We start from the raw sequence: 66514 nt of genomic DNA on the forward strand, positions 1-66514 counted from the left end.
CCTGTGTCATCGCCCACACTCAAACCACTCCCAAAAAAGCTTAATGAAAGGTACCAGGGACATCTCATGGGGCCTCCTACTGACCCCAGGCCCTCGGGCAGAGCCCGAGTGCTCGAATGGTCAGTCCACCCCTGCCTGTGATTCATTCCGATTTATTTGGAAAATTGCCGAAGGAATCTTTGTGAACCACCAAACACCATCAAAGGCTGTGAATTGAGGTCGTCGTGCTGTTGGCGTTGTCAACCCAGAACGCCTGGCTGGTCGCCACTTCGTGGACTACATCCCACCAACAGAGAAAGTCAGCACCTACACGGATGTGTGTGGTTTGATGCTCAAAGCGAGATGACGTGGAAAGAAAATCAGAAAGGAAACCAGGTTCCATTGTCCTGATTGTGACGTTGGACTTTGTGCAGTTCCATGTTTCATACCCGGGAGGTTTACTAAATAAATAGGCAGGGTCTAGTAATATTGCACCCTTGTTTGGACACATTTCAGTGTTTTTGGTTTGATTACATTATTGCATTAAATTGCTTATTATATTATTATTTTTTTATAAGTATTGATTATATTATACCGTATTTTTCGCTCAATAAGATGCGCCTAGGTTTTAGAGGAGTAAAACAAGAAAAAAAATATTCTGAACCAATAGACTGCAGACATAGTTCAGGAGATGACCGGAGACTGCGGACACATATACAGGAGATGACCAGAGACTGCAGACACAGTGCAGGAGATGACCAGAGACTGCGGACACAGTACAGGAGATGACCAGAGACTGCGGACACAGTTCAGGAGATGACCGGAGACTGCGGACACAGTACAGGAGATGACCAGAGACTGCGGACACAGTACAGGGGATTACCATAGACTGCGGACACAGTACAGGAGATGACCAGAGACTGCGGACACAGTACAGGAGATGACCAGAGACTGCGGACATAGTACAGGAGATGACCAGAGACTGCGGACACAGTACAGGAGATGACCAGAGACTGCGGACACAGTACAGGAGATGACCAGAGACTGCAGACACAGTACAGGAGATGACCAGAGACTGCGGACACAGTACAGGAGATGACCAGAGACTGCGGACACAGTACAGGGGATGACCGGAGACTGCGGACACGGCACAGGGGATGACCGGAGACTGCGGACATAGTACAGGAGATGACCAGAGACTGCGGACATAGTACAGGAGATGACCAGAGACTGCGGACACAGCACAGGAGATGACCGGAGACTGCAGACATAGTACAGAAGATGACCAGAGACTGCGGACACAGTACAGGAGATGACCGGAGACTGCGGACATAGTACAGGAGATGACCAGAGACTGCGGACACAGTACAGGAGATGACCGGAGACTGCAGACACAGTACAGGAGATGACCAGAGACTGCGGACACAGTACAGGAGATGACCGGAGACTGCGGACACAGTACAGGAGATGACCGGAGACTGCGGACACAGTACAGGAGATGACCGGAGACTGCGGACACAGTACAGGAGATGACCAGAGACTGCGGACACAGTACAGGAGACGACCAGACACTGCGGACACAGTACAGATGACCAGAGACTGCGGACACGGCACAGGAGATGACCGGAGACTGCGGACACAGTACAGGAGATGACCAGAGACTGCGGACATAGTACAGGAGATGACCAGAGACTGCGGACATGGTACAGGGGATGACCAGAGACTGCGGACACAGTACAGGAGATGACCAGAGACTGCGGACACAGTACAGGAGATGACCAGAGACTGCGGACACAGTACAGGAGATGACCAGAGACTGCAGACACAGTACAGATGACCAGAGACTGCGGACACGGCACAGGAGATGACCGGAGACTGCGGACACAGTACAGGGGATGACCAGAGACTGCGGACACAGTACAGGAGATGACCAGAGACTGCAGACCTTTGGGGAGGGGGACTAGAATTTGACAGTTACCCGCTCCCACTTCCATGGAGTTGTCCTCCCTTTAGTGTGGGCACCCAGCTGACAGCCGGGTGCCCAGTGCCCATGCACGAGAAGCGCTGTGCTTTGTGAATGGTCTGGCATCTTCTGGGACCTGTCATGTGTCCCAGAAGACGCCAGACCAGTCACAAAGCACAGCCGGGTGCCCACACTGAAGATGCCAGCGCGGGAAGACTGTACAGCGCTGGACCGAGGAACAGGTAAGGTTCTGCTGCAGGGAAGAACTGAGTGGCCGGCCCGGTATTCCGACATGGTAGTGGGGGTGGAAATACCAGACCGGCTGCTCCATATTTGTTCCAAACGACGCACTAACATTTTCCCCCCTTTTTTTGGTGGGGGAAAAAAGTGCGTCTTATGGTGCGAAAAATACGGTAATTTATGATTTCTTGTTTCAGACTTTATCATACCCGGGATGTGTACTAGACTCTTGTTCGGACAGATTTCAGTGAGTTATTCCTAAGAATTACAGGCCGACAATATAAAACAACACATTTCCATGCAGAACAAATGTACCGCTGTGACATCCAAAATGCTGACATAATCAGACCGCCGGGGAGGTTAATGTGGTTAAATGGCCATAGTAGGTCAATGATGTCATCTCTGCCGCATGAAGGAGGTTGTGTTACCTCCGCGCAGTCTCTGCTTTCTTTCCGACTTGTTTATCTTGTTACCTAACTGCTAGCCTATCAGAGCCTGTCAGGCTGAAAACAATAGACTCCATGCAGGGGCGGACTGACAACTCATGGGGCCCCCTGGCAATAGGGGATCATGGGACCCCTGTGTCCTGGCCCAAACTCAAAAAAGCCTATGAAAAAGGTACCAGGGGCATCTCATGGGGCCCCCTACTGACCCCGGGCCCTTGGGCAGCGCCCGAGTTTCCAAATGGTCAGTCCGCCCCTGGGTGCCTGGGTTTCCAAATGGTCAGTCCACCCCTGACTCCATGTTGACTCCACTGACTGAGCATACTGAAATCCATCTGAGCATTCTGGAAGCAAAGACTCTGATTTCACTGCACACTGTCAGCCTCTCACAATGTGCATTAGAAGCTGCAGAAAGTCAGCCTGAGCCTGCCTCATTTTCTGGCTGGAGGACATCCATCATCATCTAGCTTTTCCCTCCCCAGCCTTACCATCCCTAGCACACCGCTTTCATTCACTGGATTTCATTTCTTTCAATCATGGAGGCTCAGCATCATGTGTGGGCATACGCAGGGTGGCCTCAGCATAGTATGTGGACTTTACCCAGGGTGATCCCAATGCAAATACAGCCTGCACCCAGAGTGAGTTCAGGGACATGCACCCACATGGATGTCACATTTAGACACAGCAGCTTTATCCGTGTAGCCGCTTGTCCCAACAGACATCTACGAGACTCCAGTATAGGGATGCATGCAACACCTGTGCATCCCGTGCTGGTAGAGGACGGCCCTGCACAGGACATGCGTGTGAATGCGGCCTTACCCCCGGTTCACATCTATGTGGCCGTGCGGGCCGCGTTTTGCATGGGTACGAGAGCCCATTCATTTGAATGGACTCCCGTCCCCCGTGACACGCAGGGAAGAAGTCCCTGCACTTCTTTTGAAAACGCAGCTGAGGTTCCCAGTACGGCTGCGTTTTCCAGTGCAGGCGGTGTGCCATTAGAACTAATGTCACCCACCCGCGGGTCCGCATTCCTCGGTGTGGGTGGTGCGGCTGCACGGATTTTCATGCGGATCCGCAGCGGCACCACCCGCACAGATGTGAACCGAGGGTGATACAGTTGCAAGAAAAAGTATGTGAACCCCTTGGGATTACGTGGAGTTTTGCATGAATTGGGCATAAAATGTGCTCTGAACGTCATCTAAGTCACAACAATAGAAGAACACAGTCTGCTGAACATAATACTACACAAACATTAGATGTTGCCATGGTTTAATTGCACATAACATGTAAACATTCACAGTGCAGGGAGGAAAAAGTATGTGAACATTTGGACTTAATAACTGGTTGACCCTCCTTTGGCAGCAATAACCTCAACCAAACATTTCCTGTAGTTGCAGATCAGACCTGCACAACGATCTGGAGTAATTTTGGACCACTCTTCTTCACAAAACTGTTTCAGTGTAGCAATATTCTTGGGATGTTTGGTGTGAATCGCTCTCTTAAGGTCATGCCCCAGCATTTCAATCGGGTTGAGGTCAGGACTCTGACTGGGCCACTCCAGAAGGCGTATTCTGTGCTGTTGCAGCCATTGTTTTGTTGAATGACTTGTATGCTTTGGGTCATTGTCCTGTTGCATCACCCATCCTCTGCGGAGCTTCAGTTGGCGGACAGATGGTCGTACGTTTTCCTGCAAAATGTCTTGATAAACTCTGGAATTCATTTTCCCATCAATGACAACAATCCATCCAGCCCCGAGGCAGCAAAGCAGCCCAAACCATGATGCTCCCTCCGCCATGTTTCACAGTGGGGATGAGGTTTTGATGTTGGTGTGCTGGGCCTTTTTTTCTCCACACATAGTGTTGTGTGTTCTTCCCAAACAACTCAATCTTGGTTTCATCTGTCCTCAGTATATTTTGCCAGTAGTGCTGTGGAACATCCAGGTGCTCTTTTGCAAACTTCAAACGTGCTGCAATATTCTTTTTGGACAGCAATGGCTTCCTCCGTGGTGTCCTCCCATGTACTCCATTCTTGTTTAATGTTTTCCTTATTGTAGATGTGTCAACAAAAATGTTAGCATGTGCCAGAGATTTCTGTAGGTCTTTAGCTGACACTCTGGGATTCTTCTTTACCTCATGCAGCATTCTGCGCTGTGCTCTTGCAGTCATTTTTACAGGACGCCCATGCCTAGGGAGAGTAGCAACAGTGCTAAACTTTCTCCATTTGTAGACAGTCTGTCTTCCCGTGGACACATGAACATCAAGGCTTTTGGAGATACTTTTGTAACCCTTTCCAGCTTCATGCAAGTCAACAATTCTTGATCGTAGGTCTTCTGAGAGCTCTTTTCTGCGAGGCATGGTTCACATCAGACAGTGCTTCTTGAAACCAGTAAACCCAAAAAAGGTGTGTGTTTTTTAAGGGCAGGACAGCTGTCAGCAACACATCCAATATCATCACACTGATTGGAGTCAAGGTTGGCTCACTCCTGGCTCCAATTAGCTCTGGGAGAAGTCATTAAGCTAGGGCCTCACATACTTTTTCCTCCCTGCACTGTGAATGTTTACATGTTATGTGCAATTAAACCATGGCAACATCTAATGTTTGTGTAGTATTATGTTCAGCAGACTGTGTTCTTCTATTGTTGTGACTTAGATGATGTTCAGAGCACATTTTATGCCCAATTCATGCAAAACTCCACGTAATCCCAAGGGGTTCACATACTTTTTCTTGCAACTGTATAGGAATGGGATCTATGACGAGCTGATGGATTACAGCTGGAGAAGGGACATTCATACATGTCTGCAGGTACTGGATCTCTATGACAAGGCAGAGCACTGAGTGCCACAACTGCCTGCAATGCAGGCCATAGACGGGTCAAAAACCGGCGTTTTTTAAAAAAAACAAAACGAAAAATCGGTCTTTCAATAGGCCGACGTTACCACCAACGGTAAAAAAAATCGACCGATTTTCGTCCTGTCTACGGCCGGCATTTAATTACTTCTGTCCCTGCAGAGAGCTCCGCTATTATATTTGACATTAAAAAGTCTTGCGATTGCAACAATGTATCCATTTTGGATACAGATGGTTTTATTCAGATACAAATAGATACATTGTTGCAACAGCAGTACTTTTCATGTCAAATATAATAGCGACTGGAATTCTTCTTCTTCTTCTCGCAGGCCACGGCTCATGCGCAGATTTGCCCATCACTGCTGCAAAAATCGGCTGATCGGCAAAATTTTATCCAACTTTACCGATAAAAAAAATGCTAAAATCCAGAAAAACGGCCGACCAATTAACCCATTAACGGTGCGAAAATCGGCTGATTTTCGACCCATCTATGGCCTGCATAAAGCCAGCCATGCACAGGTCGAATTCCGAACACATTTCCTTTAGAAAATCGGAAACTTTGTGAATTTTGTAATCCGATGACACCACCATTGATTTTGAAACCAAGCCTTCATTTTATCCTCAAGTTGCTACAGAAAAGGATTTTCGTGGTCAAGAATTTTCTTTTCATTCCAGGTCACGGCTCACACTCCATTTTTTTTTTCGGTTATATTTCTTGCACGATTCTCTCATCATTGATTCGAAATTCATTTGTTTTTCAAAAGATTTCCAACATGCCCGACCACTCAAATTCGATGGTCACATTTCCATGACCCACTAATGGTGCGAAATTTAAAACAAAAATTCTTAGAAAAGAATTACGAAAGAAAATTCTTTCAGAGTTCGACCCGCGTATTGCCGGCTTAAGGCTATGTTCACACCTATGCAGTTTGCGTTTGATCCGCTTCTGCATTGCGTTTTTGCACTGGCATTTTTGCAGTTTTTTTACATTTTTCTTGTTGCTAGGCAGAATTAAAACGCATCAAAAACACACAAAAATTTCCTTTGAGGTCTATAGAACCAAAAACGCAAATTTTGCATTAAAAAAAGTCCCCAACCCTTTCCAAAAACATGCTGAGATGTGAACGTGTCCCATAGGAAATCATTGTAAATGGACTGTACTGTGTTTCTGCAAAACACTGAGGAAAACACTCAGATGCAGGGGCGGACTGACAACTCATGGGGCCCCCAGGCAATAGGGGATCATGGGGCCCCTGTGTTCTTGCCCAAACTCAAAAAAGCCTATGAAAAAGGTACCAGGGGCATCTCATGGGGCCCCCTACTGGCCCCGGGCCCTCGGGCAGTGCCAGAGTTTCCAAATGGTCAGTCCGCCCCTGCTCACATGATCCCTCCACATGGCCCTCTCCATACCTGAGGCCTCCACACAACATTCCTGGCCCTTGACCTTTATATCCTAATGCAGGCCATAGCTAGGTCGTTTATTGGCCAAATTTTCGTCCGCACAAACAATCGGCCGATAATCACGCCGTTAGTGGGGCCAGCCCGTTGGTCATTTTTCGTGGATCTCCTCATTTATTTTTATCGGTCATGCTGGAAAATCCACGGAAAACGTCCGTTTTTCGTGGACATGGGTGGCAGCATCGGCAACGGGGCCGACCGATTTTTCATTTATCGGCCAAAAATTCCGCCGATAAACGGCCCATCTATGGCCTGCCTAAGGAAGGAACGTCCACACAAAGGAGTAGATTTCATGTACTTTACTGATGGAACTCAGGGAATGGTGTAACAGTCAGATCACATCGACATACTGTACTGTGCAAAAGTTTTAGGCAGGTGTGAAAAAGTGCTGCAAATGAAGAATGCTTTCAGAAATCGAAGTGTTAATAGTTTATTTGTACCAATTAATAAAATATAAAGTACATGAACAGAAGGGAAATCCAAATCCAACCAATATTTGGCTTCTTCTCGGTAGACTTGCCCACAGTGAAGGAACTCGGCAGGTAGGTTGTTCTCTGTACATCTTGGAGGACTGAGCCCAGATCTTTTATGAATGTCGGCCGCCTCCAATCCTTCTGTCTCTTTATGTCAACCAAGACCAGGGGCGGACTGACCATTTGGAAACTCGGGCACTGCCCGAGGGCCTGGGGTCAGTAGGGGGCCCCATGAGATGCCCCTGGTACCTTTTTCATAGGCTTTTTTGAGTTTGGGCAAGGACACAGGGGCCCCATGATCCCCTATTGCCCGGGGGCCCCATGAGTTGTCAGTCCACCCCTGTCCCAGACTCCATGATGTGGAGATCAGGGCTCTGTGGGGCCAGACCATCACTTACTTCCAGGTCTTCTTGTTCTTCTTTACACTGAAGATAGTTCTTAAAGGAAGGGTTCACTTTTTGTGACCCCATATTCAGTGTGTAGCACATAACATGTTATGATCACACTGGCCTCTGCTCCCCCCCACTCCCCCGCTTTGACCAGCTAGTGGGGGATTCCCCCCCCCCCGCTAGTTGTCAAATTTGATAAAAATTGTGAATGAGAGACAAATATATTAATTTTTTCTGTCAGTATTTATATTATTATACAGGATTCACCCCCGGCAGGGGCGGACTGACAACTCATGGGGCCTTCGGGCAATAGGGGATCATGGGGCCCCTGTGTCCTTGCCCAAACTAAAAAAAAGCCTATGAAAAAGGTACCAGGGGCATCTCACGGGCCCCCTACTGACCCCGGGCCCTCGGGCAGTGCCCGAGTTTCCAAATGGTCAGTCCGCCCCTGACCCCCGGTTCACATCTCTGTGGCCGTGCGGGTTGCGTTTTGCACAGGCACAAGAGCCCATTCACTTGAATGGACTCCCGTGCCCCGTGAAACACAGGGAAGAAGTCCCTGCATTTCTTTGGAAAACGCAGCCGAGGTTCCCAGTACGGTTGCATTTTCCAGTGCCGGCGTGCCATTAGAACTAATGGCACCCGCCCGCGGGTCCACATTTTTCTGTGCGGGTGGTGTGGCTGCATGGATTTTCATGCAGATCCTCAGCGGCACCACCTGCACCGATGTGAGCCTAGGGTTATATAGCGACAACAGTTTGCTCAGCGCTTTACAATATAACAGGAGACAATACAGCAACAATACAGTTCCATACAAGAGGGTTAGGAGGGCCCTGATCCTGGGAGCTTACAATCTAAGAGGGAGGGGCTGGTGGTACAAAAGGTAATAACTGTGGGGGATGGAATGGTAGGAGGAATAGAAGATTCCATTATTAGCTGAGGGCAGGATAGGCTTCCCAGAAGAGATCGGTTTTCAGAGATCGCCTAAAAGTGAGCAGAGTAGGTGATAGTCGGATACATTGGCGTAGAGAGTTCCAGAGGATGGGGAAGGCTCTGGAGAAGTCCTGGAGACGAGCATGGGAGGAGGAGACAAGGGAGCTAGAGAGCAGGAGGTCGTGGGAGGAGTGGAGAGTACGGTTTGGGTGATATTTGGAGAGAAGATTGGTGATGTAATTTGGGGCGGAGTTATAAATGATTTTATATGTTATTGTTAATGTTCTGAATTGTATTCATTGGGCAATAGGAAGCCAGTGGAGGGATTGGCAAAGAGGGATGGAGGACACTGAGTGGAGATCAGTGGAAGGATTGGCAGAGAGGGGTGGAGGACACTGAATGGAGGCCAGTGGAGGGATTGGCAGAGATGGGTGGAGGACACTGAATGGAGATCAGTGGAAGGATTGGCAGAGAGGGGTGGAGGACACTGAGTGGAGATCAGTGGAAGGATTGGCAGAGAGGGGTGGAGGACACTGAATGGAGGCCAGTGGAGGGATTGGCAGAGAGGGATGGAGGACACTGAGTGGAGGGATGGCAGATATGGAATGGTTGGTAAGGTGGATGAGTCTGGCAACATCATGCATGATACACTGAAGAGGGGATAGCCTGCGATTAGGTTGGCCAATGAGGAGGGAGTTACAATAGTCAAGGAGAGAGAACGGGTGTATCTTGGAGATGTTGCAGAGGTGAAGTCTTCAAAATTTGGACAGTATATCTGCTTACATCCCGTACACCCCATACACTCCGTACATCCCATACACCCCATACATCCCCTACATCCCGTACACCCCGTACATCCTGGAAAGGGCTACGGGGCAATTGCCAAGCAGCTTGGTGAAAATAGATCAACTGTTGGAGCAATTGTTAGAAAATGGAAGAGGCTAAAGATGACTGTCAGTCTCCCTCGGACTGGGGCTCCATGCAAGATGTCCCCTCGTGGGGTATCACTGATGATAAGAAAGGTGAGGAATCAGCCCAGAACTACAAGGGAGGAGCTGGTCAATGACATGAAGAGAGCTGGGACCACAGTTTCAAAGGTCACTGTCGGTAGAACACTACGCCGTCATGGTTTCCAATCATGCATTGCACGGAAGGTTCCCCTGCTCCAGTCATCACATGTCCAGGCCCGTCTGAAGGTTCCCCTGCTCCAGTCATCACATGTCCAGCCCCGTCTGAAGGTTCCCCTGCTCCAGTCATCACATGTCCAGGCCCGACTGAAGGTTCCCCTGCTCCAGTCATCACATGTCCAGGCCCGTCTGAAGGTTCCCCTGCTCAAGTCATCACATGTCCAGGCCCGTCTAAAGGTTGCCAATGACCATCTGGATGATCCAGAGGAGACATCGGAGAAAGTCATGTGGTCAGAGGAGACCAAAGTAGCACCCGAAGCACACAGCCAGGAGAACCAAGGAGTGGCTCCGTAAGAAGCATATCAAGGTTCTGGAGTGGCCTAGCCAGTCTCAGGACCTAAATCCAATAGAACATCTTTGGAGGGAGCTGAAACTCCGTGTTGCTCAGCGACAGCCCCGAAACCTGACAGATCTAGAGGAGATCGGTGTGGAGGAGTCGGCCAAAATCCCTGTTGCAGTGCAAACCTGGCCAAGGACTACAGGAAACGTCTGACCTCTGTAATTGCAGACAAAGGCTTCTGTACCAAATATTAACACGGATCTTCTCAGGTGTTCAAATACTTCTGTTCAGCCGTGCGAGACAAATACATTCTTTACAAATCATACAATGGGATCTCCTGAATTCTGTCCTCAGAGTGGGAATCCCCTGCAATGTGAATGTCAGACCCTCCATGATGGAGAAGTGGGAGAACTTGCAGAATCGCAGGGGGTTCAAATGCTTCTGTTCCTCACTGTAAATATAGAATACAATGTATACAGATCCTCTATATATAGAATACAATGTATACAGATCCTCTATAGAGAATGCAATGTATACAGATCCTCTATATAGAATACAATGTATACAGATCCTCTATATAGAATACAATGTATACAGATCCTCTATATAGAATACAATGTATACAGATCCTCTATATAGAATACAATGTATACAGATCCTCTATAGAGAATACAATGTATACAGATCCTCTATATAGAATACAATGTATACAGATCCTCTATATAGAATACAATGTATACAGATCCTCTATAGAATACAATGTATACAGATCCTCTATATAGAATACAATGTATACAGATCATCTATATATAGAATACAATGTATACAGATCCTCTATAGAATACAATGTATACAGATCCTCTATAGAATACAATGTATACAGATCCTCTATATAGAATACAATGTATACAGATCCTCTATATATAGAATACAATGTATACAGATCCTCTATAGAATACAATGTATACAGATCCTCTATAGAATACAATGTATACAGATCCTCTATATATAGAATACAATGTATACAGATCCTCTATATATAGAATACAATGTATACAGATCCTCTATATATAGAATACAATGTATACAGATCCTCTATAGAATACAATGTATACAGATCCTCTATATAGAATACAATGTATGCAGATCCTCTATATAGAATACAATGTATACAGATCCTCTACAGAGAATACAATGTATACAGATCCTCTATATATAGAATACAATGTATACAGATCCTCTATATATAGAATACAATGTATACAGATCCTCTATATATAGAATACAATGTATACAGATCCTCTATAGAATACAATGTATACAGATCCTCTATATAGAATACAATGTATACAGATCCTCTATATATAGAATACAATGTATACAGATCCTCTATATATAGAATACAATGTATACAGATCCTCTATATATAGAATACAATGTATACAGATCCTCTATATAGAATACAATGTATACAGATCCTCTATAGAGAATACAATGTATACAGATCCTCTATATAGAATACAATGTATACAGATCCTCTATATAGAATACAATGTATACAGATCCTCTATATAGAATACAATGTATACAGATCCTCTATAGAATACAATGTATACAGATCCTCTATAGAATACAATGTATACAGATCCTCTATATAGAATACAATGTATACAGATCGTCTATATATAGAATACAATGTATACAGATCCTCTATATAGAATACAATGTATACAGATCCTCTATATATAGAATACAATGTATACAGATCCTCTATATATAGAATACAATGTATACAGATCCTCTCTATATAGAATACAATGTATACAGATCCTCTATAGAATACAATGTATACAGATCCTCTATATATAGAATACAATGTATACAGATCCTCTATATATAGAATACAATGTATACAGATCCTCTATATAGAATACAATGTATACAGATCGTCTGGTGGACCGGAAATCGCTGAGTAATGCTGAGTGATCATCCGTTACATCGTATTCACTCCGGTCCCCGCCCCTTATAAACCGTCAGCAGTTACTTCCCGCCCCCGATTCTGCAAACCAATCAGCTAGCAGTTTCCCCGCCCCGTCCATCCCTCCCCCAATGTCTAAACTGAGCTGTGTCCCCGCCCCCGTCCGTCCCTCCCCGTGTCTACACTGAGCTGTGTCCCCGCCCCCGTCCATCCCTCCCCTGTCTACACTGAGCTGTGTCCCCGCCCCCGTCCATCCCTCCCCTGTCTACACTGAGCTGTGTCCCCGCCCCCGTCCATCCCTCCCCTGTCTACACTGAGCTGTGTCCCCGCCCCCGTCCATCCCTCCCCGTGGCTACACTGAGCTGTGTCCCCGCCCCCGTCCATCATTCCCCCAGTGTCTACACTGAGCTGTGTCCCCGCCCCCTGCCTACACTCTACAGCCCAGTGTCCCCGCCCCCTGACGACCCCGCCACCTGTATAACACATACCTCTCCCCGCCGGGCCACCGGTGCGGAGTGCGATGCTGATTCCGGGGCGGCGAGCTGAGTTTTGTGTCAACTCTCCGGGGACTTGCATAAGCCAGAAGATTACTGAACGCACCGTACAGAGACCGGCCAGGAGTTGGAGGGTAATGTAATACTGAGGGGCCCTTGGACTCTACTCTGCTCATAGTGAGGGGCCCTTGGACTCTGCTCTGCTCATCGTGAGGGGCCCTTGGACTCTGCTCTGCTCATAGTGAGGGGCCCTTGGACTCTGCTCTGCTCATAGTGAGGGGCCCTTGGACTCTGCTCTGCTCATAGTGAGGGGCCCTTGGACTCTGCTCTGCTCATAGTGAGGGGCCCTTGGACTCTGCTCTGCTCATAGTGAGGGGCCCTTGGATTCTGCTCTGGTTATAGTGAGGGGCCCTTGGACTCTGCTCTGGTTATAGTGAGGGGCCCTTGGACTCTGGTTATAGTGAGGGGCCCTTGGACTCTGGTTATAGTGAGGGGCCCTTGGACTCTGCTTGTCTCTACATTGAGAGGCCCCCAGACTCAGCTCCGTTTGCCCTGATTTTAGGCTCCCATCAGTCTCTTCTTGGTCAGGTTGTCCTCCAGGAGCTCTCGGATTGCCTCAGTGGAGGGCATCTACCCCACCATGGAGGGCCCGGAGCCAGCAGAGGGGGAGCACGTCCTCAACCTCTCCCGCCTCGGCCTGGACAACCTGAACCTGGAGCAGATGACAGACGATCGGAAGAAGGAGGTCCAACACCTGCTGCTGCCCCACAACCGCCTGGTGGTCCTCCCCCTTGCCGTGGCATCTTTCTCCCAGCTCTCCCTCCTGGACATCAGCAACAATAGCATGGCTTACATCGGGGAGGAGATTCTGGGGCTCACCAGGCTGAAGACCCTTCTGGCCAAGAACAACCGGCTGGATGAGTTCTCATTACCCAAAGAGTTGGGCACCATGAAGCTGGAGATGCTGAACCTCAGTGGGAACCAGTTTGAGGAGATACCCAGCCAGATCCTCCAGATACAGACCCTGAATACCCTGTCCATGGGGGGCAACAGGCTCAAGAGCATCCCGGTTGAGATCGAGAACATGATCAGGTAAGTTGGTTGGCCTGGTGGCATGTATTGGGTTGGTAAGAAGAGGTATGTTAGTTGGCTGGGGGGTCACGTATTGGTTGGGCAAGGAGGAGTAAGTTGATTCACGTATTGGTTAGGTAAGAAGGGGTAAGTTGGTTGACTGGGTGCCATGTATTGGGTGGGCAATGAGGGGTGAGTTGGTTGACTGGGTGCCATGTATTGGGTGGGCAATGAGGGGTGAGTTGGTTGGCTGGGTGTCATGTATTGGGTGGGCAAGGAAGGGTGAGTTGATTGGCTGGCTGTCATGTATTGGGTGGGCAAGAAAGGGTGAGTTGATTGGCTGGGTGTCAGGTATTGGGTGGGCAAGGAAGGGTGAGTTGGTTGGCTGGGTGTCACGTATTGGGTGGGCAAGAAAGGGTGAGTTGATTGGCTGGGTGTCAGGTATTGGGTGGGCAAGGAAGGGTGAGTTGGTTGGCTGGGTGTCAGGTATTGGGTGGGCAAGGAAGGGTGAGTTGGTTGGCTGGGTGTCACGTATTGGGTGGGCAAGGAAGGGTGAGTTGGTTGGCTGGGTGTCACGTATTGGGTGGGCAAGGAAGGGTGAGTTGGTTGGCTGGGTGTCACGTATTGGGTGGGCAAGGAAGGGTGAGTTGGTTGGCTGGGTGTCACGTATTGGGTGGGCAAGGAAGGGTGAGTTGGTTGGCTGGGTGTCACGTATTGGGTGGGCAAGGAAGGGTGAGTTGGTTGGCTGGGTGTCACGTATTGGGTGGGCAAGGAAGGGTGAGTTGGCTGGGTGTAACGTATTGGGTGGGCAAGGAAGGGTGGGTTGGTTGGCTGGTTGTCATGTATTGGGTGGGCAAGGAAGAGTGAGTTGGTTTGCTGGGTGTCAGGTATTGGGTGGGCAAGGAAGGGTGAGTTGGTTGGCTGGGTGTCATGTATTGGGTGGGCAAGGAAGGGTGAGTTGGTTGGTTGGGTGTCAGGTATTGGGTGGGCAACGAAGGGTGAGTTGGTTGGCTGGGTGTCATGTATTGGATGGGCAAGGAAGGGTGAGTTGGTTGGTTGGGTGTAACGTATTGGGTGGGCAAGGAAGGGTGAGTTGGCTGGGTGTCATGTATTGGATGGGCAAGGAAGGGTGAGTTGGTTGGCTGGGTGTCACGTATTGGGTGGGCAAGGAAGGGTGCGTTGGTTTTATGGGTGCCATGTATTGGTTGGCTTGGTGCCATGTATTGGGTGGGCAAGGAGGGATAAGTTGGTTGGTTGGGTGTCATGTATTGGGTGGGCAAGGAAGAGTGAGTTGGTTGTCTGAGTGCCATGCATTGGGTGGGCAAGAAGGAATAAGTTGGTTGGCTGGGTGTCATGTATTGGGTGGCCAAGGAGGGATAAGTTGGTTGGCTGGGTACGGTGTATTGAGGTGGTGAGGAAGGGTGAGTTGGTTGGCTGGGTGCCGTGCATTGAGGTGGTGAGGAAGGGTGAGTTGGTTGGCTGGGTGCCGTGTATTGAGGTGGTGAGGAAGGGTGAGTTGGTTGGCTGGGTGCCGTGTATTGAGGTGGTGAGGAAGGGTGAGTTGGTTGGCTGGGTGCCGTGTATTGAGGTGGTGAGGAAGGGTGAGTTGGTTGGCTGGGTGCCGTGTATTGGGTGCCATATTTGAATGGGCAAGGAGGGTGCTGAGGGGGGACTATCCATCTATTAAAGTTTTGGCATTTGGAGAACACTTGTTCTCTCCATCTGTCCATCTTCCAGATTGGTTAGAGTCCCCGTGACCCCAAGATGTTGCATCAGCTCCCTCCTTCTCCTCGCTGCAGATTTGACTTCACATACCAGAAATGTCACCTTCTGCTTGAAACTCAACTCTGGCCAAAGGCAACACGGAAACATTGGTGTCCAAAGTACCACCTGCCAGGGTCACAGACCGGTGCGTCGTTGTTTCTGCTCCCAACCTGCCCTACAATCCTACAGTAGTGTGACAATGTGTATTGAGAGCTGACTTTTACCCCCCCCCCCCAAAAAAAAAGTGCTGCCAGTAATATACCATGAAACAAACATGTAGATAGAAGAAACAGATCGTCCCATATATAGAATACAAAGTATACAGATCGTCCCGTATATAGAATACAAAGTATACAGATCGTCCTGTATATAGAATACAAAGTATACAGATCATCCCGTATGCAGAATACAAAGTATACAGATCGTCCCGTATATAGAATACAAAGTATACAGATCGTCCCGTATATAGAATACAAAGTATACAGATCGTCCCGAATACAGAGTATACAGATCGTCCTGTATATAGAATACAAAGTATACAGATCATCCCGTATGCAGAATACAAAGTATACAGATCGTCCCGTATATAGAATACAAAGTATACAGATCGTCCTGTATATAGAATACAAAGTATACAGATCGTCCCGTATACAGAATACAGAGTATACAGTTCCCCCTGTATATAGAATACAAAGTATACAGATCGTCCTATATATAGAATACAGAGTATACAGATCGTCCTGTATATAGAATACAAAGTATACAGATCGTCCTGTATATAGAATACAGAGTATACAGATCGTCCTGTATATAGAATACAAAGTATACAGATCGTCCTGTATATAGAATACAAAGTATACAGATCGTCCCGTATATAGAATACAAAGTATACAGATCGTCCCGTATATAGAATACAAAGTATACAGATCGTCCCGTATATAGAATACAAAGTATACAGATCGTCCCGTATATAGAATACAAAGTATACAGATCGTCCCGTATATAGAATACAAAGTATACAGATCGTCCCGTATATAGAATACAAAGTATACAGATCGTCCCGAATACAGAGTATACAGATCGTCCCGTATATAGAATACAGAGTATACAGATCGTCCCGTATATAGAATACAGAGTATACAGATCGTCCCGTATATAGAATACAAAGTATACAGATCGTCCCGTATATAGAATACAGAGTATACAGATCATCCTGTATAGAGAATACAGAGTATACAGATCGTCCTGTATAGAGAATACAGAGTATACAGATCGTCCTGTATAGAGAATACAGAGTATACAGATCGTCCTGTATAGAGAATACAGAGTATACAGATCGTCCTGTATAGAGAATACAGAGTATACAGATCGTCCTGTATAGAGAATACAGAGTATACAGATCGTCCTGTATAGAGAATACAGAGTATACAGATCGTCCTGTATAGAGAATACAGAGTATACAGATCGTGCTGTATATAGAATACAGAGTATACAGATCGTCCTGTATATAGAATACAGAGCATACAGATCGTCCCGTATAGAGAATACAGAGTATACAGATCGTCCTGTATAGAGAATACAAAGTATACAGATCGTCCTATATATAGAATACAGAGTATACAGATCGTCCCGTATATAGAATACAGAGCATACAGATCGTCCCGTATAGAGAATACAAAGTATACAGATCGTCCTGTATAGAGAATACAAAGTATACAGATCGTCCCGTATAGAGAATACAAAGTATACAGATCGTCCTGTATAGAGAATACAAAGTATACAGATCGTCCTGTATATAGAATACAGAGTATACAGATCGTCCTATATAGAGAATACAGAGTATACAGATCGTCCCGTATATAGAATACAGAGTATACAGATCGTCCCGTATATAGAATACAGAGTATACAGATCGTCCCGTATATAGAATACAGAGTATACAGACCGTCCCGTATAGAGAATACAAAGTATACAGATCGTCCCGTATATAGAATACAGAGTATACAGATCGTCCTGTATATAGAATACAAAGTATACAGATCGTCCCGTATATAGAATACAAAGTATACAGATCGTCCTATATATAGAATACAAAGTATACAGATCGTCCTATATATAGATCACCATGTATATAGATAAACAAAAGGATAGAGTACAATGGTTTCCCCTTCCCCTCCCCCTACCAATGTAATCCAATCATTTCTAATGAAACGTGTACATTTGTATGTAGAAGAACACTTTTCTTTTCTCTCTCACCCCGATATCCCCGGATCTCTTCTGCTCCTGTTCCCGCGCTGCACAAAATGACATCATCAGTGGCCAGCCTTTGGCCTTGTGCACAATTGGTCCCTTTGCATCAGATCTGGGCGCTCTGTTGCGCCTGGGAGGCACAGATGCAGCCCATCTCTGACAGGTTGGATTGGGCCTGCTTCACACGGGCTTCAGCTTGTATCAGAGCAATGAGAGCTGCAAGTTTTGTTGAAGCACCATTCAGCTCCAGTTTGTAAATGTTGAACACAGATCCTTATGGGAGTGCTGACTGCCATTTTAAGCAAGCTGCTAGCAGGCTTCAGTAGACTGTCAGCAATCTTCAAGAAGTACTGAAGCCTGCTAGCAGCATCTTAATGTGGCAATCAGCACTCCCATTAGGATCTGTGTTCAACATTTACGAATTGGAGCTGAATGGTACTTTAAAAGCTTCAACAAAGCTTGCTGAAAGCTCTGTAAATGCTTTGTCAAAGCTTGCTGTTCACACTGCTCTTATGCAGGCTGAAGTCTGTGTGAACCCGGCCTTACACTGTAGCCGGGTGATACGCCGGTCCCTGTGCGTTTAGGGACGCATGTATGAAGACACCAGGATTTGGCACACGATCTAAACACCCAGCGACATTTTTCCCACTCATTCTGAGCCAGCCTGCTGATGTCTGCACTTGTTATTACAAAATCTGGAGCAATTTGTCTTTAAACAGTGGAGACCGCTCTAGTTCTCTCACTGACACCAATGATAGGGCACTATTCCTCCCACTGACACCAATGATGGGACACTATTCCTCCCACTGACACCAATGATGGGGCACTATTCCTCCCACTGACACCAATGATGGGGCACTATTCCTCCCACTGACACCAATGATGGGGCACTATTCCCCCCACTGACACCAATGATGGGGCACTATTCCTCCCACTGACACCAATGATGGGGCACTATTCCTCCCACTGACACCAATGATGGGGCACTATTCCTCCCACTGACGCCAATGATGGGGCACTATTCCTGCCACTGATGCCAATGATGGGGCACTATTCCTCCCACTGATACCAATGTTGGGGCACTATTCCTGCCACTGACACCAATGATGGGGCACTATTCCTCCCACTGACACCAATGATGGGACACTATTCCTCCTACCAGCACCAATGATGGAGCACTATTCCTCCCACTGACACCAATGATGGGACACTATTCCTCCCACTGACACCAATGATGGGACACTATTCCTCCCACTGACACCAATGATGGGACACTATTCCTCCCACTGACACCAATGATGGGACACTATTCCTCCCACTGACACCAATGATGGGACACTATTCCTCCCACTGACACCAATGATGGGACACTATTCCTCCCACTGACACCAATGATGGGACACTATTCCTCCCACTGACACCAATGATGGGACACTATTCCTCCCACTGACACCAATGATGGGACACTATTCCTCCCACTGACACCAATGATGGGACACTATTCCTCCCACTGACACCAATGATGGGACACTATTCCTCCCACTGACACCAAGGATGGGACACTATTCCTCCCACTGACACCAAGGATGGGACACTATTCCTCCCACTGACACCAAGGATGGGACACTATTCCTCCCACTGACACCAAGGATGGGACACTATTCCTCCCACTGACACCAAGGATGGGACACTATTCCTCCCACTGACACCAAGGATGGGACACTATTCCTCCCACTGACACCAAGGATGGGACACTATTCCTCCCACTGACACCAAGGATGGGACACTATTCCTCCCACTGACACCAAGGATGGGACACTATTCCTCCCACTGACACCAAGGATGGGACACTATTCCTCCCACTGACACCAAGGATGGGACACTATTCCTCCCACTGACACCAATGACGGGACACTATTCCTCCCACTGACACCAATGACGGGACACTATTCCTCCCACTGACACCAATGACGGGACACTATTCCTCCCACTGACACCAATGACGGGACACTATTCCTCCCACTGACACCAATGACGGGACACTATTCCTCCCACTGACACCAATGACGGGGCACTATTCCTCCCACTGACACCAATGACGGGGCACTATTCCTCCCACTGACACCAATGACGGGGCACTATTCCTCCCACTGACACCAATGACGGGGCACTATTCCTCCCACTGACACCAATGACGGGGCACTATTCCTCCCACTGACACCAATGACGGGGCACTATTCCTGCCACTGACACCGGTGCTGAGGCAGGATTCCTCTCGCCGACACCGAGGACGGGGCAGGATTCCTCTCGCCGACACCGAGGACAGGGCAGGATTCCCCTCCATAGATACAGTACAGTGCAGCCTTAGGGTGACAACGCACTCAGTGTACTGTATCTATGAGGAGAAACGTTGTCACTTTAGAACAGGACTACAGAACTCCTCTCCCAGTCCTCATGCAGTAGATGGGGAATATACATGCCATAGGACAGGAAGTGTTACTGGCTGTATATATGTGTATTCCCCATCTACTACATGATGATGGGGGAGGAGTTCTGTAGTCCTGTCTTAGGGTGACACTGCTCCTCTTCCATAGGTAAAGTGAGTGTCACTGGGCTGTATGTATGTGTATTCCCCATCTACTACATGATGATGGGGGAGGAGTTCTGTAGTCCTGTCTTAGGGTGACACTGCTGCTCTTCCATAGGTAAAGTGAGTGTCACTGGTCTGTATGTATGTGTATTCCCCATCTGCTACCTGAGAACGGGGGGAGGAGTTCTGTAGTCCTGTCCTAGGGTGACACTGCTGCTCTTCCATCGGTACAGTGGGTGTCACTGGGCTGTATGTATGTGTATTCCCCATCTGCTACCTGAGAACGGGGGGAGGAGTTCTGTAGTTCTGTCTTAGGGTGACACCACTGCTCCTCCATAGGTACAGTGGGTGTCACTGGGCTGTATGTATGTGTATTCCCCATCTACTACCTGAGAACGGGGGAGGAATTCTGTAGTCCTGTCTTAGGGTGACACCGCTGCTCTTCCATAGGTACAGTGGGTGTCACTGGGCTGTATGTATGTGTATTCCCCATCTACTACCTGAGAACGGGGGGAGGAGTTCTGTAGTTCTGTCTTAAGGTGACACCGCTGCTCCTCCATAGGTACAGTGGGTGTCACTGGGCTGTATGTATGTGTATTCCCCATCTACTACCTGAGAACGGGGGAGGAATTCTGTAGTCCTGTCTTAGGGTGACACCGCTGCTCTTCCATAGGTACAGTGGGTGTCACTGGGCTGTATGTGTGTGTATTCCCCATCCACTAGATGGTAACTCGGATTACAGAGCAGTGAAGGGTCCACTCTGTTGCATTGTGGGTTATGCTATGACCAGTTTAGCATTTTTTTCCTGAATATTAGGGACACAGGGGCCCCATATATAAATCCCCCCCCCCCCCCCATACAATGGTGTATTGCCTGGGGTGTCCAGCCTGTAGGATCTGTAGCCGTATATCTTCTATACGACGATTGTCTCTGGTGACACCATGCCTGTGACACCTGTGTAGTGCCGCTCAGGAATGTGGCCCCGGGGCTCCCGGTGTATGAAGAGTTAATCCACAGAGCTCTTCCCTGACCCCCTCCCCTCCACACTGCTGGCAGGTTCATTGGGTCCAAAGTGAAGTGTGTACAAAGTTCAGGAGTCGTATGTGAGGCCTGCAGACTCTTCCTAGAAGCTTTCCTTCCTGGAAATAGAATGTATAGAATCTGTACACCATGGGACACGATGTCCCCGCGCTGTGGGGCCCCCGGCAGGACTTCAGTTCTCCACCACACAGGGCTGCACATGACTGATGGGGTGGATGACACTTCGTACATAGCATGGAGTCAGTGCTGACGGCTTAAAGCCGTAGTAAATCACAAACCAAATATGTAGCGTATCCCAGCTAACCAATCCGCAGACGTGGCGGCTGCATTCATTTTTTGTTTTTTTTAGGCTTTTCCCCCTCTGTTTTCACCTGGTGATCTGGCCAGTAACTCTGAAGGAAGGAGCACAGGGGGCACCATTGGACGGCAGCATTGTCAGCCTGGGGGGGATCCCGGAGATTGGCGCAGTGTTAGAAGTAGGATCCTGGAGATTGGCGCGGTGTTAGAAGTAGGATCCCGGAGATTGGCGCGGTGTTAGAAGTAGGATCCCGGAGATTGGCGCGGTGTTAGAAGTAGGATCCCGGAGATTGGCGCGGTGTTAGAAGTAAGATCCCGGAGATTGGCGCAGTGTTAGAAGTAAGATCCCGGAGATTGGCGCAGTGTTAGAAGTAAGATCCCGGAGATTGGCGCGGTGTTAGAAGTAAGATCCCGGAGATTGGCGCGGTGTTAGAAGTAAGATCCCGGAGATTGGCGCAGAGTTGGAAGTAGGATCCCAGAGATTGGCGCGGTGTTAGAAGTAAGATCCCGGAGATTGGCGCAGAGTTGGAATTAGGATCCCGGAGATTGGCACAGTGTTAGAAGTAAGATTCCGGAGATTGGCGCAGTGTTAGAAGTAAGATCCCGGAGATTGGCGCGGTGTTAGAAGTAAGATCCCGGAGATTGGCGCGGTGTTAGAAGTAAGATCCCGGAGATTGGCGCGGTGTTGGAAGTAGGATCCCAGAGATTGGCGCAGTGTTGCAAGTAAGATCCCGGAGATTGGCGCAGCGTTGGAAGTAGGATCCCGGAAATTGGCGCAGCGTTGGAAGTAGGATCCCGGAGATTGGCGCAGCGTTGGAAGTAAGATCCCGGAGATTGGTGCGGTGTTAGAAGTAAGATCCCGGAGATTGGCGCGGTGTTAGAAGTAAGATTCCGGAGATTGGCGCAGTGTTAGAAGTAAGATCCCGGAGATTGGCGCGGTGTTGGATCCCAGAGATTGGCGTGGTGTTGGAAGTAAGATCCCGGAGATTGGCACAGTGTTAGAAGTAAGATTCCGGAGATTGGCGCAGTGTTAGAAGTAAGATCCCGGAGATTGGCGCGGTGTTGGATCCCAGAGATTGGCGTGGTGTTGGAAGTAAGATCCCGGAGATTGGCGCGGTGTTGGATCCCAGAGATTGGCGCGGTGTTGGAAGTAGGATCCCGGAGATTGGCGCAGCGTTGGAAGTAAGATCCCGGAGATTGGCGCGGCGTTGGAAGTAGGATCCTGGAGATTGGCGCAGCATTGGAAGTAAGATCCCAGAGATTTGTGTGAATGTTGGCCTCCTCCTCTGCCTACAGACTGCGCTGTTTGTCTTAATCTTGCTGATTCAGGATGAGAAAACTGCTGAATTGTGGTTTTGTGGCTGTGAAACAACCTCCGAGCTGCAATTCCATTGCTGACTGCAGAGAGAAGGGGGACAAGGAAAAGTTTGTAGAATAAAAATTTGGAGCAATAAATCCCCTGTACTCCTAGCGTCCATATATAAATATAAATCCCCTGTACTCCCAGCGTCCATATATAAATATAAATCCCCTGTACTCCCAGCGTCCATATACAGTGGGGATGGAAAGTTTGGGCACCCCAGCTAAAAATTTGTATTAATGTGCATAAAGAAGCCAAGGAAAGATGGAAAAATCTCCAAAAGGCATCAAATTACAGATTAGACATTCTTATAATATGTCAACAAAAGTTAGATTTTATTTCCATCATTTACACTTTCAAAATAACAGAAAACAATAAAATGGCGTCTGCAAAAGTTTGGGCCCCCTGCAGAATTTATAGCATGCACTGCCCCCTTTGCCAAGCTGAGACCTGCCAGTGTCATGGATTGTTCTCAATCATCGTCTGGGAAGACCAGGTGATGTCAATCTCAAAGGTTTTAAATGCCCCGACTCATCTGACCTTGCCCCAACAATCAGCACCATGGCTTCTTCTAAGCAGTTGTCTAGAAAACTGAAACTGAAAATAGTTGACGCTCACAAAGCTGGAAAAGGCTATAAGAAGATAGCAAAGCGTTTTCAGATGTCAATATCCTCTGTTCGGAATGTAATTAAGAAATGGCAGTCATCAGGAACAGTGGAAGTTAAAGCAAGATCTGGAAGACCAAGAAAAATATCAGACAGAACAGCTCGCAGGATTGTGAGAAAAACAATTCAAAACCCACGTTTGACGGCACGATCCCCCCAGAAAGATCTGGCAGACACTGGAGTTGTGGTCACTATTCCACTATAAAGAGATACTTGTACAAATATGGTCTTCATGGAAGAGACATCAGAAGAAAACCTTCTACGTCCTCACCACAAAAATCATCGTTTGAATTTTGCAAATGAACATATAGACAAGCCTGATGCATTTTGGAAACAAGTTCGGTGGACCGATGAGGTTAAAATGGAACTTTTTGGCCGGAATGAGCAAAGGTACGTTTGGAGAAGAAGGGGCACAGAATTGAATGAAAAGAACCTCTGTCCAACTGTGAAGCATGGGGTTGGATCAATCATGCTTTGGGGTTGTGTTGCAGCCAGTGGCACAGGGAACATCTCACGAGTAGAAGGAAAAATGGATTCAATAAAATTTCAGCAAATTTTGGATGGTAACTTGATGCCATCTGTGAAAAAGCTGAAGTTAAAGAGAGGATGGCTTCTACAAATGGATAATGATCCTAATCACACCTCGAAATCCACGGGGGATTACATCAAGAGGCGTAAACTGAAGGTTTTGCCATGGCCTTCACAATCTCCTGACCTCAACATAATTGAAAATCTATGGATAGACCTTAAAAGAGCCGTGCGTGACAGGCAGCCCAGAAATCTCAAAGAACTGGAAGACTTTTGTAAGGAAGAATGGGCAAAGATACCTCAAACAAGAATTGAAAGACTCTTGGCTGGCTACAAAAAGTGTTTACAAGCTGTGATACTTGCCAAAGGGGGCAGTACAAGATATTAACTCTGCAGGGGGCCCAAACTTTTGCAGACGCCATTTTTTTGTTTTCTGTTATTTTGAAAGTGTAAATGATGGAAATAAAATCTAACTTTTTGTTGACATATTATAAGAATGTCTAATCTGTAATTTGATGCCTTTTGGAGATTTTTCCATCTTTCCTTGGAATTTATAAATAAATCCCCTGTACTCCCAGCGTCAAGACATACAGCCCCTGTACTGCCGGTACTACAACATCTGGGTATAACGGGGGGGCTGTGATGGCGGGACATATCGTACCTGTACGTCTGGGTATATAACGGGGGGGGGGGGGGGCTGTGGTGGCGGGACATATCGTACCTGTAACGTCTGGGTATAACGGGGGGCTGTGATGGCGGGACGTATCGTACCTGTAAACGTCTGGGTATAACGGGGGGGCTGTGGTGGCGGGACGCATCGTACCTGTAACGTCTGGTATAACGGGGGGGGGGGCTGTGGTGGCGGGACATATCGTACCTGTAACGTCTGGGTATAACGGGGGGGGGGCTGTGATGGCGGGACGTATCGTACCTGTAACGGTCTGGGTATAACGGGGGGGCTGTGGTGGCGGGACATATCTTACCCTGTAACGTCTGGGTATAATGGGGGGGGGGCTGTGATGGCGGGACATATCGTACCTGTAACGTCTGGGTATAATGGGGGGGGGGCTGTGGTGGCGGGACATATCGTACCTGTAATGTCTGGGTATAACGGGGGGGGGGGGGGGGGGCTGTGGTGGCGGGACAGGATACTTAGAATATTCATGCAATCATTAGAACCCTTCAGAGGACATTCCTGTGGCTCTCATGTGACAATTTACCAAAAAAGAGCTTCCTTAATATACACATTTTTCCCATTCATTACAATGACAAGCACTCTGATTGGTTACTTTTGGTAGCATGTTGGATCTTCTGTGTCTAGACCTAGAACAGCCGTATGCATAGATTGTAATTCAAAAGTGAAATAGATCCTCCTTGTCTTGTTCATAGGAAACCTTCTCTCTTCACCATAAGCAAGCACACCATGAATATGTAAGACCTCTCCCAATCTATTTGCCAATAAGGGACTCTGAAACCCACCCCCCCCCCACTCTCCACATATTTACCCAAAAACAGGCCAAACCAACATAACAAAGGTCAAGTAATGACCTCGGGCATACATTAACATAGTGCAGAGACCTTGTTTATTTTTGGTGTGTAACATATGCAGTCCCTGTGACCCTCTATGAATGCCGACTTCACATCCAGGACTGTATATACAGGACATTTACTCATATGTTGTTATATATATACAGGGGGGCAGAAAAGTATTTAGTCCCCACCAATGGTACAAGTTCTCCCACTTACAAAGATGAGAGAGGCCTGTAATTGGCATCATAGGGAGACCTCAACTATGAGAGACAAAATGAGAAAACAAATCCAGACAATCTCATTGGCTGATCTGGAAAGAATTTATTTGCAAATTATGGTGGAAAATAAGTATTTGGTCTCCTACAAACAAGCAAGATTTCTGTCTCTCACAGACCTGGACCTTCTTCTTTAAGAGGCTCCTCTGTCCTGCACTCATTACCTGTATCAATGGCACCTGTTTGAACTTGTTATCAGTATAAAAGACACCTGTCCACAACCTCAAACAGTCACACTCCAAACTCCACTATGGGGAAGACTAAAGAGCTGTCGAAGGACACCAGAAACAAAATTGTAGACCTGCACCAGGCTGGGAAGACTGAATCTGCAATAGGCAAGCAGCTTGGTGTGAACAAATCGACTGTGGGAGCAATAATTAGAAAATGGAAGACATACAAGACCACTGATAATCTCCCTCTATCTGGGGCTCCACGCAAGATCTCACCCCGTGGGGTCAAAATGATCACAAGAACGGTGAGAAAAAATCCCAGGACCACACGGGGGGACCTAGTGAATGACCTGCAGAGAGCTGGGACCAACGTAACAAAGGCTACCATCAGTAACACACTACGCCGCCAGGGACTCAGATCCTGCGGTGCCAGACGTGTCCCCCTGCTTAAGCCAGTACATGTCCGGGCCCGTCTGAGGTTTGCTAGAGAGCATTTGGATGATCCAGAAGAGGATTGGGAGAATGTCATATGGTCAGATGAAACCAAAATAGAACTGTTTGGTAGAAACACAACTCGTTGTGTTTGGAGGAGAGAGAATGCTGAGTTGCATCCAAAGAACACCATACCTACTGTGAAGCATGGGGGTGGCAACATCATGCTTTGGGGCTGTTTCTCCGCAAAGGGACCAGGATGACTGATCCATGTACAGGACAGAATGAATGGGGCCATGTATCGTGAGATTTTGAGTGCAAACCTCCTTCCATCAGCAAGGGCATTGAAGGTGAAACATGGCTGGGTCTTCCAACATGACAATGATCCCAAACATACCGCCCGAGCAACGAAGGAGTGGCTTCGTAAGAAGCATTTCAAGGTGCTGGAGTGGCCTAGCCAGTCTCCAGATCTCAACCCCATAGAAAACCTTTGGAGGGAGTTGAAAGTCCGAGTTGCCCAGCGACAGCCCCAAAACATCACTGCTCTAGAGGAGATCTGCATGGAGGATGGGCCAACATACCAGCAACAGTGTGTGCCAACCTTGTGAAGACTTCCAGGAAACGTCTGACCTCTGTCATTGCCAACAAAGGATATATAACAAAGTATTGACATGAACGTTTCATATTCACCAAATACTTATTTTCCACCATAATTTGCAAATAAATTCTTTCCAGATCAGCCAATGTGATTGTCTGGATTTGTTTTCTCATTTTGTCTCTCATAGTTGAGGTCTCCCTATGATGCCAATTACAGGCCTCTCTCATCTTTGTAAGTGGGAGAACTTGTACAATTGGTGGGGACTAAATACTTTTTTGCCCCACTGTGTGTGTGTGTGTATATGTGTGTATATATGTGTATATATATATATATATATATATATATATATATATATATATATATATACAGTGGGGATCGAAAGTTTTTGGGCACCCCAGCTAAAAATTTGTATTAATGTGCATAAAGAAGCCAAGGAAAGATGGAAAAATCTCCAAAAGGCATCAAATTACAGATTAGACATTCTTATAATATGTCAACAAAAGTTAGATTTTATTTCCATCATTTACACTTTCAAAATAACAGAAAACAAAAAAATGGCGTCTGCAAATGTTTGGGCACCCTGCAGAGTTAATATCTTGTACTGCCCCCTTTGGCAAGTATCACAGCTTGTAAACGCTTTTTGTAATCAGCCAAGAGTCTTTCAATTCTTGTTTGAGGTATCTTTGCCCATTCTTCCTTACAAAAGTCTTCTAGTTCTTTGAGATTTCTGGGCTGTCTGTCACGCACGGCTCTTTTAAGGTCTATCCATAGATTTTCAATGATGTTGAGGTCAGGAGATTGTGAAGGCCATGGCAAAACCTTCAGTTTACGCCCCTTGATGTAATCCCCCGTGGATTTCGAGGTGTGTTTAGGATCATTATCCATTTGTAGAAGCCATCCTCTCTTTAACTTCAGCTTTTTCACAGATGGCATCGTTACCATCCAAAATTTGCTGACATTTTATTGAATCCATTTTTCCTTCTACTCGTGAGATGTTCCCTGTGCCACTGGCTGCAACACAACCCCAAAGCATGATTGATCCAACCCCATGCTTAACAGTTGGACAGAGGTTCTTTTCATTCAATTCTGTGCCCCTTCTTCTCCAAACGTACCTTTGCTCATTCCGGCCAAAAAGTTCAATTTTAACCTCATCGGTCCACAGAACTTGTTTCCAAAATGCATCAGGCTTGTCTATATGTTCATTTGCAAAGTTCAAACGATGATTTTTGTGGTGAGGACATAGAAGAGGTTTTCTTCTGATGACTCTTCCATGAAGACCATATTTGTACAAGTATCTCTTTATAGTGGAATAGTGACCACAACTCCAGTGTCTGCCAGATCTTTCTGGAGGGATCGTGCAGTCAAACGTGGGTTTTGAATTGTTTTTCTCACAATCCTGCGAGCTGTTCTGTCTGATATTTTTCTTGGTCTTCCAGATCTTGCTTTAACTTCCACTGTTCCTGATGACTGCCATTTCTTAATTACATTCCGAACAGAGGATATTGACATCTGAAAACGCTTTGCTATCTTCTTATAGCCTTCTCCAGCTTTGTGAGCATCAGCTATTTTCAGTTTCAGTTTTCTAGACAACTGCTTAGAAGAACCCATGGTGCTGATTGTTGGGGCAAGGTCAGATGAGTCTGGGCATTTAAAGCCTTTGAGATTGACATCACCTGGTCTTCCCAGACGATGATTGAGAACAATCCATGACACTGGCAGGTCTCAGCTTGGCAAAGGGGGCAGTGCATGCTATAAATTCTGCAGGGGGCCCAAACTTTTGCAGACGCCATTTTTTTGTTTTCTGTTATTTTGAAAGTGTAAATGATGGAAATAAAATCTAACTTTTGTTGACATATTATAAGAATGTCTAATCTGTAATTTGATGCCTTTTGGAGATTTTTCCATCTTTCCTTGGCTTCTTTATGCACATTAATACAAATTTTTAGCTGGGGTGCCCAAACTTTCCATCCCCACTGTATGTATATGTTCTGTTCTATCTATAATACACACATTATATATGCCTACATATCCCCCCACTTGGATTGGTTCTGTACTGTAGTGAACATATAGTCAACTATCAGGGTTGGATTGTGATTTGAGGTATTGAATGCTTCATAATGGCTCATATATAATTGAATCCGGTTACATCTCTCTTCACCAGCCTCTAAAATATCCCCGTGAATCAATAATCTGACTGCAGTGATAACTTTCACTCACCCCTCTTATCATTTTAAAGAGAGCCTCCCAAAGTAATATATTCTCAATTTATTCTGCCCAGTCTGAGCATCTGTGTGCAAATCCCCCGACACCCAATAAGTTATGCAAAGCCATTTTGTAGCAACTCACCTTAGGAGTACCTGTAACGTCTGGGTATAACGGGGGGGCTATGATGGCGGGACATATTGTATCTAACTTCTGGGTATAACAGGGGGGCTGTGGTGGCGGGACATGTCGTACCTGTAACGTCTGGGTATAACGGGGGGGCTGTGATGGCGGGACATATTGTACCTGTAACGTCTGGGTATAACTGGGGGCTGTGATGGCGGGACATGTCATACCTGTAACGTCTGGGTATATCGGGAGGGGGGGGCTGTGATGGCGGGACATATTGTACCTGTAACGTCTGGGTATAATGGGGGGCTGTGATGGCGGGACGTGTCGTACCTGTAACGTCTGGGTATAACTGGGGGCTGTGATGGCGGGACGTGTCGTACCTGTAACGTCTGGGTATAACGGGGGGCTGTGATGGCGGGACGTGTCGTACCTGTAACGCCTGGGTATAACGGGGGGCTGTGATGGCGGGACGTGTCGTACCTGTAACGTCTGGGTATAACTGGGGGCTGTGATGGCGGGACGTGTCGTACCTGTAACGTCTGGGTATAACTGGGGGCTGTGATGGCGGGACGTGTCGTACCTGTAACGTCTGGGTATAACTGGGGGCTGTGATGGCGGGACGTGTCGTACCTGTAACGTCTGGGTATAACTGGGGGCTGTGGTGGCGGGACGTGTCGTACCTGTAACGTCTGGGTATAACGGGGGGGCTGTGGTGGCGGGACGTGTCGTACCTGTAACGTCTGGGTATAACGGGGGGGCTGTGGTGGCGGGACGTGTCGTACCTGTAACGTCTGGGTATAACGGGGGGGCTGTGGTGGCGGGACGTGTCGTACCTGTAACGTCTGGGTATAACGGGGGGGCTGTGGTGGCGGGACGTGTCGTACCTGTGACGTCTGGGTATAACGGGGGGGCTGTGGTGGCGGGACGTGTCGTACCTGTGACGTCTGGGTATAACGGGGGGGCTGTGGTGGCGGGACGTGTCGTACCTGTGACGTCTGGGTATAACGGGGGGGCTGTGGTGGCGGGACGTGTCGTACCTGTGACGTCTGGGTATAACGGGGGGGCTGTGGTGGCGGGACGTGTCGTACCTGTGACGTCTGGGTATAACGGGGGGGCTGTGGTGGCGGGACGTGTCGTACCTGTGACGTCTGGGTATAACGGGGGGGCTGTGGTGGCGGGACGTGTCGTACCTGTAACGTCTGGGTATAATGGGGGGCTGTGGTGGCGGGACGTGTCGTACCTGTAACGTCTGGGTATAATGGGGGGCTGTGGTGGCGGGACATATCGTACCGTAACATCTGGGTATAACGGGGGGCTGTGATGGCGGGACGTGTCGTACCTGTAACGTCTGGGTATAACGGGGGGCTGTGATGGCGGGACGTGTCGTACCTGTAACGTCTGGGTATAACGGGGGGCTGTGATGGCGGGACGTGTCGTACCTGTAACGTCTGGGTATAACGGGGGGCTGTGATGGCGGGACGTGTCGTACCTGTAACGTCTGGGTATAACGGGGGGCTGTGATGGCGGGACGTGTCGTACCTGTAACGTCTGGGTATAACGGGGGGGCTGTGGTGGCGGGACGTGTCGTACCTGTAACGTCTGGGTATAACGGGGGGGCTGTGGTGGCGGGACGTGTCGTACCTGTAACGTCTGGGTATAACGGGGGGGCTGTGGTGGCGGGACGTGTCGTACCTGTGACGTCTGGGTATAACGGGGGGGCTGTGGTGGCGGGACGTGTCGTACCTGTGACGTCTGGGTATAACGGGGGGGCTGTGGTGGCGGGACGTGTCGTACCTGTGACGTCTGGGTATAACGGGGGGGCTGTGGTGGCGGGACGTGTCGTACCTGTGACGTCTGGGTATAACGGGGGGGCTGTGATGGCGGGACGTGTCGTACCTGTAACGTCTGGGTATAACGGGGGGCTGTGATGGCGGGACGTGTCGTACCTGTAACGTCTGGGTATAACGGGGGGCTGTGATGGCGGGACGTGTCGTACCTGTAACGTCTGGGTATAACGGGGGGCTGTGATGGCGGGACGTGTCGTACCTGTAACGTCTGGGTATAATGGGGGGCTGTGATGGCGGGACATATTGTACCTGTAACGTCTGGGTGTAACGCCTGGGTATAATGGGGGGCTGTGATGGCGGGACATATTGTACCTGTAACGTCTGGGTATAACGGGGGGGCTGTGATGGCGGGACGTGTCGTACTTGTAACGTCTGGGTATAATGGGGGGCTGTGATGGCGGGACGTGTCGTACCTGTAACGTCTGGGTATAATGGGGGGCTGTGATGGCGGGACGTGTCGTACCTGTAACGTCTGGGTATAATGGGGGGCTGTGGTGGCGGGACGTGTCGTACCTGTAACGTCTGGGTATAATGGGGGGCTGTGGTGGCGGGACATATCGTACCGTAACATCTGGGTATAACGGGGGGCTGTGATGGCGGGACGTGTCGTAATTGTAACGTCTGGGTATAACGGGGGGCTGTGATGGCGTGACGTGTCGTACCTGTAACGTCTGGGTATAACGGGGGGCTGTGATGGCGGGACGTGTCGTACCTGTAACGTCTGGGTATAACGGGGGGCTGTGATGGCGGGACATTGTACTTCTAACGTCTGGTTTCTTTGGATAGGATAGGTGCTCCAGTGTTGAGTCAAGCATTGTAACAATGTAACAACCTCAGAATATCTTTCTGAATGATGAAGATGCTGATCTGATTCTTTGTCTTCCAGTCTGGAGTTCCTGTATCTGGGTGGAAATTTCATCTCCCACATTCCACCGGAGCTCGCCAACCTGCCCTATCTGAGCTGCCTGGTCCTGTGTGATAATCGCATCCATAGCGTCCCGCCACAGCTGGCACAGTGAGTACAGTGCAATCCAATGGTTAATGGGCTGCAAGTGGTTCTGAGTGCGTCCTTTATTTCCCCACCATTCTGTATATTGATCTGATCTGTAAAGTCTGTTCTATAGATTCCCCTCAAATGAAAGTCTATGTAAAGCCCAATGAATTGAATGAGGAGGGATTAGAACCCCTGTCAGGTTTTTATTGTGATGTATTGACCTGTCCTGCCTTACTCTTCCAGGGTCCATTCTCTGCGGTCGCTCAGCCTTCACAACAACCTCCTGACATACCTCCCGCGGGAAATCCTCAGTCTGGTCCACCTGCAGGAGCTCAGCCTCCGCGGGAATCCGCTGGTAGTGAGGTTTGTGCGGGATCTGATGTACACCCCGCCCACGCTCCTGGAGCTGGCCGCACGCACTATCAAGAGTCGGAGTCTCCCGTACACACCGTGGGAGCTTCCAGAGAACCTCGTGAGATACCTGGACCTGGCCAGCAAATGTCCCAACCCCAAGTGTGGAGGTGAGGAGCTTCTCCAATGACTAGGCTCAATCACACCACACTTCAGTGCATGTTCCAGCCTCAAGGCACGTCTCTCTCCTCCTTCTTTCTCATTCCTTTTCTTTCTTTCTTTCTTTTTTTTTTTTTTACTCTACTGTCAGCTTCTTTTCTTTTCCTTTCCTTTTCTTTCTTTTTTTCTTTCTTTCTCCGCTTTCTCTCCTTTCTCTTCTTTCTCTTGCTCTCCTCCTTTTTTCTTTCTTTCGCTCTCTTTCTTTCTCCTCCTCCCTTTTTTCTTTTTCTTTCTTTCGCTCTCCTCCTCCGCCTTTTTCTTTTTCTTTCTTTCGCTCTGTCTTTCTCCTCCTCCTTTTTTTCTTTTTCTTTCTTTCGCTCTTTCTTTCTCTTCCTCCTTTTTTCTTTTTTCTTTCTTTCGCTCTTTCTTTCTCCTCCTCCTTTTTTCTTTTTCTTTCTTTCGCTCTTTCTTTCTCCTCCTCCTTTTTCTTTTTCTTTCTTTCGCTCTGTCTTTCTCCTCCTCCTTTTTTTCTTTTTCTTTCTTTCGCTCTTTCTTTCTCTTCCTCCTTTTTTCTTTTTTCTTTCTTTCGCTCTTTCTTTCTCCTCCTCCTTTTTTCTTTTTTCTTTCTTTCGCTCTTTCTTTCTCCTCCTCCTTTTTTCTTTTTTCTTTCTTTCGCTCTTTCTTTCTCCTCCTCCTTTTTTCTTTTTTCTTTCTTTCGCTCTTTCTTTCTCCTCCTCCTTTTTTCTTTTTTCTTTCTTTCGCTCTTTCTTTCTCCTCCTCCTTTTTTTTCTTTTTCTTTCTTTCGCTCTTTCTTTCTCCTCCTCCTTTTTTTTCTTTTTCTTTCTTTCGCTCTTTCTTTCTCCTCCTCCTTTTTTTTCTTTTTCTTTCTTTTGCTCTTTCTTTCTCCTCCTCCTCCTCCTTTTTCTTTCTTTGGCTCTTTCTTTCTCTTCCTCCTTTTTTCTTTTTTCTTTCTTTCGCTCTTTCTTTCTCCTCCTCCTCCTTCTTTTTTCTTTTTCTTTCTTTCGCTCTTTCTTTCTCCTCCTCCTCCTCCTCTTTTCTTTTTCTTTCTTTCGCTCTCCTCCTTTTTCTTTTTCTTTCTTTCACTCTCCTTCTTTCGCTTCAGCTACTTGTGCTTGTCTGTGCTAAATAAAGCTAATTAAGTTTTTTTTTTTTGTTTTTTTTTTTTTTTTTGTTTAATGCATTTATTACCAGATTAGATGTTCTGTTCTATCTGCATTGAATCAGCTAATAAATCCTCTTCTCCCCTCGGCAGGTGTGTACTTTGACTCATGCGTGCGTCAGATCAAGTTTGTGGATTTCTGCGGGAAGTACCGCCTCCCCCTCATGCATTATCTCTGCTCCCCGGAATGCTCCTCCCCCTGCAGCTCTGTCTCCTCCCAAAGCGAATCGGACTCAGAGGATGAGGCCATGGTGGCGGCACGCAGGATGCAGAAAGTACTTTTAGGTTGAACGGCCGTTTACAACGATGGCTGCCGTCTTCCATGGACAGAAATGTGGACTCTCTCCTCGCCGACCCCCCCCCCCCCCCGTGTGGGCCTGCGTTGTGGACTAATAATGCGGAGCACATTGGCTGCCCTTTAAAGGGCACATTTTCAGGCCCCGCGCCTGCTGGACCTTCTCTACAACCTGAAGGTTATCTAACCGATCATGTGACGCGACGCGGCGTATCGGCCATCTTGACTCTACATTGGCCAACAGTCTGCCGCTGTTTGCCCAAAGATTGCCGATCTATCGGTTTACTGTAATGGACTGCGTAGAAGGACTGTATACGATTGGACAGATGAGCCGCTGGGCACGCACCATCATTTGAACAGTTCCATTTGCGGACGGAACACCGAAGTGTGTTTTTTGTGTCTAGAATGTAGAAAAGCGCCAATAACATTTCACTGCACAGGCGTCGCACGCCGTTTTGTACTTTTCTGTGTGACTTGTGTAGTCTCTAGTATTTCGTTATTGGACTGCGTCTTTATCAATCCTAACAAATGGGCCTTATATTAATGTCTATGCAGTGCGCCTGTCATCCGGGGACTGGGCGTCCATGAGGTTGGAACGGTGTAAACCGCCATTAGAGTGGGCCAGAAATATGGCTGCTCCCATGTTGGGGAGCTCAACTTCACACCATCGTGCCTTGGACGCTGGGGAGATCCTTGGGTTCTACTGTTATTAGTATATAGACAGCCTTACAGTGACACTAAACCTTTAGAAAAAAAAAAGTATTCAGTTAAAGAAATTGTTTCGAACTCTAAAAAGTCCCTTCTGTTTCTCTCGGACCCCTCCAAAGCTCCAACTTCCTTTACTTTTGTTGCTGTAATCCGCCTTCTGGCTAGTGAGTTACTACGCTTGTTCTTCACAGTCCCCCTGTATGTAGGGATGTAGCCACCCTGTCTTGGTCCCTTTTCGTGTGTAGGAACATAGTCACACTGTATTTGTCCCACTGTACGTAGGAACTTGGCTGTCCTGTCTTGGACCCATTGTATTTAGGCGCATGGCCACCCTGCCTTGGTCCCACTGTAGGTAGGAACGTAGGCATCCTGCATTGGACCTGCTGTGCATAGGGATGTAGACACCCTGCCTTGGGCCCACTGTATGTAGGGATGCAGCCACCCTGCCTTTGGCCCACTGTATGTAGGAATCTAGCCACCCTACCTTGGTCCCACTGTATGTAGGAACGTAGAAATCCTTCATTGGACCTGCTGTGCATAGGGATGTAGCCACCCTGTCTTGGTCCCTTTTTGTGTGTAGGAACATAGTCACCCTGTATTTGTTCCACTGTACGTAGGAACTTGGCTGTCCTGTCTTGGAACCACTGTGTTTAGGCACATGGCCACCCTACCTTGGTCCCACTGTATGTAGGAACGTAGGCATGCTTGATTGGACCTGCTGTGTGTAGGGATGTAGCCACCCTGCCTTGGGCCCACTGTATGTAGGAACGTAGATATCCTTCATTGGACCTGCTGTGTGTAGGGATGTAGCCACCCTGCCTTGGGCCCACTGTATGTAGGAACGTAGATATCCTTCATTGGACCTGCTGTGTGTAGGGATGTAGCCACCCTGCCTTGGGCCCACTGTATGTAGGAACGTAGATATCCTTCATTGGACCTGCTGTGTGTAGGGATGTAGCCACCCTGCCTTGGGCCCACTGTATGTAGGAACGTAGAAATCCTTCATTGGACCTGCTGTGCATAGGGATGTAGCCACCCTGCTTTGGGCCCACTGTATGTAGGGATGCAGCCACCCTGCCTTGGGCCCACTGTATGTAGGAATGTAGGCATCTTGCAATGGACCTGCTGTGCATAGGGATGTAGCCACCCTGCCTTGGGCCCACTGTATGTAGGGATGTAGCCACCCTGTCTTTGCTCCACTTTATGTAGGAACTTGACTACCTTGCCTTGGATACACTTTTTTTTCTTTTTTTTAGGCACATGACCACCCTTCCTTGGTCCTACTGTGTAGGAGTGTAGCCACCTTGCCTCGGTCCCTTTTCGTGTAGGAACATGGCCACCTTGTATTGGTCCCACTGTACATAGGAACCTGGTTATCCTGAGGCACATGACCTCCCTACCTCGGTCCCACTGTATGTAGGAACGTTAGACATCCTTCATTGGACCTGCAGTGTGTAGGGATGTAGCCACCCTGCCTTGGTCCCACTGTATGTAGGAACGTAGACATCCTTCATTGGACCTGCTGTGTGTAGGGATGTAGCCACCCTGTCTTTGTTCCACTGTATGTAGGAACTTGGCTACCTTGCCTTGGACCCATTTTTTTTATTTTTTTTTTTTAAGGCACATGACCACCCTTCCTTGGTCCCTTTTTGTGTGTAGGAACATGGCCACCTTGCATTGGTCCCACTGTACGTAGGAATCTGGCTATCCTGAGGCACATGGCCTCCCTACCTTGGTCCCACTGTATGTAGGAACGTAAACATCCTTCATTGGAGCTGCAGTGTGTAGCGATGTAGCCACCCTACCTTGGGCCCACTGTATGTAGGAATGTAGGCGTCTTGCATTGGACCTGCTGTGCATAGGGATGTAGCCACCCTGCCTTGGGCCCACTGTATGTAGGGACATAGCCACCTTATCTTTGTCCCACTTTATGTAGGAACTTGGCTACCTTGCCTTGGACTCACTTTTTCTTTAGGCACATGGCCACCCTTCCTTGGTCCCACTGTGTGTAGGAACGTAGGCACCCTGCCCTTGTCCCTTTTTCGTGTAGGAACATGGCCACCTTGTATTGGTCCCACTGTACGTAGGAATCTGGCTATCCTGAGGCACATGACCTCTCTACCTTGGTCCCACTGTATGTAGGAACATAGACATCCTTCATTGGACCTGCTATGTGTAGGGATGTAGCCACCCTGCCTTGGTCCCACTGTATGCAGGGACATAGCCACCCTGTCTTTGTCCCACTGTGTGTAGGAACTTGGCTACCTTGCCTTGGACCCACTTTTTCTTTAGGCACATGGCCACCCTGTCTTTGTCCCACTGTGTGTAGGAACTTGGCTGCCTTGCCTTGGACCCACTTTTTCTTTAGGCACATGGCCACCCTTGCTTGGTCCTACTGTGTAGGAATGTAGCCACCCTGCCTCGGTCCCTTTTCGTGTAGGAACATGGCCACCTTGTATTGGTCCCACTGTACGTAGGAACCTGGCTATCCTGAGGCACATGACCTCTCTACCTTGGTCCTACTGTATGTAGGAACATAGACATCCTTCATTGGACCTGCATTGTGTAGGTATGTAGCCACCCTGCCTTGGGTCCACTGTATGTAGGAACATAGCCACCCTGTCTTTGTCCCATTGTACGTAGGAACTTGGCTACCTTGCCTTGGACCCACTGTTTTTAGGCAACTGGCCACCCTTCCTTGGTCCTACTGTGTGTAGGAACGTAGCCACCCTGCCTTGGTCCCTTTTTCGTGTAGGAACATGGCCACCTTGTATTGGTCCCACTGTACATAGGAATCTGGCTATCCTGAGGCACATGACCTCCCTACCTTGGTCCCACTGTATGTAGGAACATAGACATCCTTCATTGGACCTGCTATGTGTAGGGATGTAGCCACCCTGCCTTGGTCCCACTGTATGTAGGGACATAGCCACCCTGTCTTTGTCCCACTGTGTGTAGGAACTTGGCTACCTTGCCTTGGACCCACTTTTTCTTTAGGCACATGGCCACCCTGTCTTTGTCCCACTGTGTGTAGGAACTTGGCTGCCTTGCCTTGGACCCACTTTTTCTTTAGGCACATGGCCACCCTTGCTTGGTCCTACTGTGTAGGAATGTAGCCACCGTGCCTCGGTCCCTTTTCGTGTAGGAACATGGCCACCTTGTATTGGTCCCACTGTACGTAGGAACCTGGCTATCCTGAGGCACATGACCTCTCTACCTTGGTCCCACTGTATGTAGGAACCTGCATTGGACCTGCATTGTGTAGGTATGTAGCCACCCTGCCTTGGGTCCACTGTATGTAGGAACATAGCCACCCTGTCTTTGTCCCATTGTACGTAGGAACTTGGCTACCTTGCCTTGGACCCACTGTTTTTAGGCAACTGGCCACCCTTCCTTGGTCCTACTGTGTGTAGGAACGTAGCCACCCTGCCTTGGTCCCTTTTTCGTGTAGGAACATGGCCACCTTGTATTGGTCCCACTGTACATAGGAATCTGGCTATCCTGAGGCACATGACCTCCCTACCTTGGTCCCACTGTATGTAGGAACGTAGGCATCCTGCATTGGACCCATTGTATGTAGGAACTTGGCTACCTTTCCTTGGACCCACTGTATGTAGGCGCATGGCCACCCTTCCTTGGTCCCACTTTGTGAAGGAGCATGTCTGCCCTGTCTTGGTCCCACTGTATGTGGAAATGTAGGCATCCTGCATTGGTCCCACTGTATTTAGGTGCATGACCACCCTACCTTGGACCCACAGTATGTAGGGACACCCTGCCTTAGACCCACAGTATGTAGTGACACCCTGCCTTGGACTCACAGTATGTAGGGACACCCTGCCTTGGACCCACAGTATGTAGGGACACCCTGCCTTGGACCCACAGTATGTAGGGACACCCTGCCTTGGACCCACAGTATGTAGGGACACCCTGCCTTGGACCCACAGTATGTAGGGACACCCTGCCTTGGACTCACAGTATGTAGGGACACCCTGCCTTGGACCCACAGTATGTAGGGACACCCTGCCTTGGACCCACAGTATGTAGGGACACCCTGCCTTGGACCCACAGTATGTAGGGACACCCTGCCTTGGACCCACAGTATGTAGGGACACCCTGCCTTGGACCCACAGTATGTAGGGACACCCTGCCTTGGACCCACAGTATGTAGGGACACCCTGCCTTGGACCCACAGTATGTAGGGACACCCTGCCTTGGACCCACAGTATGTAGGGACACCCTGCCTTGGACCCACAGTATGTAGGGACACCCTGCCTTGGACCCATAGTATGTAGGGACACCCTGCCTTGCTCACTCCTAAAATGGACTAGGGATTATGGGATGTGTAGTATGCATTGAGCAGTGTTCATGACTGCAACTAATGTGTGCTGCTCCTTCCAAACAAAGGGAAGTGAGGAGAGAAAAGGAGAGGTTTGGGAGCTCATGGAGGACATTACACAGAGGCAGAAAAACACAGAAAGGAAATTTTTATTTCATGATAAATAGATGACCGGACCATTAAGTAGTGGCTTCTTTTTGGAGAACATAGTTTAGTGTCACTTTAAGGAGAATCGGTCATAAAGAACCATTTATGGGATTAATGCATTCTTAAAGTGCAACTCTGGGTATAAATAAAAAAAAAAAATTTGTTTTCCACCCCCAATAGATTTGTTTTAATAGGCAATTATGTTTAAAAAAAAAAAGATTTACTTATCTGTAGCAGCCAACAGTCCTCTCCTCTCTAGTGTTTGGATGTGCTACGGCACTCCTTATGGTGGCTGCTGGTACTGCATTCTATGTGATGATGTCAGCAAGAGGGGGTGGTGACGTCATCACTACTGGGTCTCTGTGCGTTTCCATGCAATGCATAGATCGTGGCTGGTCGGAGGGGCCAACGGGGTGCTGGATGAAGCTTCCTGAAAGCATATTGGCACCTCTTTGGCCAGGAGAGGATCAGAATCCCCCATTTTGATACATCTAATATACTTTTGGTAACATTCTCTGACAGTGCTAACTAAATGTTATCAATCACTGTGATGGTAATTTGTACCATTTTATTGCCTATTTTACCGTTTTATTTTGCGGTCTGGGCATTGCGGAAGCCAGGTACGTGTGCGATTTTTGGTTGGTACCATGTGATAAAATGCCCCAATAAAATCGATTGTTTATTTCTATAAAAGGATGTGTCGTATTTTCAGTGTTTTTTTTTTTTTTTTTACCCACTGGGTGCGTCCTATTCTGTATTCGTGGGACAATCATCAGTCATTTTTCCCAATTGCCTGACGGGGCCATTAATAGAGGCATATTTAACCGCCTCACGTCTGGCCGTTGTATATAAACGGCCGGACGATGGCAGGGCAGGGGCGGGTGGCTGCTTCTAAACGGCCTCCCCGCCCCCTGCTTGTGTACGCTCCCTGGGAGCACGCAGCACCGCGATCCGGTGTCCGCTGTGTCCTCCATACACAGTGGAACACCGATTGCTGTACGGGACCTCTGTGCGAGGTCCCGATCATGTGATCACTGATTGGCCAATCAGTGATCACATGAATAGTAGTAAACAAGATGTCACTTGTGACATCATTGCTTACTACGTGTGAAATCTGTGAATGATCACAGAGATCACATGGTACAGGGCTAGTCACAACAGCCTTGTACCATGTGACAAGCTGTGACCAATCACAGCTCACACAGTAGTTCTCAATGGCTGCAAGAATGCAGACAGAGAGAAAGAGAAATGATTGCTTTTACAGCCTTTATGGGTGTAAAAGCAATCAGTGTAAAAAAAAAAAAAAAAAAAATCTTCATCACCCCCCACAAGTAGTACAGTGTCACCATGGTGACACTGTACTGCTAAACTAATTTGGGGTTTTTTGTTTTTTTTTTATAAAAAGATAACAGAATACATTTTGGCCGAGATTTATGATGAAATATTATTTATTTGCAAAATGTTATAAGAAAAACACTTTTTTTCAAAATTTTTGGACTTTTTCATTTACATAGCAAAAAAAAATAAAAATCCCAGTAATTAATAAACACCACCAAAATAAAGCTTTATCTGTCTCAAAAAAATGCTAAAAAATTCATATGGGTACTATGTTGCATGACCGCGCAATTGTCATTCATAGTGTGATAGCGCTGAAAGCTGAAAATTGGCCTAGACTGGAAGGGGGGGGGGAAAGTGTCCGGACTGGAAGGGGGGGGAGAAAGTGTCCGGACTGGAAGGGGGGGGAAAGTGTCCGGACTGGAAGGGGGGGAGAGGAAAGTGTCCGGACTGGAAGGGGGGGGGGAACCTGTCCGGACTGGAAGGGGGGGGGGGGGGAGTGTCCGGACTGGAAGGGGGGGGGGAAGTGTCCGGACTGGAAGGGGGGGGGAGGAAAGTGTCCGGACTGGAAGGGGGGGAAAGAACCAGTACAGTGGAGAATTTCTTGTTTGGGATGGGGCGGGGGAGGGTAGAACTAGTGGTGCACCGAAATGAAAATTCTGGACCAATACTGAAAATTCAGGATGCGCTTTGCCGAAAAACAAAATATAATTTTTTTTTTTTGTTTCTTTTTTTATACATAATTGTATTCTATTCAATTCATATTCATTTAACATGAAGTTAAATGAATATGAATTTAAAAAATACAATTCAGTAACGTAAAATAACTTATTGAAAGTAACACAGAAAATAAAATTAAATATATATATAAAATTAGAAAAAATTTAAATACAGGCATTCTTTCATTGAAGTCGATGGAATGCGGGTTTTTTTTTTTGCATTGAAGTCAATGGGATGTGATTTTTGCATTGAAGTCAATAGGGGGCGTTTTTGCATTGAAGTCAGTAGGGGGTGTTTTTGCATTGAAGTCAATAGGGGGTGTTTTTGCATTGAAGTCAATAAGGGATGTTTTTGCATTGAAGTCAGTGGCACTCGATTTTGAATAGAAGTCAATATCGGGCTTTTTTGAATTGAAGTCAAAGGGGGGGGGGTGTTATGGCATTGAAGTCAGTAGGGGGTGTTCTTGCACTGAAGTCAGTGGCACTCGATTTTGAATAGAAGTCAATATTGGGCTTTTTTCATTGAAGTCAATGGGAATCGATTTTGCATTGAAGTTATTGGGACGTGATTTATGCATTGAAGTCAATGGGATGTGACACAATTTTTTTTTTTTTTTGCATTTAAGTCCATTGTTGTGTCTCTGGGATGGAAAATCTGACAAAGGAACACAGACTGCAAAAATAAAAAACAAAATAAAATGTACAGGTTTTGGCTGCACATATATCTCAGGCTCTGTGCACACGAGCATTTTTTTTCCTGCTCCTAGAAGCTTCGTAGTGCTCTCCTATGTATCCATGCACACTGCTTTAGGCTGTCTGCCATTTTTGCTCTTCAGTGTCTGGATCAGAAAAAAATTGTTTTTGGAGCGTTTTTCCAGCAGAAAAAAACACTGCACATTCCTAACCACTTTTTTTTCTTTCTTTTTTTTTTAATTTATAGTTTTTTGGTTTTTTATTTAGATTTTTTTTTATTTTAGATTTTTTTTCCCTCCTACATGTACTGTAAAAACACTAACGCTCCTAAATGATAATAAAAATGCTACTGCCAGCATTTTTTTATCCAGCATTTTTTAATTTAAAAAGAAGGCTAGTGTGCATGGAGCCTTAATGCTGAAGTTTATTCTGCTCACATTTGCCTTCCTTTGCTCCTCCCCTTCAAAGACCTGCTACTAAAAATATTAAAAAATATTTTCTGTCTCATTAAAGATGTTATCTTAGTCCCAGTGATGTCATCAGTGGATCTCTGTGCTTCTCTACGCAATGCAGGCAGACCGTGGCTGGTGGGAGGGGCCGGTAAGTGCTGTACATAGATTCACAGGCACCCTGCCTCATTATTCTTCTCAAGAGCCCTCAGCCCTGATGCAAGCAGTGGGCTGGCTCTTGGGAGGAGATATGCAAATGTCAAAATGCCTTGATGGGCGGGTGTCCATCTGGAGGACTGGATGTTCTTAGACAGGATGTATCGGCATGGTAATACTTACATGACATGCTGAGCCTCCATGACTGAAAGAACTGAAATCCAATGAATGAAAAGGTGGGGCCTGGAACAGGCTGGGGAGGAAAGAGCTATATGATGCAGGGCGTTCTCCAGCCAGGAAATGGGGCCGAGCTCTCTTTGGCTGCAGCTTCTAATGCACAGTGTGAAAAACTCCCAGTGTGCGGTGAAATGAGAGGAAGAAATTTCAGTCCAGGGGAGGAGTCGGTACACCTGTGCAAGACTGAAGGGGAGGAGTCGGTACACCTGTGCAAGACTGAAGGGGAGGAGCCGGTACACCTGTGCAAGACTGAAGGGGAGGAGCCGGTACACCTGTGCAAGACTGAAGGGGAGGAGCCGGTACACCTGTGCAAAACTGAAGGGGAGGAGCCGGTACACCTGTGCAAGACTGAAGGGGAGGAGCCGGTACACCTGTGCAAGACTGAAGGGGAGGAGCCGGTACACCTGTGCAAGACTGAAGGGGAGGAGCCGGTACAACTGTGCAAAACTGAAGGGGAGGAGCAGGTACACCTGTGCAAAACTGAAGGGGAGGAGCAGGTACACCTGTGCAAGACAGAAGGGAGGAGCCGGTAAACCTGTGCAAGACTGAAGGGGAGGAGCCGGTACACCTGTGCAAGACTGAAGGGGAGGAGCCGGTACACCTGTGCAAGACAGAAGGGGAGGAGCCGGTACACCTGTGCAAGACAGAAGGGGAGGAGCCGGTACACCTGTGCAAAACTGAAGGGGAGGAGCCAATACACCTGTGCAATAATGAGGGGGAGGAGCCGGTACACCTGTGCAAGACTGGAGGGGAGGAACCGGTACACCTGTGCAAGACTGAAGGGGAGGAGCCGGTACACCTGTGCAATATTGAAGGGGAGGAGTTGGACTGGACATCGGTTTTTTACCTTTGATTGTACTTGTACGAATGTTTTAGGTGAACTTTCATATTTGATCCTTTTTCTATTGTTTGGACCAGTAATGATTCCAGTTTGCTCCGGTCCGGTCCCTGTGATCCAACAGCGTCTGTCTGCGCTTCCCCTTCCATGACCAATCGTAGTGCCGCAAGATGGAAAGTCTGAAGGTCTGTAGGCCGTCCCACAGAGGTCGGCATGACGTGGCGGCTGGGCAAAGCTGGGGGTTGGGATGAAGCTGACAAATAACTGCCCTCCTCCAGGATGCTGGAAAACATGTCCTTCTCTGTGATCTGCACCAATGTGGGATATTCCTGGTTGGAACGTACAGAACACTCCTAGTTCCCAGCTGCAACGTAGATTACAATTCTCCCAGCGCAGGGAACTGTAACTACATCCGCTTCATCTACAGATGGCTGCTTCACGTTGAGGCGACTCCATTCCAGTCCAGGGTGGTGACCTTGGAGGAGGCCTGAACAATGATGGCTCCGTCCTTCTGGATGCTGGCATTGCCGGGGGATCAGGGGACTGTGATCTCTGTGAGACAATCGTACATACCTGGAAGGGTCACACGGACATATTGCTGACCAAGAGATTGAATGACAGGTCCACTTTAATGGGTGTCGGTGTGCCCCAGTTAATGATCATAAGATGAGATGGAGGTGATATGTTTTATAGTCTGTCTGGGTACAAAGTCTGCCAACATTTCCCTTCTGTGACTGATTATCCGGAGGAACTCCGACTGTCAGCACTGCACATAGTCCTTGTTCTGAAGATTACCTAAAGGGGAACTCTGATGACCAGCACAAGGCTGGAATGGGCTACAAGACCATCAGTATGAAGCTTGGTGAGAAGGAGACAACTGATGGAGCGATTATTGGTAAATGGAATAAATACAAAATAACCATCAATCACCCTCAGTCTGCAGCTCCATGAAAGATTTCACCTCATGGGGTAAGGGTGACCATGAGAAAAGTGAGGGATCAGCCCAGAACTACACGTGAGGATCTTGCCAATGATCTCCAGGCAGTTGGGACCACAGTCACCAAACCAACCATTGGTAACACAATACACCGCCATGGACTGAAATCCTGCAGTGCCCGCAAGGTCCCTCTCCTCAAGTAAGCACATGTCCAGGCCCGTCTGAAGTCTGCCACTGAACATCTGAATGATGCAGAGGAGGACTGGTGGGAAGTGTTGTGGTCAGAGGAGACCAAAATCCAGCTCTTTGGCATCAACTCAACTCGCCATGCTTGGAGGAAGAAAAATGCTGACCATGCCCCCAAGAACACCATCCCTACAAGCACAGAGGTGGAAACAACTTTGGGGCTGTTTCTCTGCTAAAGGTACAGGCCGACTTTGCCACATTGAGGGGCCAATGGATGGGGCCATGTATTGTAAAATCTTGGATGAGAACTTTCAGAACACTGAAAATGGATCGTGGATGGGTCTTCCAGCCTGACAATGACCAAAAACACACGGCCAAGGCAACAAAGGAGTGGATCAAGAAGAAGCACATTAAGGTCCTGGAGTGGTCTAGCCAGTCTCCAGACCTTAGTTTATGGAAGGAGCTGAAACTTCAAGTTGCCAAACGACAACCAAGAAACCTTAAGGATTTAGAGAAGATCTGTAAAGAAGAGTGGACCAAAATCCCTCCTGAGATGTGTGCAAACCTGGGAACCAACTACAAGAAACGTCTTACCTCTGGGCTTGCCAACAAGGGTTCCTCCACCGAGTACTAAGTCAGGTTTTGCTTGGAGATCAAATATTTATTTTACTCAATGAACAGCAACTCCATTGATAACATTTGTGTTTTTTTCTGGATTTTTGATTGATATTCTGTCTCTATCATTTAAAGTAGACCTGTGCTAAAAATTATAGACCCTTCATTTCTGTGTAAGTGGGCAAACGTACAAAACTGCAGGGGATCAAATCATTATTTTCCCTGCTGTATATTGTAGTTCTGCCACTAGGTGTCTCACTACTGTGATAGGTTGTATGTAACACAAAGGGTGTAGAAATATGTTATTAGGTAGCTTGGCCAGCAGGAGTCTCCCTACTGCACATGGGGCCAGTCTGTGCATTGTTGTCACACTTGGTTTATGCAAACACTATATTGCCAAAAGTATTGGCCTTTCCACACACATGACCTTTAATGGCCCCCCAGTCTTAGTCCATAGGGTTCAATATTGGGCCTCCTGCCTTTCCACACACATGACCTTTAATGGCCCCCCAGTCTTAGTCCATAGGGTTCAATATTGGGCCTCCTGCCTTTCCACGCACATGACCTTTAATGGCCCCCGAGTCTTAGTCCGTAGGGTTCAATATTGAGTTGGCCCCGCCCTTTCCACACACATGACCTTTAATGGCCCCCCAGTCTTAGTCCATAGGGTTCAATATTGAGTTGGCCCCGCCCTTCCCACACACATGACCTTTAATGGCCCCCCAGTCTTAGTCCGTAGGGTTCAATATTGAGTTGGCCCCGCCCTTTGCAGCTATAACAGCTTCACCTCTTCTGGGAAGGCCGTCCACAAGGTTTAGGAGGGTGTCTATGGGAAGGTTGGACCATTCTTCCAGAAGCACATTTGTCAGGTCAGGCACTGATGTCAGGGGAGGAGGCCTGGCTCGAAGTCTTCGCTCTAATTCATCCCAAAGGTGTTCTATGGGGTTGAGGTCAGGACTCTGTGCAGGACAGTCAAGTTCCTCCACCCCAAACTGGCTCCTCCATGTCTTTATGGACCTTGCTTTGTGCACTGGTGTTTAGTCATGTTGGAACAGGAAGGGGCCATCCCCAAACTCTTCCCACAAAGTTGGGAGCATGAAATTGCCCAAAATGTCTTGGTATGCTGACGCCTTAAGAGTTCCCTTCACTGGAACTAGGGGGCCAAGCCCACCCCCTGAAAAACAACCCCACACCATAACCCCCCTCCACCAAACTTTACACTTGGCACAATGCAGTCAGGCAAGTACCGTTCTCCTGGAAACCACCAAACCCAGACACGTCCATCGCAATGCCTGACAGAGAAGTGTGATTGGTCCCTCAAGACAACACGTCTCCCCTGCTCTAGAGTCCAGTGGCAGCGTGCTTTACACCACGGCATCCGACACTTTGCATTGCACTTGGTGATGGAAGGCTTGGATGCAGCTGCTCGGCCATGGAAACCCATTCCATGAAGCTCTCTACGCACTGTTGTTGGGCTCATCTGAAGGCCACACCAAGTTTGGAGGTCTTTAGCTATTGACTCTGCAGACAGTTGGCGACTTCTGCGAACTGTGAAATCTGGAATCCCAAGGTACTCCAATTTTGGGGAATAGATTGGGTTTCTCCCAATTGGAGGGGATGCAACAAATCCAACAAATCTGGAAAATTATAGGGAAAATTAGTTCCCAATTCCTCAACAACAAAAATAAGGCCCTACACCCTCTTTTTTTTTGGCAGGGGGTGGGGAAGAGGCAGCCAAAGGGGCCATCCTTTTCACCCACCCAACAGAGGAGGTCCCATATGAGGAGGAGAGGTCACAGAGGCCGGTCGAAGAATTCAACAACAAAAAGAGAAGGAGAGCTTAAATAAAGAAGCGATCTATAATATTAGTAAAGCTACTTTGTCTTCTAAAGAGTTCAATATTTTGAATTTAGGTCTCAAATGTGCTCCTGAGAGACCCATAGATACATTCGGTGTGTATATATATATCTATAGACATACACAGATATATCAGACAATTCAATCTTAAGAAGCATTTTTTAAATAACCCAAAAATTAATATTCCTGATGATCAAATCAAGGGAATGGTGATGGATTGTGGGCTTAGAAATAAGTCCACCTTTAATCCTCAGAATCCTGTTAATCAACGTTTGGAAGTATTTAAAAGTTTCGTTTTAAAGGATCTGGATACTATTGTCCCCCAAATCCGACATTTATTTCAGAAGGGATTAAAAGCTTAGAAAAAAGGGAATGACATCATAGTGCGACCAGCAGACAAGGGAGGAGGTGTTGTAATGGACAAGGAGTTTTACACACTCCAATTGCAGCGGATGTCATCGGATGACACCACATAGAGAGCGTTAATAAAGGATCCTACTCACAATTATGAGGAACAACTAAAACAACTTATAGACTTTGGTTGTCGCACTAAGGTGATATTTTAATAAAGAAAAGAAATATCTGGTGCCTACTAGTTTAACCCCTTCCATACCGGGCACTTTTACCCCCTTCCTGCCCAGGCCAATGTTCAGCGTTCAGCGCTCTCACACTTTGAATGACAATTGCGCGGTCATGCAACACTGTACTCAAACTAAAATTTTATTCACACAACTAGAGCTTTCTTTTGTGGTATTTAATCACCGCCGGGGTTTTTATTGTTTGTTAAATTAACAAAAAAAGACCAAAAGTTTTGAAAAAAAACCACACCTTTTTCTTTGTGTCTGCTATAAATGTTTGCAAATAAATAATTGTTCTTCATAAATTTAGGCCGAGATGTATTCTACTACGTCTTTGGTGAAAATAACCCAAATTAGTATTTATTATTTAGTCTGTAGGAAAGTTATAGAGTCCACAGACTATGGGATAGATCTGAATATTGATCAATCCTTAAGTACTGATGGCCAATCTGGAGGCCCAAGAATGTCAGAACAGGACAGATATCCCCCAAATGTCAGGACGGTACAGATATCCCCCAAATGTCAGGATGGTACAGATATCCCCCAAATGTCAGGACGGTACAGATATCCCCCAAATGTCAGGACGGTACAGATATCCCCCAAATGTCAGGACAGTACAGATATCCCCCAAATGTCAGAACGGTACAAATATCCCCCAAATGTCAGGACAGTACAGATATCCCCCAAATGTCAGGACAGTACAGATATCCCCCAAATGTCAGAACGGTACAAATATCCCCCAAATGTCAGGACGGTACAGATATCCCCCAAATGTCAGGACAGTACAGCTATCCCCCAAATGTCAGAACGGTACAGATATCCCCCCAAATGTCAGAACGGTACAAATATCCCCCAAATGTCGGGACGGTACAAATATCCCCCAAATGTCAGAACAGTACAAATATCCCCCAAATGTCAGAACGGTACAGATATCCCCCCAAATGTCAGAACAGTACAAATATCCCCCAAATGTCGGAACGGTACAAATATCCCCCAAATGTCAGAACAGTACAGATATCCCCCAAATGTCAGGATGGTACAAATATCCCCAAAAAGTCAGAACAGTAGAGATTTCCCCCAAATGTCATGACGGTAAAGATAACCCCCAAATGTCAGGACGGTACAGATATCCCCCCAAATGTCACTACAGTACAGATATCCCCCAAATGTCAGAACAGTACAGATATCCCCCAAATGTCATGACGGTAAAGATAACCCCCAAATGTCAAAACAGTACAGATATCCCCCAAATGTCAGAACAGTACAGATATCCTCCGAATGTCAGGACAGGACAGATATCCCCACAAATGTCAGAACAGTACAGATATCCCCCAAATGTCATGACGGTAAAGATAACCCCCAAATGTCAGAACAGTACAGATATCCCCCAAATGTCATGACGGTAAAGATAACCCCCAAATGTCAGAACAGTACAGATATCCCCCCAAATGTCAGAACAGTACAGATATCCTCCGAATGTCAGGACAGGACAGATATCCCCCAAATGTCAGGACAGTACAGATATCCCCCCAAATGTCAGGACAGTACAGATATCCCCCAAATGTCAGGACAGTACAGATATCCCCCAAATGTCAGGACAGTACAGATATCCCCCAAATGACCCCTTTTTGCAAAGTAGACAGTCCGACATATTTCATAAGAGGAATGGCGAGTTTTTTTTAAGTAAATGTTTTGTCATAATTTTTCGGAAAATGAAGAAATTAAAAAAATGATTTTCACTATTTTTTTTTACATACTGTCACCAGTGCAGTACAGCGTCATCATATAACTGGCATGGCGGTGATCAGGGACACTGACTGGTGACAGTATGAAAAAAAAAATAGATAATTTTTTTTCAATTTTTTTATTTTTAATTTTTTATTACATTTTTTTCTCTTTTTTTAAGATTATTTTTTCATATTTCACTAGGACCAAAGTAGTATAATGTTACCATATTAACATTGTACTATTTTGGGGAAGTGATCAGTGTTTTTTTTTTAAATTTTTTTACACAATTTGCTTATAGCAAAGAATTACTTTGCTATAAGCAAGCATTTACCTGAATGAAATTGATTCATTCAGGGTTTTTTTTGTGATTTGCTGTGATTTGGCCACGGCTAATCACATGACACAGCTGGGCTGTGATTGGCCCAGCTTGTGCATGTGATCGCTGTGACCATTCACAGCTAGACACACTTGTATACATTGGATGGCATGAAAGGAAGCAATCCATTGTATACAACTGTCATGCGACTTGGTGTGATTGGTCACAGCAGGTCACATGGTACTGGAAACGGGGCCGGTACACAGATCTGTCATCGGCCGTGTCCGAGGTACACAGCCGGTGACAGATCGTGCTGCAGCGTGGCTCTGCGGGCATGCACAATGCGCGTTCTGGAAAGGACGCCATATGGCGTTCACCGGGATGGACGAGCTGTTCGCCCGGCCATCATCTGGTTATAGGCCGGGCGGCAACTAGATAGGTAAAGGTGATCCAGGGAATATCCGATTGCCTCTCGGGGGATCAGGAAGGAATTTTTTTCCCTGCAGGAGCAAATTGGATCGTGCTTTGCTGGGTTTTTTACCTTCCTCTGGATCAACTGTGGGTGTGGGATTATAACTTTTTTTTTTCTATGGTTGAACTGGATGGACTTTTGTCTTTTTTCAGCCAGACTATCTAACTATGTAACTACATAAAAATTCATTACATCCCCCGGGCCTATAGTGAACGGCATAGGTTCAGTCACTGCAAGATCGGGTGAATACCTGGACAAGTTCTTGCAGAAGAGCGTTCTAGGTACCAAAGCATATTTGAGGGATATGAAACATCTATGACATCTGGAAGTCTTACAATGAAATGATGAGAAGAATACTCTGTGACCGCAGATGTAAACTCATTGTATACTATCATTAGTCATGAAGATGCCCTATTGGCCCTTAATTGGGCCCTTATGCAGGCCATAGATGGGCCGTTTATCGGCCGAATTGTCGGCCGATAAATGAAAAATCGGTCGGTGCCATTGCCGATGCTGCCACCACTGCTCACGAAAGAATGGGACAAGAAACCAGTTTGACAGAGACAGGGGAGCACACCATACAATGTGACAGGGGAGAGCACCATACAATGTGACAGGGGAGAGCACCATACAATGTGACAGGGGAGCGCACCATACAATGTGACAGCAATACAAATACATTATGTTTTATTTGGATACATTTGTTGCAACCGCAAGACTTTTTCATATAAAATATAATAGCGGACTGGATCTTCTTCTTCTTCCTCTTCTTCTCCTCCTTCTCCTCATTCTCCTTCTCCTCCTTCTCCTCATTCTCTTCTTCTCCTTCTCATTCTTCTTCTCCTTCTCCTCATTCTTCTTCTCCTCCTTCTCATTCTTCTCCTCCTTTTCCTCATTCTTCTTCTCCTCCTTCTCATTCTTCTTCTCCTTCTTCTCTTCTTCTTCTCCTTCTTATTCTTCTCCTCCTCCTTCTTCTTCTCCTCATTCTTCTTCTTCTTCTTCTTTTCCTCATTCTTCTTCTCCTTCTCCTCATTCTTCTCCTTCTCCTCATTCTTCTTCTCCTTCACCTTCTCCTCCTTCTCCTGCTTCTCCTTTTCTTCATTCTTCTCCTTCTCCTCCTTCTCCTCATTCTTCTTCTCCTCATTCTTCTTCTCCTTCTCCTCATTCTCCTTCTCCTCATTCTTCTCCTCCTTCTCCTCCTTCTTCTCCTTCTTCTTCTCCTCATTCTTCTTCTCCTTCTCCTCCTCCTTCTTCTTCCTCTTCTTCTTCTTCTTCTTCTCCTTCTCCTCATTCTGCTTCTCCTTCTCCTCCTTCTACTTCTCCTTTTCCTCATTCTCCTTCTCTCCATTCTTCTTCTCCTCATTCTCCTTCTCCTTCTTCTTCTTCTTCTTCTTCTTCTTCTTCTTCTTCTTCTCCTCCTTCTCCTGATTCTTCTCCTCCTTCTCCTCATTCTTCTTCTCCTCATTCTTCTTCTCCTTCTCCTCCTTATTCTTCTCCTCATTCTTCTTCTCCTTCTCCTCCTTCTTCTTCTTCTCCTCATTCTCCTTCTTCTCCTCATTCTTCTTCTCCTCATTCTCCTTCTCCTCATTCTTCTCCTCCTTCTTCTCCTCATTCTTCTTCTCCTTCTCCTCATTCTTCTTCTCCTTCTCCTCCTCCTTCTTCTCCTCCTTCTTCTCCTTCTTCTTCTTCTTCTCCTTCTTCTCATTCTTCTTCTCCTCCTCCTTCTTCTTCTTCTCCTTTTCCTCATTCTCCTTCTCCCCATTTGTCTTCTCCTCATTCTCCTTCTTCTTCTCCTACTTCTTCTCCTCCTTCTCCTCATTCTTCTTCTCCTTCTCCTCATTCTCCTTCTCCTCCTTCTTCTTCTTCTTCTCCTCATTCTTCTTCTCCTTCTCCTCCTTCTTCTTCTCCTCATTCTTCTTCTCCTTCTCCTCCTCCTTCTTCTTTTCCTCATTCTTCTTCTCCTCATGCTCCTTCTTCTCCTCATTCTTCTTCTCCTCATTCTCCTTCTCCCCATTCTTCTTCTCCTCATTCTCCTTCTTCTTCTTCTCCTTCTCCTCATTCTTCTTCTCCTTTTCCTTCTTCTCCTTCTCCTTTTCCTTCTTCTCCTTCTTCTTCTCCTTCTCCTTATTCTTCTCCTTTTCCTCCTTCTTCTCATTCTCCTTCTCCTCATTCTTCTTCTCCTCCTCATTCTTCTTCTCATTCTCCTCCTTCTTCTGCTTCTCCTCATTCTTCTTCTCCTTATTCTTCTTCTCCTTCTCCTCCTGCTTCTTCTTCTCCTTCTTCTTCTCCTTCTCCTCCTTCTTCTTCTTCTCCTTCTTCTCCTTCTCCTCATTCTTCTTCTCCTTCTCCTCATTCTTCTTCTCCTCATTCTGCTTCTCCTTCTCCTCATTCTTCTTCTCCTCATTCTTCTTCTCCTTCTCCTCCTTCTTCTCCTTCTCCTCATTCTTCTTCTCCTTCTCCTCATTCTTCTTCTCCTCATTCTGCTTCTCCTTCTCCTCATTCTTCTTCTCTTTCTCCTCATCCTTCTTCTCCTTCTTATTCCTCTTCTCCTCGTTCTTCTTCCTGTTTTTTTTTCTACTCCTATAAACCTATCTTTGCTTGGAAAATAGAAAATTTTAAAGAACCTCTTTAGAACCTCATTACCTTTTCTGGGAATACAATTGAATTTTGTACTTCCAGAAACAATATATATATACACATGTGTGTGCATTTACAGTAAAAAGAATGCTGGTAACCTTGCAGGCCACGGCTCATGCGCAAATTTTTTATTGGTAAAATGATCGGCCGATTTGCCCATCATTGCTGGGAAAATCAGCCGATCATCCAAATCGGCCACGAATTTTCCAACATGACCGATAAAAAAACTGTGAAAAGAAAAACAAAAAACGGCCGACCAATTAAACCACTAACAGTGCAAAAATCGAACGATTTTCGACCCATCTATGGCCGGCATTAGTCAGAGAGAGGAACTTCCCCACATTAATATTTTTGGGCAAAGCCTTAGAATTTTGCCTTTCACATCGTTATTGTTGCTATGACAACACTTTTTATCAGCAACGTTGTGGTGTAGTCATGGGAGCAAAATTTGCTCCCCCTTTGGCCAACATTTTCATGGCTGAATGTGAGGACAGAGCGGTCCTTCCACCATTCCCCACAAGTGTACAAAAGATATATAGATGACCTGATCGTCATTTGGGAAGGATCTGAGTCTTCTTTACACGCTTTCATGACTAAGCTGAATGACAATAATTAATCTATTAAATTGGATTATAATTGGGTAATGAGAGTAATGATTCCACCAATTTTCTGGATGTCACAATACGACGAGCTAACAGCAGGGTTACCACTGAAGTATATTTCAAGCCAACGGATATGAATTGTTACTTGTCTATCAGGAGTGGCCACCATCCGGCTGAGAAATATACCTAGAGGGCAATTCATGAGAGTCTGGAGAAATTGCACTTTAGAGGAGAATTGCATTATGCAATCAAAGGTCATCAAAAAACGATTTCTACAAAAAGGGTAGTCTGAGGAATTTTTGGAACATAATGTGCAGGAAGTGTTGAACATCCCCAGATCTTTGTGTTTAATCACTTCTCGTCCGGCCCATGTATATAAATGCAGTGCAGGGGTGGGTGGCCATTTATAAACGTCCTCCCTGCTTCCCTGCCTGTGCGTGCTCCCTGGGAGCGCGCGGCACTGCGATCTGGTGCCCGCTGTATCCTCTGGACACAGTGGAATACTGATCGCTATAGGGGACCTCTGTGTGAGGTCCCGATCATGTGATCACTGATTGGTCAATCAGTGATCACATGAAGAGTAGTAAGCAAGTTGTCACTTCTGACATATAATCGCCCACCCACCTCTGCAGTGCTCCCATCCGCCCATTTATGTACATGGGACAGACAGGAGCAGTGCAGGGGCGGGTGGACATTTATAAACAGCCTCCCCACTCCCTGCTTGTGTGCACTCCCTAGGGGGCACATGGCACCGCGATCCACCACCCACTGTGTCTTCCGGACACCGATCGTTGTACGGGACCTCTGTGTGAGGTCCCAATCATGTGATCACTGATTGGTCAATCAGTGATCACATGAATAGTAGTGAACAAGATGTCACTTCTGACATCATTGCTTACTACGTGTGAAATCTGTGAATGATCACAGAGATCACATGGTACAGGGCTATTCACAACAGCCTTGTATCATTATTATTATACAGTATTTATATAGCGCCAAAGGGTTTGCTCAGCGCTGTACATTAGCGAGGGGGACAGAACAATCAGTGATCACATGAAGAGTAGTAAGCAAGTTGTCACTTCTGACATATAATCGCCCACCCACCTCTGCAGTGCTCCCATCCGCCCATTTATGTACATGGGACAGACAGGAGCAGTGCAGGGGCGGGTGGACATTTATAAACAGCCTCCCCACTCCCTGCTTGTGTGCACTCCCTAGGGGGCACATGGCACCGCGATCCACCACCCACTGTGTCTTCCGGACACCGATCGTTGTACGGGACCTCTGTGTGAGGTCCCAATCATGTGATCACTGATTGGTCAATCAGTGATCACATGAATAGTAGTGAACAAGATGTCACTTCTGACATCATTGCTTACTACGTGTGAAATCTGTGAATGATCACAGAGATCACATGGTACAGGGCTATTCACAACAGCCTTGTATCATTATTATTATACAGTATTTATATAGCGCCAAAGGGTTTGCTCAGCGCTGTACATTAGCGAGGGGGACAGAACATGAGACAGTACAATACAATACACGAGGGGTTCGAGGGCCCTGCTCTTTCGAGCTTACAATCTAGGAGGGAGGGGATAGTGGTACAGGAGGAAGTGGCTGTGGGGGATGGAGTGGTAGGAGGAGTGGAGGAGATCGGCTGTTAGGTGAGGTCGGGGTAGGCTTCCCTGAAGAGATGCGTTTTCAGTGTGCGCCTGAAGGTGAGGAGGGTAGGTGACAGTCTGATGGATTGGGGTAGGGAGTTCCAGAGGATGGGGGAAGTCCTGGAGAAGTCCTGCAGTCGGGCGTGGGAGGAGGAGACCAGGGAGCTAGAAAGTAGGAGGTCCTGTGAGGAGTGAAGATTACGGGTTGGGTGGTATATGGGTATCAGGTCAGTGAGGTAGTTTGGGGCAGCGTTATGAATGGCTTTGTAGGTCAGAGTTAGTAATTTTAATTTAATGCGTTGGGCAATCGGGAGCCAGTGAAGGGATTGGCAGAGGGGGGTGGAGCCAGTGGAGGGATTGGAAGAGGGGGGTGGCAGAAGCGGAGCGGTTGGTGAGGTGGATGAGTCTGGCTCCTGAGTTCAGGATAGACTGAAGCGGGGATAGTCTGTGATGAGGTCGGCCGGTGAGGAGGGAGTTGCAGTAGTCCAGGCGTGAGATGATGAGGGAGTGTGCGAGTTGTTTGGTGGTGTCTGGGGTGAGGAATGTACGTATCTTGGAGATGTTGCGGAGGTGGAGCCTGCATGACTTTGATAGTGATTGGACATGGGGCTGGAAGGAAAGGTTTGAGTCCAGGGTGACACCTAGGACTTTGGTGTGTGGGGTGGGATTGATGGTGGCGTTGTTGGTCAAGATGGAGAGGATGGAGGGGGGGGGCACGGGCTGGGGGGAAAACTAGGAACTCGGTTTTGGACAGGTTTAACTTGAGGAAATGGAGCGACATCCAGTCTGATATGTCGTTTAGGAGGTGGGCGATGCGGGTGGAGAGTGAGGGGGTGAGGTGAGGGGTGGAGAGGTAAATTTGTGTGTCGTCGGCATAGAGGTGATAGTTGAAGCCATGGGAGTGTATGAGTTTGCCAAGGGAGGAGGTATAGATGGAGAAGGGAAGGGGCCCGAGGACAGAGCCTTGGGGGACCCTGACAGAGAAGGGGAGGGGGAGGTGGCAGCGTTATAGGTGACGCTGAAGGAGCGTTGGGATAGGTAGGAGGAGAACCAGGAGAGAGCGGAGTCTCTGATGCTGAGGGAGTGCATTTTATCCAAGAGGACGGGGTGGTTGACTGTGTTGAAGGCTGCGGAGAGGTCGAGGAGTAGGAGGACAGCTCACACAGTATTTCTCAATGGCTGCAAGAATGCAAAAGCAATCAGTGAAAAAAAATTTTTGGTTATAAACTAATTTGGGTTATTTTTTTTTTTTTTTTTACTAAAAAGAAAATTGAATAATTTTGGCCGAGATTTATGAAGAAAGATTATTTATTTGCAAAATTATATAAGAAAAACACATTTTTGGACTTTTTCATTTACAGTATATAGAAAAAAAAAATAAAAATCCCAGCGGTGAATAAATACCACCAAAATAAAGTTTTATCTGTCTCAAAAAAATGATAAAAACTTTCATTTGGGTACTATGTTGCATGACCGCGCAATTGTCATTCAAAGTGTGATAGCGCTGAAAGCTGAAAATTGGCCTGGACTGAAAGGGGGTGAAAGTGTCCGGACAGGAAGGGGGTGAAAGTGTCCAGACTGGAAGGGGGTGAAAGTGTCCGGACTGGAAGGGGGTGAAAGTGTCCGGACTGGAAGGGGGTGAAAGTGTCCGGACTGGAAGGAGGTGAAAGTGTCCAGACTGGAAGGGGGTGAAAGTGTCCGGACTGGAAGGGGGTGAAAGTGTCCGGACTGGAAGGAGGTGAAAGTGTCCAGACTGGAAGGGGGTGAAAGTGTCCGGACTGGAAGGGGGGGAAGGCATCCGGACTGGAAGGGGGGGAAAGCGTCCGGACTGGAAAGGGGTGAAAGCGTCCGGACTGGAAGGGGGGAAAGTGTCCGGACTGGAAGGGGGTGAAAGTGTCCGGACTGGAAGGGGGGAAAGTGTCCGGACTGGAAGGGGGGGAAAGTGTCCGGACTGGAAGGGGATGAAAGTGTCCGGACTGGAAGGGGGGGAAAGCGTCCGGACTGGAAGGGGGGGAAAGTGTCCGGACTGGAAGGGGGGGGGGGGAAGTGTCCGGACTGGAAGGGGATGAAAGTGTCCGGACTGGAAGGGGGTGAAAGTGTCTGGACTGGAAGGGGGGGAAAGTGTCTGGACTGGAAGGGGGGGAAAGTGTCCAGACTGGAAGGGGGTGAAAGTGTCCGGACTGGAAGGGGGTGAAAGTGTCCGGACTGGAAGGGGGGGGAAAGTGTCCGGACTGGAAGGGGGGTGAAAGTGTCCGGACTGGAAGGGGGTGAAAGTGTCCGGACTGGAAGGGGGGAAAGTGTCCGGACTGGAAGGGGGGGGGGGGAAGTGTCCAGACTGGAAGGGGATGAAAGTGTCCGGACTGGAAGGGGGTGAAAGTGTCTGGACTGGAAGGGGGCGAAAGTGTCCGGACTGGAAGGGGGGGAAAGTGACCGGACTGGAAGGGGGTGAAAGTGTCCGGACTGGAAGGGGGGGAAAGCGTCCGGACTGGAAGGGGTTAAATAATAAACTAAAGGAGAATGATAACACACACCAATGGAATGTTCTAGTTTTCTATTTTTCATTCTCAATATAAAGAAATAGAATACATTTTTCGGAAACACTGGCATGTACTTTTGATGGACAAAGTGTTGGGTCTAGTCCTCCCGCCATGGCCCAGGTTCATCTATAGGAGAGCACCTAATGTGCGGGAAAGGATTTGGATGCTCCTAAAACAGTTTCTATGTTTCCATCTAAAAGGGGATTTAATGTTTGTAAAAAGGACAAAGCATGTCGAACGGCTGCTGGAAAAGAAACGAGACTTCAATCGTTCACTTCCACTACAGATAAACGAGAGTTTAAAATACCGGAATTCGTTACACATGACACCACTTATGACACCACTTATGACACCACTTTTGACACCACTTATGTGGTGGATGCCATCAGGTGCCCCTGTAATCTCATTTACATAGACCCAACTAAGAGACCTCTTAAGGTGAGAATTGCGGAACATATAAATAAACATCAAAAAAGGGTATTCTCCCCATAATGTCTCAGATAACTTTGCTAAGTTTCATCACAGGAATCCCAAGGTACTCCAATTTTGGGGAGCAGATCAGGTTTCTCCCAATTGGAGGGGATCCAACAGCATTAAAGATTTGTCTCGGAGGGAGACTAAATGGATTCACGTACTCCAGTCCCTAGCAGGGAGGGCTTAATGTACAAGTAGATATCAACTGTTTTATCAGCGATGTTTGGGAATATTTTGGGTTATTTTTAGTTTTTATATTTATTTTATATACATTTTTTTTCTATTTTTATTATAATAATAATTATTATTATACAGGATTTATATAGTTTGCGCAGCGCTTTACAAAATGAATTATAATATATTCATTTACATGTATAGTTATAATAATTTTTAGTATTTTGATTTGTTTTAGGCATCATATATGTGTATGGAGTTGATAAGGTGCAAAGTTCATGGGGATTTATTTGTTTATATTTAATTTATGTTTATTTACTTGTTAGATATAATTTAAGAACATATGTCTCTGATGGGCATTAAGCCCATTTATGTATATTTTTAATTTCCTTTGGATATGTTTTTTAATGATGCGTAATATTTTATACAAAGTATATTAATAATAGTTTTTATAATTATCATTATTTTGTGTATTGCCCTTTTTTTACGTTTATACATGGAGCCTGTGTGTTGTCAGTAGTTTACATCACTTCCTGCGAGATGTGAGTAGACTAATTAAGAATGATTAATCATCTGGGGATTCCAATTATTGTCCTCTGATATAAGTGTTAAGCCGCACCGTCACCTCTATGAGTAAGTCAAGAAATGACGAAACGCGTCGGGGGCGTGACGGTGCTGCAAACCGGAAGTGCAATACTTAATTTTAATTCTTATATTTATTTTATATACATATTTTTTCTATTTTTATCATAATAATAATAATTATTATTATTATACAGGATTTATATAGCACCAACAGTTTGCATAGCACTTTACAAAATTAATTATAATATATACATTTACATGTATAGTTATAATAATTTTTAGTATTTTGATTTGTTTTAGGCATCATATATGTGTATGGAGTTGATAAGGTGCAAAGTTCATGGGGATTTATTTGTTTATATTTAATTTATGTTTATTTACTTGTTAGATATAATTTAAGAACATACGTCTCTGATGAGCATTAAGCCCATTTATGTATATTTTCAATTTCATTTGGATATGTTTTTTAAAGATACGTAATATTTTATACAAAGTATATTAATAATTGTTTTTATAATTATTATTTTGTGTATTGCCCTTTTTTATGTGTATACATGGAGTCTGTGTGTTGCCAGTAGTTTACATCACTTCCTGCGAGATGTGAGTAGACTAATTAAGAATGATTAATCATCTGGGGATTCCAATTATTGTCCTCTGATATAAGTGTTAAGCCGCACCGTCACCTCTATGAGTAAGTCAAGAAATGACGAAACGCGTCGGGGACGTGACGGTGCGGAAAACTGGAAGTGATGCGGGTCCGTAACCGGAAGTGATGCGACGGTGTCTTGTCCGGTAGTTCCGGAGGTGGTGAGAGCACCAAGCGGTCCCCGCTGATTACTACTACTATCATTATGGGCTTGTTTTTGATTTTACACATTGTGAGTGCAATACTTGGAGCAATAAAGCGAGATATCTTGGGTACCATTGGAGCCGGACTTGTTCTTCTCTCTTTCCATGATATGGGTTTCATCACGGGACATTTATATCACTGGACTTTATTTTTCTATCACTGGACTATGTTTTTCTCACTATATTGCGTTGATTTGAACATTTGATTTTTTGTCGCTGTCATTTTATTTTTATTTTTTTCTTTGGAACATATTTTGAGTATATAGGATAACATATTTGGGGTAGTATGTTGATATTTTTAATTTATCATTTTATTATTTTTTGATAAGTTTTGGCATGTGTGTGACACTTTGTTCACGAATTCATGAGTTCCCGGGTCTGTACACTCGCTGTGCCCATTATGAGGGGTTCCCACCATCCCTGTGCTGAGTTCCTGGGTCTGTACACCTGCTGTAACCATTATGGGGGTTCCCACCATCCCTGTGCTGAGTTCCTGGGTCTGTACACCCGCTGTGCCCATTATGGGGGTTCCCACCATCCCTGTGCTGAATTCCCGGGTCTGTACACCTGCTGTGCCCATTATGAGGGGTTCCCACCATCCCTGTGCTGAGTTCCCGGGTCTGTACACCTGCTGTGCCCATTATGGGGGTTTCCACCATCCCTGTGCTGAATTCCCGAGTCTGTACACCTGCTGTGCCCATTATGGGGGTTCCCACCATCCCTGTGCTGAATTCCCGAGTCTGTACAACAGCTGTGCTCATTATGAGGAGTTCCCACCTTCCCTGTGCTGAGTTCCTGGGTCTCTACACCTGCTGTGCCCATTATGAGGGGTTCCCACCATCCCTGTGCTGAGTTCCCGGGTCTGTACACCCGCTGTGACCATCATGAGGGATTCCCACCATCCCTGTGCTGAGTTCCTGGGTCTGTACACCCGCGTTGCTCATCATGAGGTGTTCCCACCATCCCTGTGCTGAGTTCCCAGGTCTGTACACCTGCTGTGCCCATTATGGGGGTTCCCACCGTCTCTGTGCTGAGTTCCTGGATCTGTACACCCGCTGTGCCCATTATGGGGGTTCCCACCGTCCCTGTGCTAAGTTTCCGGGTCTGTACACCCACTGTGCTCATCATGAGGTGTTCCCATCATCCCTGTGCTGAGTTCCCGGGTCTGTACAACCGCTGTGCCCATTATGAGGGGTTCCCATCATCCCTGTGCTGAGTTCCCGGGTCTGTACAACCGCTGTGCCCATTATGAGGGGTTCCCACCATCCCTGTGCTGAGTTCCCGGCTCTGTACACCCGCTGTGCTCATTATGAGCGGTTCCCACCACCCCTGTGTAACAGGTGGGGGTGGGGAATGTAGCGCAGTTTCATTCACATTGCACTCTACCATGGTAATTTCTGGTGAGCTTTGCACCCCCAGTGGCCACTAAGCAGTAAGACATGCCAGCATTGTCCACACTGGATAGCCGGTCAGGTTTTGTTAGAAGGGACAACTGAAAGGAATTGAAAATCCCTCGGCCAAAATTCTATGAAATTCCTGGAAGTTGGGATACATCTTCATCAGATCTTCCAAGCAATCTGACTGGTCTGCATCCTGACTGATTTCTTTTTATAAGCACTGATGCACTTTGAGGCGATTACACCCAATTCCCTATTCAGTTTGAGGCAATTACACCCGATTCCCTATTCAGTTTGAGGCGATTGCACCCGATTCCCTATTCAGTTTGAGGCGGTTACACCCCATTCCCTATTCAGTTTGAGGCAATTACACCCGATTCCCTATTCAGTTTGAGGCGATTACACCTGATTCCCTATTCAGTTTGAGGAGATTACACTCGATTCCCTATTCAGTTTGAGGTGATTACACCCGATTCCCTATTCAGTTTGAAGCGATTACACTCGATTCCCTATTCAGTTTGAGGCGATTACACTCGATTACCCATTCAGTTTGAGGCGATTACACCCGATTCCCTATTCAGTTTGAGGCGATTACACTCGATTCCCTATTCCGTTTGAGGCGATTACACCCGATTCCCTATTCAGTTTGAGGCGATTACACCCGATTCCCTATTCAGTTTGAGGCGATTACACCCGATTCCCTTTTCAGTTTGAGGCGATTACACTCGATTCCTTATTCAGTTTGAGGCGATTACACCCGATTCCCTATTCAGTTTGAGGCGATTACACTCGATTCCCTATTCAGTTTGAGGCGATTACTCTGATTCCCTATTCAGTTTGAGGCGATTACACCCGATTTCCAATTCAGTTTGAGGCGATTACACCCGATTCCCAATTCAGTTTGAGGCGATTACTCTGATTCCCTATTCAGTTTGAGGCGATTACACCCTATTCCCTATTCAGTTTGAGGCGATTACACCCGATTCCCAATTCAGTTTGAGGCGATTACTCTGATTCCCTATTCAGTTTGAGGCGATTACACCCGATTCCCAATTCAGTTTGAGGAGATTACACTCGATTCCCTATTCAGTTTGAGGCGATTACACCCGATTCCCTATTCAGTTTGAGGCGATTACACCCGATTCCCTATTCACTTTGAGGCGATTACACCCGATTCCCTATTCAGTTTGAGGCGATTACTCTGATTCCCTATTCAGTTTGAGGCGATTACACCCGATTCCCTATTCAGTTTGAGGCGATTACTCTGATTCCCTATTCAGTTTTTGGTGATTACACCCGATTCCCTATTCAGTTTGAGGCGATTACACCCGATTCCCTATTCAGTTTGAGGCGATTACACCCGATTACCGATCTGGAATCGGGTGTATATATGATTTTTGTGGTCTGGACAGTTATTTTAGAGGGTACTATTTTTTTTTTGTACATTTCTGGATGGCATTTGTGTGATGATCCTGCAGGAACGTCTTTGTTTCCGCCAGCGTGCGTTCTGTACCCGCCTTGGCGTGTGATGTGCGGGGATTACGGCTGTCAGCGCGTATTTGTGTCATCTCTGATCTCTAGGAATGACGCAGCGCGATGACAGACCGCCACTTTGCTTCATCCTAAAGATTTCAGGGACCGAAGTTCACACAAAAACATCGAATTACTTCTTCACAAGTGGCAGACGATTAGACATAATCCCGATACGAGGCAGGCGGGAGCGCGAGGACGTCGGGATGCGTCAGCCTTAAAGGAAAACTCTCACCTGACTGCAAGATCCAAGTGCTCCCTGGAACGCTTCCCTCAAAGGAGCCCCTGTAGTTGGCAGGTTCTTTCCCAAATCTGTGCAGAGGCAGCCAGACACACAGCAACAGTCTGCGCACACCGGCTCAATAACCAGGCTAAGCCCTCCCACAATGTGCTGCGCACAGGCGCTCAATAACCAGGCTAAGCCCTCCCACAATGTGCTGCGCACAGGTGCTCAATAACCAAGCTAAGCCCGCCCACAATGTGCTGCGCACAGGCGCTCAATAACCAGGCTAAGCCCGCCCACAATGTGCTGCGCACAGGCGCTCAATAACCAGGCTAAGCCCGCCCACAATGTGCTGCTTACATGCGCTCAATAACCAAGCTAAGCCCGCCCACAATGTGCTGCGCACAGGCGCTCAATAACCAGGCTAAGCCCGCCCACAATGTGCTTCGCACAGACGCTCAATAACCAGGCTAAGCCGGCCCACAATGTGCTGCGCACAGGCACTCAATAACCAGGCTAAGCCCACCCACAATGTGCCACGCACAGGCGCTCAATAACCTGGCTAAGCCCACCCATAATGTGCTGCGCACGGGAGCACAATAACCAGGCTAAGCCCGCCCACGATGTGCTGCGCACAGGCGCTCAGTAACCAGGCTAAGCCCGCCCACAATGTGCCGCACACAGGTGCTCAATGACCTGGCTAAGCCCACCCACAATGTGCCGCAGACTGGCACTCAATAACCAGGCTAAGCCCACCCACAATGTGCCGTGCACGGGCGTTTAATAACCAGGCTAAGCCCGCCCACAATGTGCCGTGCATGGGTGCTCAATAACTAGGCTAAGCCCGCCCACAATGTGCTGCGCACGGGCGCTCAATAGCCAGGCTAAGCCCTCCCACAATGTGCCGCGCACAGGCGCTCAATAACCATTCTAAGCCCGCCCACAATGTGCGGCACACGGGCGCTTAATAACCTGGCTAAGCCCGCCCACAATGTGCCGCGCACGGGTGCTCCATAACCAGGCTAAGCCCGCCCACAATGTGCCGCGCACGGGTGCTCAATAGCCAGGCTAAGCCCGCGCACAATGTGCCGCGCACGGGCGCTCAATAACCAGGCTAAGCCTGCCCACAATGTGCCGCGCACGGGTGCTCCATAACCAGGCTAAGCCCGCCCACAATGTGCCGCGCACGGGTGCTCAATAGCCAGGCTAAGCCCGCGCACAATGTGCCGCGCACGGGCGCTCAATAACCAGGCTAAGCCTGCCCACAATGTGCCACGCACGGGCGCTCAATAACCAGGCTAAGCCTGCCCACAATGTGCCGCGCACGGGCGCTCAATAACCAGGCTAAGCCTGCCCACAATGTGCCACGCACGGGTGCTCAATAACCAGGATAAGCCCGCCCACATTGTGCCGCGCACGGGCGCTCAATAACCAGGCTAAGCCCGCCCACAATGTGCCGCGCACGGGCGCTCAATAACCAGGCTAAGCCCGCCCACATTACACATAGTTGGGGACACATTACACTCCTTAATCACCCGGGATGTTAACCCTTCCCAGCCGGTGTCATGAGTACAGTGACAGTGTATAGTCATTTATCACTGATCACTGTATTAAGGTCACTGCTGATGCCAGTGGCAGTTAGTGTCAGATTGCCGGCCACACTCCCGCAGTCCCATTATAAGTCGCTGATTAGTATTATAAAAAAAAAAACAATTCTAGTATATATACAATCGGTTGTGGATGCCAGAACTTCACACAAACCAATCCATGTACACGCATTTGGATTGTATTTTTACTACAGGCAGAAATTCCTCTCCTTTCCTCTCCCTTTCCCCTTTCCATTTCTTTTTCCTTTCCCCTTCCTCCTCCCCTTTCCTGTTCACTTTTCCCTTCCCCTTCCTTCCCGTTTCCCGTCCCCCTTTCCCTCCCTTCCCCTCCCATTCCTCCCTTTCTCCTTCCCTTTCCCTTCCTTCCCTTTCCCCCTCCCTTCCCCCTTCCCCTCCCTTCCCATTCCTCCCTTTTCCCCTCCCTTCCCTTCCCTTCCCATTCCTCCCCTTCCCCTTCTTTCCCTTTCCCCCTCCCTTCCCCTTCCCTTCCTTCCCCATTCCTCCCTTTTCCCCTCCCTTCCCTTCCCATTCCTCCCCTTCCCCTTCTTTCCCTTTCCCCCTCCCTTCCCCCTTCCTCACCCTTCCCTGCACATAGCTCCTTGCTGGTAGCTGGCTGCTATGTTGCAGTTCTGACCTGAGATATTCCCGGTTCGGAATGGCAGCATAGGTCTTGTAGCCACCTACACTGTGCAGATCCGGGCTGTGTGTAAGGGAATATGATCTCAGCAGTGTGCCAGGGGGGGGAGGAGCAGCAGTGTGCAGGGGGGGGGAGGAGCAGCAGTGTGCAGGGAGGGGAGGAGCAGCAGTGTGCAGGGAGGGGAGGAGCAGCAGTGTGCAGGGGGGGGAGGAGCAGCAGTGTGCAGGGAGGGGAGGAGCAGCAGTGTGCAGGGAGGGGAGGAGCAGCAGTGTGCAGGGAGGGGATGAGCAGCAGTGTGCAGGGAGGGGAGGGAGGTGAGTAGCAGTGTGCAGGGAGGGGAGTAGCAGTGTGCAGGGAGGGGAGGGGAGGAGCAGTGTGCAGGGAGGAGAGGGGAGGAGCAGTGTGCAGGGAGGAGAGGGGAGGAAAGGAGTAGCAGTGAGCAGGGAGGGGAGGAGAGGAGTAGCAGTGTGTAGGGAGGGCAGGAGCAGCAGTGTGCAGGGAGGGGAGGAGCAGCAGTGTGCAGGGAGGAGAGGAGTAGCAGTGTGCAGGGAGGGGAGGAGAGGAGTAGCAGTGTGCAGGGAGGAGAGGAGCAGCAGTGTGCAGGGAGGGGAGGAGAGGAATAGCAGTGTGCAGGGAGGGGAGGAGCAGCAGTGTGCAGGGAGCGGAGGGGAGGGGAAGAGCAGCAGTGTGCAGGGAGGGGAGGAGCAGCAGTGTGCAGGGAAGGAGGGGAGGAGCAGCAGTGTGCAGGGAGGGAGGAGCAGCAGTGTGCAGGGAGGGGAGGAGTAGCAGTGTGCAGGGGGGGGAGGAGCAGCAGTGTGCAGGGAGGGGAGGAGCAGCAGTGTGCAGGGAGGGGAGGAGTAGCAGTGTGCAGGGAGGGGAGGGGAGGAGTAGCAGTGTGC

General features: G+C 47.5%; 1 protein-coding gene across 1 annotated transcript; it reads left to right on the top strand.

Moving 5' to 3' along the window:
• Positions 1–12714: 12714 nt before the first annotated feature.
• On the top strand, positions 12715–40279 carry LOC149428903 (leucine-rich repeat-containing protein 58-like). Its single transcript, XM_089666959.1, has 4 exons — positions 12715–13756; positions 32303–32431; positions 32654–32931; positions 34194–40279. Exons 1-4 carry the CDS (start codon positions 13305–13307, stop codon positions 34388–34390), a joined length of 1056 nt encoding a protein of 351 aa, XP_089523085.1. The 5' UTR covers positions 12715–13304; the 3' UTR covers positions 34391–40279.
• The last annotated feature ends 26235 nt before the right edge of the window (positions 40280–66514 follow it).

Source organism: Staurois parvus, unplaced genomic scaffold (assembly GCF_062004578.1).
Source record: "Staurois parvus isolate SC_StPar_1 unplaced genomic scaffold, SC_StPar_1.0 ptg002937l, whole genome shotgun sequence".
Classification (NCBI taxonomy): Eukaryota; Metazoa; Chordata; class Amphibia; order Anura; family Ranidae; genus Staurois; species Staurois parvus.

Excerpts from the sequence above, each read along its gene's own strand:
- LOC149428903 (XM_089666959.1), top strand. The coding sequence starts at position 13,305 with ATGGAGGGCCCGGAGCCAGCAGAGGGGGAGCACGTCCTCAACCTCTCC. Across the intron at positions 13,757-32,302 it reads GAGATCGAGAACATGATCAG|TCTGGAGTTCCTGTATCTGG; the intron begins GTAAGTTGGTTG and ends TTTGTCTTCCAG. Across the intron at positions 32,432-32,653 it reads GTCCCGCCACAGCTGGCACA|GGTCCATTCTCTGCGGTCGC; the intron begins GTGAGTACAGTG and ends TTACTCTTCCAG.